At 38.8% G+C, this 72,089-nt stretch overlaps 5 protein-coding genes across 5 annotated transcripts; all 5 read right to left on the reverse strand.

Moving 5' to 3' along the window:
- Positions 1-13,927: 13,927 nt before the first annotated feature.
- On the reverse strand, positions 13,928-14,971 carry LOC127674567 (hemogen-like). The gene has a single exon (XM_052170286.1). The coding sequence runs from the start codon at positions 14,969-14,971 to the stop codon at positions 13,928-13,930; it is 1,044 nt and encodes a 347-aa protein (XP_052026246.1).
- A 3,617-nt stretch (positions 14,972-18,588) lies between these two features.
- LOC127674568 (hemogen-like) lies at positions 18,589-19,632 on the reverse strand. Its single transcript, XM_052170287.1, has one exon. The coding sequence runs from the start codon at positions 19,630-19,632 to the stop codon at positions 18,589-18,591; it is 1,044 nt and encodes a 347-aa protein (XP_052026247.1).
- A 3,663-nt stretch (positions 19,633-23,295) lies between these two features.
- Positions 23,296-24,339, reverse strand: LOC127674569 (hemogen-like). Its single transcript, XM_052170288.1, has one exon. It carries the CDS (start codon positions 24,337-24,339, stop codon positions 23,296-23,298), a length of 1,044 nt encoding a protein of 347 aa, XP_052026248.1.
- An 11,153-nt stretch (positions 24,340-35,492) lies between these two features.
- LOC127674570 (hemogen-like) lies at positions 35,493-36,536 on the reverse strand. The gene has a single exon (XM_052170290.1). It carries the CDS (start codon positions 36,534-36,536, stop codon positions 35,493-35,495), a length of 1,044 nt encoding a protein of 347 aa, XP_052026250.1.
- A 10,294-nt stretch (positions 36,537-46,830) lies between these two features.
- On the reverse strand, positions 46,831-47,874 carry LOC127674571 (hemogen-like). The gene has a single exon (XM_052170291.1). It carries the CDS (start codon positions 47,872-47,874, stop codon positions 46,831-46,833), a length of 1,044 nt encoding a protein of 347 aa, XP_052026251.1.
- Between the last annotated feature and the right edge of the window lie 24,215 nt (positions 47,875-72,089).

The following is a 72,089-nucleotide window of genomic DNA, read 5'->3' on the forward strand; positions in this document are numbered from 1 at the left end:
GGGTCGTGAAAATGTCAGATATAGAAAGTACTTATTTTAAATTAATAACATTCGATTTTCAAGATAATTTATTGAAAGAAAATCTTTTCATTCCTTTCTCTCTTTAAAAATTCTATCGAGCTTAATTAGTGAGATGCTAAGATATCTGCTTTCTAAAATGGCTTTTCTCTCCTTGTATGCAAACGAGATATTTTGTAACTGAAAAAAAATCCCTCTTCCTTATTTTTTATTCAAAGTTTTCTAGATTCATTATCTATGAACTGTATGTATTCTCAATAATAAGCTAAGTACATCATTATATTGCAACCAATACATATTGCTTAAAAAATTATTCTACTGCTCTGTCACAGTAATAGGTATCTCTATGAATGCAAATAACAAATTCTGAACACCTACACATTTCCATTATTAATTTATTGGTGAGAATGTTAAAGGAGTATATTTATCTTGTACAAGGTCACATAGCCAGTCAGCATGGGAGGCCAATATGCAAATTTATGTCAATTAGATACTAAAGCCCAACATTCATGTCCTTAGACTATGCCACATTATTTTTATATCTTCGTCTTGCTACTTTTAATGGATGCCACAGGCTAGGTCAAAGTTAGTATAAAAAAACAAAAGGAGAAATATGAATATGCACAACATTGGGAGTTCTTTGATATTTTTAATCCACAAATCTAGGACTATATTGTCTATCTTTGTATCAAGTAAAGTGCACTGTAAGGGAAATTTTTAATATTTTTCCTTAATAATTGTATGGGTACTGCATTCTTCTCAAGGAAAGTTATGTTGTATTTATTTATTTATTTATTTATTTATTACCAAGAAAACTAATCTCAAGTTCCTTTAGGTACAATGGGTAATGTTTCTTTTGCATACATATTTATTTATTTTAATATATATTTTTAGACTTTTAAAAAAACTATTTTATATGTACATGCCAGCATTTTTGTGATACATGAATGCCTCCTGAAGAGATTGACCATTTTCTGGGCCTAATTATTATGGGGTCAATTGGAAAAACAGTCTTACCTACTGAATCATTTAATACCCACATATACATTTACTCTTAAAACATGGCTATGAATTACAGGCAACTAATGTGACTACTAACAGATTGAAAATCATCATTTACCAGGGACATAATTGGTTATACAATTCAAAATGATCAGCATTGAAATCATATACACATGGACATCAAAAATGAAGAAAAATCCCAGGGCACTTAAGATTTTGAAAGACACACAAGACACAACACACACACACACTCACAAACTCACATACACATACACATACACATGCACACGCATGAGAGAAAAAGAGAGAGAGACAGAGAGAGAGAGAGAGACAGAGTGACAGAGACAGAGACAGAGACAAAGAGTTGAGCATAAGCAAACCTGACTCCAAATTCAGTGAAATGTTTAGGATTTTGGTTAGCAGATTTGTTAGTAAATCAAAGTACATCTCCATACTTACTAATTTATTTTAAGCACTGAGAAATTTTTAGTACATGAAAATTTTACAGTTTAGTCCTCCCACTTTCTACCAACCTACTCTGACGGAACATGTTCTGAATGAAACTAGAGGCAGTTTACATGGTATATAAGTATATAAAATATTGAAATTATATTAATAATCCCAATTTTCTAATGAATGAAAGCTACTCCTTCATGCTACAACAGCACAGTGGTTCTTTCATAAATGTTTTCCTATGGACAAAGTAGATTACATAAAAATTAGCTATTTTGCATAATAATTTTTAAGATTCAGTAACAAAACATTTAACTGTAATTTATATATTTCAAAACACTACAGAAAAAATACCAAAAAAATGGTCAGAAGACAAAGTTATAAAACATGCCATAATGGATACTTCAAACTAAAATCATTGTGTGAAGAAAACCCCATCTAGAGTAAATTTTCTTAGGTTAATTTGGTAAATACATTGTCCACCAGTCATACTTTTTTCTTCTCACATTTTGCTTTTCTACAAAACAATTTAGTCAACACAAGTTTAATTTATTCTTTTTTATATTTTTCAAGTTATTATGAGATTACTCCCTGAATACCTGAGTGAAACTTAGATAATAAATTTTGTTTAATAAATATATTATATTAGTAGCACATTCTCATATTTAAAAACTCTACTAATGAAAAGGCATGTACTAAAAGGCTTCCATATTTTCCTATATCAGTTTTCCTTATACAAATGCTATAAATATTATTATTTGGGCTTGTCTGTTCCAGAGATGTTGAACTCAATCAAATATCAAGATATTTCTTATATATCTTTATGACAACTCCCATCCTTTTCACAAATGGTAAATCACTAATCACACCCATCTTATTCTGAATGCCATTTTTTCTAATTAAGAATATATTTTGAAAATCTTTCTATTTACATATATAAAAGTAATCTTTATTATATTTTATGGTTGTGTAATCTTCCAGTGTCTGGCCTTTTAAAGATTTTTATGCCTACTCTCTTCTTAATAGTTGCAATGAATAACCTTTTATGTTAAGTGCCTTATGCATGTGTAATTATCTCTAGAGTGTAAATTCCTTATAGGAAAATTACATGGTATAAATTGGAGAGCAATTGTAACTTTCCAAAATTTGTCTCTACAGATGTCTCAATACTTACTTGGTAATTTATTAGACTGTGTTCCTCAACCCAAGGAAAAGCTATTCTTGCCAGTATTAAAATTCTTTCTAATATCCATCTGAATTTTTGGAATAGTCCTCACCAACTCTTATATTCATCAACATTAGTAAATTAATCAGATATTTTTGATAACACTATCCTCTTAATATCTCCATCTTGGTCCATACTACTGTGAAGTCTACCTTGAATAAATATAGTTGACATATAACTTGCTGTTTATTCCTTCTAGTTCTCTCGCTTTTTGACAGTATCTGCAATTAATTTTGTTATATGAAAGTTTATTCATTTAATCTCTTGTTAATAATTCTTAAATCATTCCTAGTAGCAACAAAAATATGTCAAATTCTTTAAACTAGAATGTCGTAAGATTATAATGGTGAAATATGAAAGTATTTATGAGGATCAAATTAGATTATATAGTTTTCTTGTGCCACATATTTTTACATCACCCGTACATTTTTTCTGATTCTTTATATGAATATCCCTTTACTCACCAGTGTACAGAATTTAAAAACTGAACTTATTATTGAAAACAAGATTCTCAAATTAACATTATTGAATTTGTTTAGTTTATATTATAATGAAATCATTGCTGCTTGCCTACTTTGAAAATTATTGGCATAAAAATTAACTGGAAACACTTTTTCATCTTAAGTGGGCTTTCATACAAAGGCCATGCATTTTGTGGATTCTTTTCAACTCCATAGCAGGTAATAATGTGCTAATACAAGGCAAATCCTTTCACATTTTTAAAAAGTTTTCCAATTATAACTTTCCCATATCTTTATACAGCACTCTCATGAAAGTTTTATTTCATCATATCCTTATCGTAACAGAGCAATTGCCATTGAAAAAGCAAAGTTTTAAAACTCCTAGAAAAAAAGCAATAAGCTTGACGTTGGAGAAGGTTCGCTGAATATTTTTTTAATTTATTGATATATTTATTTATATTTCAAATGATTTCCCCTTTTCTGGACCCCCACTCCCCGAAAGTCCCATCAGCCCCCTTCCCTCCCCCTGTCCTCCCACCCACCCCTTCCCACTTCCCTGTTCTGGTTTTGCCCTATACTGCTTCACTGAGTCTTTCCAGAACAAGGGGCCACTCCTCCTTTCTTCTTGTACCTCATTTGATGTGTGGATTATGTTTTGGGTATTCCAGTTTTCTAGGTTAATATCCACTTATTAGTGAGTGCATATCATGATTCACCTTTTGAGTCTGGGTTACCTCACTTAGTATGATCTCTAGCTCCATCCATTTGCCTAAGAATTTCATGAATTCATTGTTTCTAATGGCTGAACTCTGTACCCCATTTTTAATAGGGTTGTTTGGTTTTCTGGAGTCTAACTTCTTGAGTTCTTTATATATATTCGACATTAGCCCTCTATCTGATGTAGGATTGGTGAAGATCTTGCAAATTGGTACAACCATTCTGGAAATCAGTCTGGCGGTTCCTCCAAAAACTGGGCGCCTCACTTCCAGAAGATCCTGCTATACCACTCCTGGGCATATACCCAGAGGATTCCTCACCATGTAATAAGGATACATGTTGTACTATGTTCATAGCAGCCCTTTTTATAATTGCCAGATGCTGGAAAGAACCCAGGTATCTCTCAACAGAAGAGTGGATGCAAAAAATGTGATATATCTACACAATGGAGTACTATTCAGCCATTAGAAACAATGAAGTCATGAAATTCTTAGGCAAATGGATGGAGCTAGAGAACATCATACTAAGTGAGGTAACCCAGACTCAAAAGGTGAATCATGGTATGCACTCACTAATAAGTGGATATTAACCTTGAAAACTGGAATACCCAAAACATAATCCACACATCAAATGAGGTACAAGAAGAAAGGAGGAGTGGCCCCTTGTTCTGGAAAGACTCAGTGAAGCAGTATAGGGGAATACCAGAACAGGGAAGTGGGAAGGGGTGGGTGGGAGGACAGGGGGAGAGAAGGGGGCTTACGGGACTTTTGGGGAGTGGGGGGCTAGAAAAGGGGAAATAATTTGAAATGTAAATAAAAATATATCGAATAAAAATAAAGCAAAAAGAAGAAAAAGAAAAAAAAGAGAGAGAGAGAGAGTAGAGCTAGGCCCAGATTTCTTGGAGAGGGGTTTAAATTGAAAGCTAGTGTTAGATAATATCCTGCTAGTTTACTTGATTTCAAGTTCTCTAAAATGGAATCTGAACTTAAAATATTTGGTCTCTCATATGCACCTTTAATTAAAAGTACATGGTATATATTCAAAGCTAAATCCATGTTTTGAAAAGAATCCATAATCAGATACCAAGTTTGATAGGATAGGAACTATAGTATTTTTAGACTTAAAATAGAAAAATAAAAAAACTGTAAATATGCCATTTTATTAATGAAAATGGAAACAAAAATCAAATATATTGCTAATGTATGAAGACTTAATAAATAACCAGCAAAAAGAAAAAAATCATAATAGAAAACAGGATAAAAATATAGAATGGCTTGAAAAGATTCAGGCTAAGGAAAGATTATTTTGTTAAGAATATCTCAGCTGCTGGGGAGATGGCTCAGTGGTTAAGAGCACCTGACTGCTCTTCCAGAGGTCCTGAATTCAATTCCCAGCAACCACATGGTGGCTTACAACCATCTGTAATGCGATCTGATGCCCTCTTCTGGTGTGTCTGAAGAGAGCAATGGTGTACACAAATAAATAAACAAACAAACAAACAAATCTTAGGGAAGTGGGGGGCTAGAAAAGGGGAAATCATTTGAAATGTAAATAAAAAATTATATCGAATAAAAAAAAAGAATATCTCAGCAAACACTTCCAAATATGCAATGAAAGGAAATATTTCATCAGTTAAAATAATTATAGGAAAATCAGGCATATTATATTGGATGACAAAAAAAGAAAATAAAAAGGAAAATTCAATAATAAAGACATGTGAATTGCGAATTTTCCCAAACAAATGTCAACTATAAGAAAGATCACATTAATTAGTTATCCAAAACCAAGTAGTGAATTCTCCAAACATATACATATAAGTTACAGTATATGGAATGAGACAGTTATATTTATGTATCGAGATGCACACACACACACACATACACACACACACACACACACACACATAAACACCACCATTACCACCAACAACAACAATAAAAGCTAATGTAAAAAGAGGTCATGAATATGAAACAGAAGTTAGAGGGGTATATAGAAGGCTTTGATGAAGGAAAGTAAGATCAAATGGTATAATTATATTGCATTCTTAAAACATTAAAGTACAAATAAATTAAATTGTTTTCTTCCTTTCACCCCTCAAACATTTCTATCACATGGGAAGTGAGTGGAAAAATATAAATAAGAGGATGAGGAAGTTGGTTATGAGGTTGACTCTCATAGAAATGTCAGCAACAACACCCATAAAGTGCATATGCTAACAAGTAAAGGGAAAAATCTCATGGGGCATCAATCGTAGACAAAAAAATCCTGTACCATGAAATGCTGAATTTGAGAACTAGTCTTCTTGAGGAAAAAATAATAACATTTGGTAATCCAGTAACAAAAGATCACCCCTGGGGAGAAAATATATCAGAAACATCCTATAGATTGAGTGGACTATATTTATGTATTAAGGAATATGCACACACATGCAACAAGGATTAAATTAAATTTGAAAGAGATATGCACACAAGTAAGAACTTGGCAGTATTAAAGGGAAATGGAAATTATGTCATTATATTATAATCAAAATTCATTTTTTAAAATTTTCTACATTCTTTGTTTACATTCCAAATGGTTTCCCCTTTCCTGGTTCCCACCAACCCATAAGTCCAATAAGCCCTCTTTCCTCCACCCATTCCCGGATCAACCCCTCCTACTTCTCTGTCCTGGTAATCCCCTATATTGCTGCATCAAGCTTTTCCAGGAGCAGGGCCCTCTCCTTCCTTCTTCTTGGGAATCATTTGATATGTGAGTTGTGTCATGGGTACTCAGAGCTTCTGGGCTAATTAATATCCACCTATTAGTGAATGCATTCCATGTGAATTTTTTTGTGATTGGGTTATCTCACTTAGGATGATATTTTCCAGTTCCAACCATTTGCCTAAGAATTCCATGAATTCATTATTTTTAATTGCTGAGTAGTATTCCATTGTGTAAAAGTTCCACATTTTCTCTATCTACAAAACTCATTTTTAAAAGATATAGGTCTAGATTTTCTCTCCAGTGAATGTGCAAGGAAGGTACTACCAAGAGCGCAGAGAGAACAGGAGAGGCAGAGCAGCTGAGACAGGGTCATTCTGGGCTCCATCTGGAACCAGGTGCTGGGCTAAACTACAGTCCTCTGTGCCACGGGAGAGCTTGTCTCAGGGGTCCTGAGACAGGTTTGCAGGCCCACAAGAGGGACAAGCTCCAGCCAGAGAAAGCAGGATCAACTAACACCAGAGATAACCAGATGGTGAAAAGCAAATGGAAGAATGTTATCAACAGAAACCAAGGCAACATAGGATCATTCAAACCCAGTTCTCCCACAAAAGCAAGTCCTGGATATCCCAACACACTGGAAAAGCAATATTTGGATTCAAAATAACAGCTCATGATGCTGATAGAGGGCTTCAAGTAGGACGTAAATAACTCCCTTAAAGAAATACATGAAGGGCTGGAGAGAGGGTTCAGTGGGTAAGAGGACCAACTGCTCTTCTGAAGGTCATGAGTTCAAATACCAGCACCCACATGGTGGCTCACAACCATCCATAAAGAGATCTGATCCATCTTCATGTGTCTGAAGACAGCTGCAGTGTACTTACATATAATAAATAAATAAATAAATAAATAAATAAATAAATAAATAAATAAATAAATAAATAAAAGAAATACATGAAAACATAAACAAACAGGTGAAAAACCATCCAGGATAAAAAAGAGAAGTAGAAAGAATAAAGCAATCACAAGCATAAACAATTTTGGAGATAGAAAACCCAGGAAAGAAGTCAGGATTCAAAGATGAAAGCATCAACAACAGAATACAAGAAAGGAAGAGAGAAACTCAAGTAGAGAAGATACCATAGAAAACATAGACACAACAGTCAAAGAAAATGCAAAATGCAAAAAGCTCTTAACCCAAAATATGCAGAAAATACAGGATACCATGAGATGAACAAACCTAAGGATTATAGGTATAGAAGAAAGCAAAGATTTACAACTTTAAGGGCCAGTAAACATCTTCAACAAAATTATAGAGGAAGACTTTCCTAACCTAAAAACAGAGGTGCCCATGAATGTACAAGTTAACCAAATAGATTGGACCAGAAAAGTAATTACTTCCGTCACTTAATAATCAAAACACCAGGTGCACTAAACAAAGAAAAAATATTAAAAACCATAAGAGAGAAAGGTCAGATAACATATAAAGGTAGACCTATCAAAATTACACCAGACTTCTTGCCAGAAACTATGAAAGCCAGAAGATCCTGGGCAGATGTCATACAGACAATATGGGAACACAAAGACCAACTCAGGCTACAATACCCAGCAAAACTTTCAATGACCATAGATGGCGAACACAAGATAATCCTTGACAAAAATTTTTCACACAATATCTTTCCACAAATGGAGCCCTTCAAAAGAAAACGAATGGAAAACACCAACAAAAGGAGGGAAAATACACCCTAGAAAAAGAAAGAAAATAATCTTCTTTTAACAAAACAAAAAGAAGTGAGCCACACAAACATAACTCTACCTCTAATAACAAAAATAACAAGAAGCAACAATTACTTTTCCTTAATATATCTTAATGTCAGTAGACTAAATTCTCCAATAAAAAGACATAGATTAACAGACTGGGTACATATAAAGGACCCAAAATTTTGCTGCATACAAGAAACTCACCTCAGACACAAAGGCAGATACTACTTCAGAGTAAAAGGCTGTGAAATTTTTTTTCCAAGAAACAAGCTAGTGTAGTTATTCTAATACTGAATAAAACCAACTTTCAACCTAAAGTTATCAAAAAAGCTAATTAAGGACACTTCATATTCATCAAAGGAAATATCTACCAAGTTGAACATTTAATTCTGAACATCTATCCCCTAAATGCAAGGGCACCCACATTCATATAAGTAACCTTACTAAAGCTCAAAGCACACATTGCATCTCAATAATGGGGAACTTCAACACCCCACCCTCATCAATGGAAAGAGAAAAAAAACAGGGACACAGTGAAACTCACAGAAGCTATGAACTAAATGGATTTACCAGATTTCTATAGAACATTTTGTCTTAAAACAAAAGAATATACCTTCTTTTCAGCACCTCCCAGTACCTTGTCACAAAACAGACCTCAACAGATACAAGAATATTGAAATAATCCCATGAATGCAATCAGATCACCACAGACAAAGGCTGGTTTTCAATAACAACAAAACAACAGAAAGCCCATATACACATGGAAACTGAATAATATGCAACTCAATGATAATTTGGTCAGGAAAGAAATAAAAAAAGAACTTAAAGACATTTTAGAATTTAATGAAAATCAAGGCACAATGTACCCAAACTCATGGGACACAATGAAAGCAGTGCTAAGAGGAAAACTCATAGCTCTGAGTTCCTCCAAAAAGAAAGAGCTTAAACTAACAGCTTAATAGCACAACAGAAGTCTCTAGAACAAAAAGAAGCAAATAAAGCCAAAGGAATAGAGGGCAGGAAATACACAAATTCAGGACTGAGATCAACCAAGTAGAAATAAAAACAACTATAGAAAAATCAACCAAACCAGGAGATGGTTCTTTGAAAAAACAAACAAGATAGATAAACACTTAGCTGTACTAACAAGAGGGCATAGAAACAGTATACAAATCAGCAAAATCAGAAATGAAAAGGGAGACATAACGAGATACTGGGGAAATCCAAAAAAACATCAGATCTTATTACAAAAGCCTATAATGAACAAAATTGGAAAATCTAGATGAAACGCAAATTTTTCTAGACTGATACCGGGTAAGAAAGCTAAATCCGGATCAGATAAAAGATATAAACAGTTCCATAATCCTTAAAGAAACAGAAGCAGTAATTAATATACTTCCAACCAAAAAAAAAAAAAAAAAAAAAAAAAAAAAAAAAAAAAAAAAGCCCAGGACCACATGGTTTTTATGCATAGTACTACCTGTTGTTTTCTTTTTTTAAAATTTTTTATTCGATATATTCTTTACATTTCAACTGATTTCTCCATCCCAGGAACCTCCTCCTCGAAAGTCCCATAAGTCCTTTTCCCTCCCCATGTTCCGAAATCAACCCCTTTCCACTTCCCTATCCTGGTATTCCCCTACAATGTTGCACTGAACCTTTCTAGGACCAGAGGCCTCTCCTTCCTTCTTCTTGGGCATCATTCGATATGTGAATTGTTTCCTGGGTATTCCAAACTTCTGGGCTAATATCTGCTTATCAGTGAGTGCATGCCATGTGTGTTCTTTTGTGATTGGGTCACCTCACTCAAGATGACATTCTTCAGTTCCACCCATTTGCCTAAGAATTTCATGAATTCATTGTTTTTAATCCTGACTAGTACTCCATTGTGTAAATATACCACATTTTCTGTATCCATTCCTCTGTTGAGGGACATCTGGGTTCTTTCCAGATTCTGGCTATTATAAATAGGGCTGCTATGAATATAGTGGATAATGTATCCTTATTACATGCTGGGAATCCTCTGAGTATATGCCCAGAAGTGATATAGCTGTGTCCTCCAGTAGATTTATGCCCAGTTTTCTGAGGAACCAACAGAATGATTTCCAGGGGAGGGAGAGTTGTATCAGTTTGTAATCCCACCAGCAGTGAAAGAGTGTTGCATTTTCTCCACATCTTCTCCAACATCTGTTTTCTCTTGAGTTTTTGATCCTAGCATTCTGACTTGTGTGAGGTAAAGTCTCAGGATTTTTTTTTTTTTTTGATTTCCCTGATAACTAAGGATGTTGAACATTTCTTTAGGTGTTTCTCAGCCATACAATATTCCTAAGGTGAAAATTCTTTCTTCAGCTCTGTACCTCATTTTCCGTAGGGTTATTTAGTTTTCTGGAGTATATCTTCTTGAGTTTTTTGTGTATCTTGTATATTAGCCCTTTATCGAACGTAGGGTTGATAAAGATCTTTTCCCAATTTGTTGGTTGCTATTTTGTCCTGTTGACAGTGTCCTTTGCCTTACAGAAACTTTGTAATTTTATGAGGTCCCATTTGCTAAATCTTGATCTTGGAGTATAGGCTATTGGTGTTCTGTTCAGGAACATTTCCCCTGTGCCTTTGTCCTCAAGATATTCCCCAGTTTCCTTTCTATATGTTTCAGTGTATCAAGTTTTATGTGGAGGTCCTTGATCCACTTGGACTTGAGCTTAGTACAATGAGATAAAAATGGATCAATTTGTATTCTTCTGCTTGCTGAAGTCCAGATGAACCAGCACCATCTGTTGAAATGCTGTTTTCCCACAGGAGAGTTGTAGCTCATTTGTCAAAGGAAAATTGACCAGAGGTGTGTGGGTTCATTTCTGGATCTTCAATTCTATTCCATTGATCTAATTACCGGTCACTATACCGATACCATGCAGTTTTTAACACTATTGCTCTGTAGTACTGCTTGAGGTCAGGGATAGTCATAACCCCAGAACTGCTTTTACTGCTGAGAATTGTTTTAGATATCCTGGGTTTTTGGTTGTTCCAGATAAATTTGAGAATTGCTCTTTACAACTCTATAAAGAATAGAGTTGGGATTTTGATGGGGATTACATTCAATCGGTATATTGCTTTTGGCAAGATGGCCATTTTCACTATAATAATTCTGCCAACCTAAGAGCATGGAAGATTTTTCCATTTCTGAGGTCTCCTTGGATTTCATTCTTCAAAGACTTGAAGAACCTATAATACTTTGGTTAGATTCACACCAAGACACTTTATGTTGTATCAGCATTTTCCCTCCAAGATAAAAATTACAAGGCTCAACAAATAGATATAGATGCAGATATACAGGACATGGAAAAGTCCATCAGAACCTTGTAGGATCCCTATCCTCTCTGGCAGAAGTAGTCTTACAGAACAGAAGAGGCTAGACTCTTCCTTGCTGTTCCTCCAGCAGGGAGGATTCTGTATAGCCTTAGGTGAGGAATGTTGTTGCTATGTTGACTACTCAGGGGTGATCAAAAAAATCCCTGGCCTTATGCAGAAAGAAACTACAAAACAAAAAAATTAGAAAAAACAGTCTCAGGGTTGATATAAGTCCCTGTGAGAGTAATATCCTTGGCTAACCAGAATTGTTGCTGCCCTGACAATTTCTTTTACATTCTGATGTTTGTTGCTATCAAGAGTGAGTTTGGCAGATTGGCTGTAAACTCAAGAATGTCACATATAGGTGACATTGGTTGCCAGGGCAATGACATACCTTCCCAGAATCCCCTTGAAAAACTTACCTGCATACAGGTTACATCATAGCCTTAATAAAAGACAGACCCTTCCTCACTTTCAACCCTTCTTTCTTTTGTCTTTCTCTATTTCCTCTCTTTGTCTCCAATAAACCTCTGCCACATTGAACTGCTTTGGCTGGGTGTGGTCTGCCTAGATATCAATGTTGGTCTTGACTTATAGTTCTTCAATAATCAATGCTTTAGCTATGATCCCCAAACAACAATACCAGGCCATGGAAACATCTCAAGGATTTGAGATGACCGATTTCTCAAGGGGGTAATGGGAAGACTGAGCCAAGCTGAATCCATGACCGACTTTAAATTGACAGTACAGGAGAATAGGACAAGATCTCTATTTCCAAGAACTGGGAAATTTCTAGGTAAGTCAGTTACTGGGAAAATCCCAGACTTCAGCCAGCCAATCAGAAACTACCCCACCATCAGAAACTTCCCTGCTACCTGGCCCAAGGCAAGAGCACAGGGTCAGCAACAGTTTCCAGGCAACCCCAACAACAGCTTCCACACCAGCCCCACTCGCTAGCAATGGTGATGGAATGTTAGTAGATACAGAACCAACCTACCACTCTGTAGAATGCCCCACATGTGCTTTACATTGCGCTTGTGAGCACACCTGAATATCTTGATCTTTGTAAATGATAGGTCCCAGCACGGTAGACTTCTACAGAATAAAATACACTTTGCCTTTGAAAGAAAAGAAGAAGATGAAGAAGAAGTAGGTGGAGCAGGAGGAGGAAGAGGAGGAGAAGAAGGAGGAGAAGCAAAAGAAGAAGAAGAAGGAGGAGGAGGAGGAGGAGAAGGAGGAGAAGGAGAAGAAGAAGAAGAAGAAGAAGAAGAAGAAGAAGAAGAAGAAGAAGAAGAAGAAGAAGAAGAAGAAGAAGAAGAAGAAGAAGAAGAAGAATTAACCAAGTAAATGTAAGTTCTTAGAGGGACAAGCAATTATAATGCCTCTGTGGCATGCCCTACATGTGCTTTACATTGGGCCTGTGAGCACACTTGAATGTCTTGATCTTTGTAAATGATAGGTCCCAACATGGTAGACTTCTGCAGCATAAAATGCACTTTGGTTTGAAAGAGAAGAAGAAGATGAAGAAGAAGGAGGTGGAGGAGGAGGAGGAACTGGAAAAGGAGGAGAAGAAGGAGAAGAAGCAAAAGAAGAAGGAGAAGGAGAAGAAGAGGACGAGGAGGAGGAGGAGGAGGAGGAGGAGGAGGAGGAGGAGGAGGAGGAGGAGGAGGAGGAGGAGAGGAGAAGGAGAAGGAGAAGAAGAAGAAGAAGAAGAAGAAGAAGAAGAAGAAGAAGAAGAAGAAGAAGAAGAAGAAGAAGAAGAAGAAGAAGAAGAAGAAGAAGAAGAAGAGGAAGAAGAAATTAAACAAGTAAATGTAAGTTCTTAGAGGGACAAGCAATTGTAATGCCTTTTATGTTCTCTTGTTTCCACCTTCTCAAAATAAACCTTGAACATTTCTCACATATATACATATATATAATTACAGCATAACATATACACATGCATGGACATCCAAAAAAATTGTTGTCTGCATTATGAACTTAAAATATAGTTCTCTCTGACATGTTCCATAAATGCCAAAAAATCAAGTTACAATACAATGCAAATTGTAGAGATTGCTATAACAGCTTGAGAAAATAATAGACATGAAAATATGAAGATATCTGTTGGAATATTTTATGATTGAATATGGTAAAAGCAACGCACAATACTAGACATTATTTTCGGGACAAAATCGTTGAGAAAGTATTGGAATTCCTGATACTTTTGGTGCTATTTAGACTTTCTCGCTCATTTCCTGAAAGTCTAAGTGTTAACACTCTGGTGTGTACCAGTGTCCTGGTCTTCAGATGTATCAGTTTCTTGAAATTCTTCTAGGAAGCAGTCATAAGGTTCATCACTATTCTGATGTCTTTTATTAGAAAGGTCTTCAATCTCAGGCATTTCCTGGTAATCTTCAGGTGCATATTGCTCATCGCCACATATTTCTTGACATGGTTCAAGTGAATTTACTTCAGGCTTAGTTGTTACTTCAATTACTTCGTAAGAATCTGTGGGTACAGTTATTTCTTTGCAAATCTCACTTAAAGGGTAATCAGGTTCATCTCTTCCATACGTTTGAGCTGTAGGTATGACTTCCCAACAGTTGAAGAAGTCTTCAGGAATAGATTCTTTTAGAAGTTGCTCAAAAGTGGATTTCTCTGATTCGGGTGATTTTTGGCATATGTTGAGAAGAAAGTCTTCAGGTCCAGTGAAATATTGGTTTGTTTCAGAAAAACAGTTCATTACTGATGTATCATGGTATCTAGCAGAATTTTCCCCACTTGTATTTTGGCTTATGTTGAGAAGAAAGTCTTCACGTCCAGTCAAATATTGGTCTGTTTCAGAAAAACAGTTCATGACTGCTGTATCATGGTATCTAGCAGAATTTTCCCCACATATAAAGCTTTCCCGGTGTATTTCAAAACAATATTCTTCCAGAAGATCTTTTGGAGATGAGGTTAAATGTGGAAGGGCTTCTGTTTCAGAGTGCTGAGATTCTTTCCGGGCAGGTGTCACCTGTGATGCCTTTTCTACTTGTAATAGAGGTTCTGCATTTGTTTCTGAACATTGTTGTTTATTTAAACCCTTTTTATTTGCATTCCTTGATCTCCGTCTCTTATGAATCTTTTGTTCTTCAAGATGCCATTGTAACATTTGCTTCATTTCTCTTTCATGTTTTCTTTTTTTGAGTTGTTCTCTATTTCGTAAATGCCAAGATCCAATGACAAGTGGCTCATAGGTCTTTTCTTGATCAGTGTCAGTTGTCTGGTAATGTATCCCATCAAATGGGTGCTTCTTAAGGTCCATCTTACCACATTAGCTTCCTGGTTTCCTTCAGTAAATCAGGAAGAGAGCTTTCAGAGAGTCAGTGATCTTCCTGCTGTCTCCCTGTCCCAGTAGGGAGTCTTTCTATCACAAAGCCTTTGGTGATGATGCTAAGAATGCTGATGACATGATGACATGCTTACCATTCTATGAGCTCATAATGGTAACTAACCCTAACATAATGGTAAATGCCCTATCTCACGTACTAATAACTTTAATAGTTTTATTAAGCAAGAAGCAAAAATATTTTTTAAAATGATGGTGAAAAATATTGTCTTTCTCCCTATCTAAGGATCTTACCCCATTATAATAGGTTGTTAGGGCTCAAGGCAATAGCACCAATCATGTGGCTTGAAAGTCTCACAAATACACCTGAACCAAAATTATCACAGAGGTATAAAACGATGATAACATCAGTTTCATATCAGTAGTATCATATCCTTAATAAATGATTTTGGGGGTTTAGAGTTGATATTACCTTATCATACCTCATTTTCTTTTCACAACCCTTCTTATAGTCTTCCAGGTTGATCTAGGATCCCAAATTAGAACTATGATAGGTTTGGCTTTAATTATGAAAAGCAAGGTAGGTTCCTATGATTTCTAAATAACTCTGACAACTATTGTCTTTTTCTTTTTAATTGTCTATTTCTTTAACAGTTACTGGTCATGTGAATGTTACACAACTTTATGGTAAAATTTACTTTTTAGAAAATTTGTAAGACCTCCAGCTGGACTAGAACCATTTGTAGAAAATTCTGGTGGTTTTGTGTGTGTGTGTGTGTGTGTGTGTTGTTTTTGTTGATTTTATTTCTGGTTTTTTTTGTTTTTTTGTTTTTTGTTTTGTTTTATTTTCTTCTTACCACTGGATGGCTGTAGATCCTTTGTCAAAGACCAATTGACCAGAGGTATGTAGGCTTATATCTGGATTTTCAGTTCTATTCCATTGCTCAAACTGCTTGACACTATACCAATACCATGCAGTTTTTAACGCTATTGATATGTAGTAGTGCTTGAGGTAGGCAATACTGATATCCCCAGAATTTTTCCACTGTTGTGAATAGTTTTAACTATTCTGTATGGTTTTTTTTTTAATTCCAGATGAATTTGCAAATTGCTCTTTCTAACTCTGTGAAGAATTGAGATGCAAGTTCAATAGGGATTACATTGAATCTTTATATTGGTTTTGGCAAGATGGACATTTTCACTATATTAATCCTGTCAATCCAAGCGCATGGAAGATTGTTCCATCTTCTGAGGTCTTCTTAGATTTCTTTTTTCAAAGACTTGAAGTTCCTGTCATACCAATCTTTAACTTGCTTCGTTAGAGTAAAACTAAGATACTTTATATTGCATCAGCCTATTTCCTCCAAGATAAAAATTGCAAGACTCTACAAATGGCTATAAATGCAGATATACAGGACATGAAAAAATCCATCAGAGCCTTGCAGGATACCTATCCTCTCTGGCAGAAGTACTCTTACAGAACAGAAGAGGCCTAGACTCTTCTTGCTGCTCCTCCAGCAGGGAGAATTCTGTATAGCCTTAGGTGAGGAATGTTGTGGCTATGCTGACTACTCAGGGGTGATCAAAAAATCCCTGGCCTTATGCAGAAAGAAACTACAAAACAAAAAATCAGAAAAAACAGTCTCAGGGTTGATATGAGTCCCTCTGAGAGTGATCTCCTTGGCTAACCAGACTTGTTGCTGCCCTGACAATTTCTTTTATATTCTGATGTTTGTTGCTATCAAGAGCGAGTTTGGCAGATTGGCTGTAAACTCAGGAATGTCACATGTAGGTGACATTGGTTGCCAGGGCAATGACATACCTTCCCAGAATCCCCTTGACAAACTTACCTGCACACAGGTTACATCATAGCCTTAATAAAAGACAGACCCTTCCTCACTTTCAACCCTTCTTTTTTTTGTCTCTCTCTATTTCCTCTCTTTGTCTCCAATAAACCTCTGCCACATTGATCTGCTTTGGCCTGGTGTGGTCTGCCTAGATATCAATGTTGGTCTTGACTTATAGTTCCTCAATAATCAATGCTTTAGCTATGATCCCCACACAACAATACCAGGCCATGGAAACATCTCAAGGATTTGAGATGACCGATTTCTCAAGGGGGTAATGGGAAGACTGAGCCAAGCTGAATCCATGACCGACTTTAAAATGACAGTACAGGAGAATAGGCCAAGATCTCTATTTCCAAGAACTGGGAAATTTCCAGGTTTGTCAGTTACTGGGAAAATCCCAGACCTCAGGCAGCCAATCAGAATCTATACCACCATCAGAAACTGCCCTGCTACCTGGCCTAAGGCAAGGACACTGGGTCAGCAACGGTTTCCAGGATACCCCAACAACAGTTTCCACCCCTCCCCCACCAGCTAGAAATGGTTCTGGAATGTAAGTAGATACAGAACCAACCTACCACTCTGTGGAATGCCCTACATGTGCTTTACATTGGGCCTGTGAGCACACTTGAATGTCTTGATCTTTGTAAATGATAGGTCCCAACATGGTAGACTTCTGCAGAATAAAATGCACTTTGGTTTGAAAGAGAAGAAGAAGATGAAGAAGAAGGAGGTGGAGGAGGAGGAGGAACAGGAAGAGGAGGAGAAGAAGGAGAAGAAGCAAAAGAAGAAGGAGAAGGAGAAGAAGGAGAAGAAGGAGAAGAAGAGGACCAGGAGGAGGAGGAGGAGAAGGAGGAGGAGGAGGAGAAGGAGGAGAAGGAGGAGGAGGAGGAGGAGAAGAAGAAGAAGAAGAAGGAGGAGGAGGAGGAGGAGGAGGAGGAGGAGGAGGAGGAGGAGGAGGAGGAGGAGGAGGAGGAAGAGAAGGAGAAGGAAGGAGAAGGAGAAGGAGAAGGAGAAGGAGAAGGAGAAGGAGAAGTAGAAGGAGAAGGAGAAGGAGAAGGAGAAGGAGAAGGAAGGAGAAGGAGAAGGAGAAGGAGAAGGAGAAGGAGAAGGAGAAGGAGAAGGAGAAGGAGAAGGAGAAGGAGAAGGAGAAGGAGAAGGAGAAGGAGAAGGAGAAGGAGAAGGAGAAGGAGAAGGAGAAGGAGAAGGAGAAGGAGAAGGAGAAGAAGAAGAAGAAGAAGAAGAAGAAGAAGAAGAAGAAGAAGAAGAAGAAGAAGAAGAAGAAGAAGAGGAAGAAGAAATTAAACAAGTAAATGTAAGTTCTTAGAGGGACAAGCAATTGTAATGCCTTTTATGTTCTCTTGTTTCCACCTTCTCAAAATAAACCTTGAACATTTCTCACATATATACATATATATAATTACAGCATAACATATACACATGCATGGACATCCAAAAAAATTGTTGTCTGCATTATGAACTTAAAATATAGTTCTCTCTGACATGTTCCATAAATGCCAAAAAATCAAGTTACAATACAATGCAAATTGTAGAGATTGCTATAACAGCTTGAGAAAATAATAGACATGAAAATATGAAGATATCTGTTGGAATATTTTATGATTGAATATGGTAAAAGCAACGCACAATACTAGACATTATTTTCGGGACAAAATCGTTGAGAAAGTATTGGAATTCCTGATACTTTTGGTGCTATTTAGACTTTCTCGCTCATTTCCTGAAAGTCTAAGTGTTAACACTCTGGTGTGTACCAGTGTCCTGGTCTTCAGATGTATCAGTTTCTTGAAATTCTTCTAGGAAGCAGTCATAAGGTTCATCACTATTCTGATGTCTTTTATTAGAAAGGTCTTCAATCTCAGGCATTTCCTGGTAATCTTCAGGTGCATATTGCTCATCGCCACATATTTCTTGACATGGTTCAAGTGAATTTACTTCAGGCTTAGTTGTTACTTCAATTACTTCGTAAGAATCTGTGGGTACAGTTATTTCTTTGCAAATCTCACTTAAAGGGTAATCAGGTTCATCTCTTCCATACGTTTGAGCTGTAGGTATGACTTCCCAACAGTTGAAGAAGTCTTCAGGAATAGATTCTTTTAGAAGTTGCTCAAAAGTGGATTTCTCTGATTCGGGTGATTTTTGGCATATGTTGAGAAGAAAGTCTTCAGGTCCAGTGAAATATTGGTTTGTTTCAGAAAAACAGTTCATTACTGATGTATCATGGTATCTAGCAGAATTTTCCCCACTTGTATTTTGGCTTATGTTGAGAAGAAAGTCTTCACGTCCAGTCAAATATTGGTCTGTTTCAGAAAAACAGTTCATGACTGCTGTATCATGGTATCTAGCAGAATTTTCCCCACATATAAAGCTTTCCCGGTGTATTTCAAAACAATATTCTTCCAGAAGGTCTTTTGGAGATGAGGTTAAATGTGGAAGGGCTTCTGTTTCAGAGTGCTGAGATTCTTTCCGGGCAGGTGTCACCTGTGATGCCTTTTCTACTTGTAATAGAGGTTCTGCATTTGTTTCTGAACATTGTTGTTTATTTAAACCCTTTTTATTTGCATTCCTTGATCTCCGTCTCTTATGAATCTTTTGTTCTTCAAGATGCCATTGTAACATTTGCTTCATTTCTCTTTCATGTTTTCTTTTTTTGAGTTGTTCTCTATTTCGTAAATGCCAAGATCCAATGACAAGTGGCTCATAGGTCTTTTCTTGATCAGTGTCAGTTGTCTGGTAATGTATCCCATCAAATGGGTGCTTCTTAAGGTCCATCTTACCACATTAGCTTCCTGGTTTCCTTCAGTAAATCAGGAAGAGAGCTTTCAGAGAGTCAGTGATCTTCCTGCTGTCTCCCTGTCCCAGTAGGGAGTCTTTCTATCACAAAGCCTTTGGTGATGATGCTAAGAATGCTGATGACATGATGACATGCTTACCATTCTATGAGCTCATAATGGTAACTAACCCTAACATAATGGTAAATGCCCTATCTCACGTACTAATAACTTTAATAGTTTTATTAAGCAAGAAGCAAAAATATTTTTTAAAATGATGGTGAAAAATATTGTCTTTCTCCCTATCTAAGGATCTTACCCCATTATAATAGGTTGTTAGGGCTCAAGGCAATAGCACCAATCATGTGGCTTGAAAGTCTCACAAATACACCTGAACCAAAATTATCACAGAGGTATAAAACGATGATAACATCAGTTTCATATCAGTAGTATCATATCCTTAATAAATGATTTTGGGGGTTTAGAGTTGATATTACCTTATCATACCTCATTTTCTTTTCACAACCCTTCTTATAGTCTTCCAGGTTGATCTAGGATCCCAAATTAGAACTATGATAGGTTTGGCTTTAATTATGAAAAGCAAGGTAGGTTCCTATGATTTCTAAATAACTCTGACAACTATTGTCTTTTTCTTTTTAATTGTCTATTTCTTTAACAGTTACTGGTCATGTGAATGTTACACAACTTTATGGTAAAATTTACTTTTTAGAAAATTTGTAAGACCTCCAGCTGGACTAGAACCATTTGTAGAAAATTCTGGTGGTTTTGTGTGTGTGTGTGTGTGTGTTGTTTTTGTTGATTTTATTTCTGGTTTTTTTTGTTTTTTGTTTTTTGTTTTGTTTTATTTTCTTCTTACCACTGGATGGCTGTAGATCCTTTGTCAAAGACCAATTGACCAGAGGTATGTAGGCTTATATCTGGATTTTCAGTTCTATTCCATTGCTCAAACTGCTTGACACTATACCAATACCATGCAGTTTTTAACACTATTGATATGTAGTAGTGCTTGAGGTAGGCAATACTGATATCCCCAGAATTTTTCCACTGTTGTGAATAGTTTTAACTATTCTGTATTGTTTTTTTTTTTAATTCCAGATGAATTTGCAAATTGCTCTTTCTAACTCTGTGAAGAATTGAGATGCAAGTTCAATAGGGATTACATTGAATCTTTATATTGGTTTTGGCAAGATGGACATTTTCACTATATTAATCCTGTCAATCCAAGCGCATGGAAGATTGTTCCATCTTCTGAGGTCTTCTTAGATTTCTTTTTTCAAAGACTTGAAGTTCCTGTCATACCAATCTTTAACTTGCTTCGTTAGAGTAAAACTAAGATACTTTATATTGCATCAGCCTATTTCCTCCAAGATAAAAATTGCAAGACTCTACAAATGGCTATAAATGCAGATATACAGGACATGGAAAAATCCATCAGAGCCTTGCAGGATACCTATCCTCTCTGGCAGAAGTACTCTTACAGAACAGAAGAGGCCTAGACTCTTCTTGCTGCTCCTCCAGCAGGGAGAATTCTGTATAGCCTTAGGTGAGGAATGTTGTGGCTATGCTGACTACTCAGGGGTGATCAACAAATCCCTGGCCTTATGCAGAAAGAAACTACAAAACAAAAAATCAGAAAAAACAGTCTCAGGGTTGATATGAGTCCCTCTGAGAGTGATCTCCTTGGCTAACCAGACTTGTTGCTGCCCTGACAATTTCTTTTATATTCTGATGTTTGTTGCTATCAAGAGCGAGTTTGGCAGATTGGCTGTAAACTCAGGAATGTCACATGTAGGTGACATTGGTTGCCAGGGCAATGACATACCTTCCCAGAATCCCCTTGACAAACTTACCTGCACACAGGTTACATCATAGCCTTAATAAAAGACAGACCCTTCCTCACTTTCAACCCTTCTTTTTTTTGTCTCTCTCTATTTCCTCTCTTTGTCTCCAATAAACCTCTGCCACATTGATCTGCTTTGGCCTGGTGTGGTCTGCCTAGATATCAATGTTGGTCTTGACTTATAGTTCCTCAATAATCAATGCTTTAGCTATGATCCCCACACAACAATACCAGGCCATGGAAACATCTCAAGGATTTGAGATGACCGATTTCTCAAGGGGGTCATGGGAAGACTGAGCCAAGCTGAATCCATGACCGACTTTAAAATGACAGTACAGGAGAATAGGCCAAGATCTCTATTTCCAAGAACTGGGAAATTTCCAGGTTTGTCAGTTACTGGGAAAATCCCAGACCTCAGGCAGCCAATCAGAATCTATACCACCATCAGAAACTGCCCTGCTACCTGGCCTAAGGCAAGGACACTGGGTCAGCAACGGTTTCCAGGATACCCCAACAACAGTTTCCACCCCTCCCCCACCAGCTAGAAATGGTTCTGGAATGTAAGTAGATACAGAACCAACCTACCACTCTGTGGAATGCCCTACATGTGCTTTACATTGGGCTTGTGAGCACACTTGAATGTCTTGATCTTTGTAAATGATAGGTCCCAACATGGTAGACTTCTGCAGAATAAAATGCACTTTGGTTTGAAAGAGAAGAAGAAGATGAAGAAGAAGGAGGTGGAGGAGGAGGAGGAACAGGAAGAGGAGGAGAAGAAGGAGAAGAAGCAAAAGAAGAAGGAGAAGGAGAAGAAGGAGAAGAAGGAGAAGAAGAGGACCAGGAGGAGGAGGAGGAGAAGGAGGAGGAGGAGGAGAAGGAGGAGAAGGAGGAGGAGGAGGAGGAGAAGAAGAAGAAGAAGAAGGAGGAGGAGGAGGAGGAGGAGGAGGAGGAGGAGGAGGAGGAGGAGAAGGAGAAGGAAGGAGAAGGAGAAGGAGAAGGAGAAGGAGAAGGAGAAGGAGAAGGAGAAGGAGAAGGAGAAGGAGAAGGAGAAGGAGAAGGAGAAGGAGAAGGAGAAGGAGAAGGAGAAAGAGAAGGAGAAGGAGAAGGAGAAGGAGAAGGAGAAGGAGAAGGAGAAGGAGAAGGAAGGAGAAGGAGAAGGAGAAGGAGAAGGAGAAGGAGAAGGAGAAGGAGAAGGAGAAGGAGAAGGAGAAGGAGAAGGAGAAGGAGAAGGAGAAGGAGAAGGAGAAGGAGAAGGAGAAGGAGAAGAAGAAGAAGAAGAAGAAGAAGAAGAAGAAGAAGAAGAAGAAGAAGAAGAAGAAGAAGAAGAAGAAGAAGAAGAAGAAGAAGAAGAAGAAGAAATTTAACAAGTAAATGTAAGTTCTTAGAGGGACAAGCAATTACATGCCTTTTATGTTCTCTTGTTTCCACCTTCTCAAAATAAACCTTGAACATTTCTCACATATATACATATATACAATTACAGCATAACATATACACATGCATGGACATCCAAAAAAATTGTTGTCTGCATTATGAACTTAAAATATAGTTCTCTCTGACATGTTCCATAAATGCCAAAAAATCAAGTTACAATACAATGCAAATTGTAGAGATTGCTATAACAGCTTGAGAAAATAATAGACATGAAAATATGAAGATATCTGTTGGAATATTTTATGATTGAATATGGTAAAAGCAACGCACAATACTAGACATTATTTTCGGGACAAAATCGTTGAGAAAGTATTGGAATTCCTGATACTTTTGGTGCTATTTAGACTTTCTCGCTCATTTCCTGAAAGTCTAAGTGTTAACACTCTGGTGTGTACCAGTGTCCTGGTCTTCAGATGTATCAGTTTCTTGAAATTCTTCTAGGAAGCAGTCATAAGGTTCATCACTATTCTGATGTCTTTTATTAGAAAGGTCTTCAATCTCAGGCATTTCCTGGTAATCTTCAGGTGCATATTGCTCATCGCCACATATTTCTTGACATGGTTCAAGTGAATTTACTTCAGGCTTAGTTGTTACTTCAATTACTTCATAAGAATCTGTGGGTACAGTGATTTCTTTGCAAATCTCACTTAAAGGGTAATCAGGTTCATCTCTTCCATACGTTTGAGCTGTAGGTATGACTTCCCAACAGTTGAAGAAGTCTTCAGGAATAGATTCTTTTAGAAGTTGCTCAAAAGTGGATTTCTCTGATTCGGGTGATTTTTGGCATATGTTGAGAAGAAAGTCTTCAGGTCCATTGAAATATTGGTTTGTTTCAGAAAAACAGTTCATTACTGATGTATCATGGTATCTAGCAGAATTTTCCCCACTTGTATTTTGGCTTATGTTGAGAAGAAAGTCTTCACGTCCAGTCAAATATTGGTCTGTTTCAGAAAAACAGTTCATGACTGCTGTATCATGGTATCTAGCAGAATTTTCCCCACATATAAAGCTTTCCCGGTGTATTTCAAAACAATATTCTTCCAGAAGGTCTTTTGGAGATGAGGTTAAATGTGGAAGGGCTTCTGTTTCAGAGTGCTGAGACTCTTTCCGGGCAGGTGTCACCTGTGATGCCTTTTCTACTTGTAATAGAGGTTCTGCATTTGTTTCTGAACATTGTTGTTTATTTAAACCCTTTTTATTTGCATTCCTTGATCTCCGTCTCTTATGAATCTTTTGTTCTTCAAGATGCCATTGTAACATTTGCTTCATTTCTCTTTCATGTTTTCTTTTTTTGAGTAGTTCTCTATTTCGTAAATGCCAAGATCCAATGACAAGTGGCTCATAGGTCTTTTCTTGATCAGTGTCAGTTGTCTGGTAATGTATCCCATCAAATGGGTGCTTCTTAAGGTCCATCTTACCACATAAGCTTCCTGTCTTCCTTCAGTAAATCAGGAAGAGAGCTTTCAGAGAGTCAGTGATCTTCCTGCTGACTCCCTGTCCCAGTAGGGAGTCTTTCTATCACAAAGCCTTTGGTGATGATGCTAAGAATGCTGCTGACATGATGACATGCTTACCATTCTATGAGCTCATAATGGTAACTAACCCTAACATAATGGTAAATGCCCTATCTCACGTACTAATAACTTTAATAGTTTTATTAAGCAAGAAGCAAAAATATTTTTTAAAATGATGGTGAAAAATATTGTCTTTCTCCCTATCTAAGGATCTTACCCCATTATAATAGGTTGTTAGGGCTCAAGGCAATAGCACCAATCATGTGGCTTGAAAGTCTCACAAATACACCTGAACCAAAATTATCACAGAGGTATAAAACGATGATAACATCAGTTTCATATCAGTAGTATCATATCCTTAATAAATGATTTTGGGGGTTTAGAGTTGATATTACCTTATCATACCTCATTTTCTTTTCACAACCCTTCTTATAGTCTTCCAGGTTGATCTAGGATCCCAAATTAGAACTATGATAGGTTTGGCTTTAATTATGAAAAGCAAGGTAGGTTCCTATGATTTCTAAATAACTCTGACAACTATTGTCTTTTTCTTTTTAATTGTCTATTTCTTTAACAGTTATTGGTCATGTGAATGTTACACAACTTTATGGTAAAATTTACTTTTTAGAAAATTTGTAAGACCTCCAGCTGGACTAGAACCATTTGTAGAAAATTCTGGTGGTTTTGTGTGTGTGTGTGTGTTGTTTTTGTTGATTTTATTTCTGTTTTTTTTTTTGTTTTTTTGTTTTTTGTTTTGTTTTATTTTCTTCTTACCACTGCATGGCTGTAGATCCTTTGTCAAAGACCAATTGACCAGAGGTATGTAGGCTTATATCTGGATTTTCAGTTCTATTCCATTGCTCAAACTGCTTGACACTATACCAATACCATGCAGTTTTTAACACTATTGATATGTAGTAGTGCTTGAGGTAGGCAATACTGATATCCCCAGAATTTTTCCACTGTTGTGAATAGTTTTAACTATTCTGTATTGTTTTTTTTTTTAATTCCAGATGAATTTGCAAATTGCTCTTTCTAACTCTGTGAAGAATTGAGATGCAAGTTCAATAGGGATTACATTGAATCTTTATATTGGTTTTGGCAAGATGGACATTTTCACTATATTAATCCTGTCAATCCAAGCGCATGGAAGATTGTTCCATCTTCTGAGGTCTTCTTAGATTTCTTTTTTCAAAGACTTGAAGTTCCTGTCATACCAATCTTTAACTTGCTTCGTTAGAGTAAAACTAAGATACTTTATATTGCATCAGCCTATTTCCTCCAAGATAAAAATTACAAGACTCGGCGGCGGTGGCGGCAGCAGCGACGGCAGCGGCAGCAGTGTCTGCTCCAGCTGAAGGGCCATCAGCAGTGGAACCAAGGCGTCACAGGGACCAGTTAGGCCCTGTGCCCACGACCACTGACCTTCGCTGACCAGCTGGGCGGCAAGACACTGCAGTTGTGCTGCGCCTGTCCTGCACGGAGGCCACTTCAGAACTCGGCCTCCCACCAGTCAGGAGAGGAGCATCCATCTTGGTTCCGTACTCCAGGGATCGGACAGACTGAGGTACACAAACATAATCCGAGGCCAACACTGCTGTGGTCTGAGCCCGACGGGCGTTGGCCTGCACCCAGGCCCTGGGCGGGTCGGGGGGCCATCGGGGTGCCAACCCAGCCAGGAGGTTTTTTGCCCAGGCCTGCGAGTGCGCCGCCGCCATTTTGCCTGCAGGATGACAGAGAGCTCAGGCGGCAGACCTGTAACAGGCATAGCCTAAGGCTAACAAAGCGGGGGTCCAGGCCACAAAAGGCACAGGACTGACCCCAAGAACTGGGCGGCTTGGTGGGCCATCTGTGAGTCAACCTGCCCAGGTGATTGTTAGCAAAGCAGACTCTCCCGGCGCTTTCAGGGAGCACGGTGCGCACGACCGCCATCCTAGTCACCTGGCAGACCCAATTAACAGTCATAGCCCTAGGGGAACTTTGCTCGGACCTTGGCCTCCCAGGCTTTTGCCTGGACTCAGGGACTGGGCGGCCAGGCTAACCTTGTGTGCGACAGCCCGGTTGGCGCATCGGCTGCCAGCGGAGTGAGCGGAACACAGGGGAGGTCACAGTAGCATACACCGTCGGCACTCCCTGGGGATGCACACAGGCTCCATCTGGTCCACAGACACAATCTGGGCAAGGCCTCAGGCAGAAGCCCTTAGCTCTACTCTCTCAGCTTCCGGATCCAGATCAGTCTGGGCGGCAGCATTACATCTCCAAGTCCTGCAAGTGGCTAGCTGGGCTTCCGGGCGGCCAGCTGGGAGAAGTCAGTGTGCTCCAGTGAATCCAGCGGGCCCCAGCGGGAGCCTTCGGGTGCCTGCCTTGGGATCTGAACAGCCTGGGCAGCAGCACACTGTCTACAAGCAGTGCAGGAGGTAAGCTGTGCACCAGAGGCCATCTGGGAAGGGGCAGCTTGCACTGGTGAGTCCAGCACTGACAAGATAAACTAACACCAGTGAGAACTAGATGGCAAAAGGCAAACGCAGGAACGTCACTAACAGAAATCAAGGCAATATGGCAACATCTGAACCCAATTCTCCTCTACCAACATGTCCTGGATACCCCATCACACCAGTAAAACAAGATTTGGATTTAAAATCACTGGTCATGATGCTGGTACAGGAACACATGAAGGACATACATAAAGAAATTCAGGAGAAAATGGATCAAAAGTTAGAAGCCCTTGCAAGGGAAACACAAAAATCATTGAAAGAAATCCAGGAGAATACAAAAGCCAACAAGGAGGAAATGCAAAAAAACACTTAAAGAAATACAGGAGAACTTTGGTCAACAGGCTGAGGTCATGAAAGACGAAACACAAAAATCTCTTAAAGAAATACAGGAGAACTTTGGTCAACAGGCTGAGGTCATGAAAGACGAAACACAAAAATCTCTTAAAGAATTACAGGAAAACACAAACATGCAAGTGAAGGAGCTAAGCAAAACCATCCAGGATCTAAAATCAGAAGTAGAAACAACTAAGAAAACTCAAAGGGAGACAACTTTGGAGATAGAAAGCCTTGGGAAGAAATCAGGGGACAGAGATGCAAATATCAACAACAGAATACAAGAGATAGAAGAAAGAATCTCAGATGCTGAAGATTCCATAGAAACCATGGACTCAACAGTTAAAGAAAATGCAAAATGCAAAAAAGCTTGTAACCCAAAATATCCAGGAAATCCAGGACACAATGAGAAGACCAAACCTAAGGATTATAGGCATAGATGAGAGTGAAGATTTACAACTTAAAGGGCCAGCAAACATCTTCAATAAAATTATGGAAGAAAACTTCCCTAACCTAAAGAGAGAGATGCCCATGAATATACAAGAAGCCTACAGAACTCCAAACAGACTGGACCAGAACAGAAATACTTCCCGTCACATAATAATCAAAACACCAAATGTTCTAAACAAAGAAAGAATACTAAAGGCAGTAAGAGAAAAAGGCCAAGTAACATATAAAGGAAGACCTATCAGAATCACAGCAGACTTTTCACCTGAGACTATGAAGGCTAGAAGGTCCTGGGCAGATCTCCTGCAGGACTCTAAGAGAACACAAATGCCAACTAAAACTACTATATCCAGCAAAACTCTCAATCACCATAGATGGAGAAACTAAGATATTTCATGACAAAACCAAGTTTACCCAATATCTATCCACAAACCCGGCCCTAAAAAGGATAATAGGAGGACAACACCAATACAAGGAGGGAAACTTCACCCTGGAAAAAGCAAGATAGTAACCTTTCATCAAACCCAAAAGAAGTTAAGCATTCAAATTTAAAAAGTAACGTCAAAAATGATAGGAAGTAACAATCACTATTCCTTAATATCTCTTAACATCAATGGACTTAATGCCCCAATAAAAAGACACAGACTAACTGAATGGATACGTAAACAGGACCCTACATTTTGCTGCTTACAGGAAACACACCTCAGGGTCAAAGACAAACACTACCTTAGAGTAAAAGGCTGGAAGACAATTTTACAAGCAAATGGTCTCAGGAAACAAGCTGGAGTAGCCATTTTAATATCAGATAAAATTGACTTTCAACCCAAAGTCATCAAAAGAGACCCTGAGGGACACTTCTTGCTGGTCAAAGGAAAAATACAAAAAGAAGATCTGTCAATCCTGAACATCTATGCCCCAAATGCAAGGGCACCCTCTTTCGTAAAAGAAACTTTATTAAAACTAAAAGCACACATTGCACCTAACACAATAATTGTGGGTGACTTCAACACTGCACTTTCCTCAATGGACTGATCAGGAAAACAGAAACTAAACAGGGACACAATGAAACTAATTGAAGCTTTGGACCAATTAGATTTAACAGAGATATATAGAACATTCTATCCTAAAACAAAAGAATATACTTTTTTCTCAGCACCTCATGGTACCTTCTCCAAAATCGACCATATAATTGGTCACAAGACAGACCTCAACAAATATAAGAAGATAGAACTAATCCCATGCCTCCTATCTGATCACTATGGAGTAAAAGTGGTCTTCAATATCAACAGAAACAACAGAAAGCCCACATACACGTGGGAACTGAACAATACTCTACTCAATGATACCTTGGTCAAGGAAGAAATAAAGAAAGAAATTAAAGACTTTTTAGAACACAATGAAAATGAAAACACAACATACCCAAATCTATGGGACACAATGAAAGCAGTGCTAAGAGGAAAACTCATAGCCCTGAGTGCCTCCAAAAAGAAAATGGAGAGAGCATACATTACCAGCTTAATGACACAACTGAAAGCCCTGGAACAAAAAGAAGCTATTTCGCCCAGGAGGAGTAGAAGGCAGGAAATCATCAAACTCAGGGCCGAAATCAATCAAGTAGAAACAAAGAGAACCATACAAAAAATCAACAACACCAGGAGCTGGTTCTTTGAGAAAATCAACAAGATAGATAAACCCTTAGCCAGAATGACCAAAAGGGCACAGAGAAAGTCTCCAAATTAACAAACTTAGAAATGAAAAGGGAGATATAACAACGGAAACTGAGGAAATCCAAAAAATCATCAGATCCTACTACAAGAGCCTATACTCAACACAACTGGAGAATCTGGAGGAAATGGACAATTTCCTTGACAGATACCAAATACCAAAATTAAATCAGGACCAACTAGACCATCTAAACAGTCCCATAATGCCTAAAGAAATAGAAGGAGTCATAGAAAGTCTTCCAACCAAAAAAAGCACAGGACCAGATGGCTTCAGTGCAGAATTCTACCAGACCTTCAAAGAAGAGTTAACACCAATACTCTTCAAACTATTCCACAAAATAGAAACAGAAGGAACACTACCTAATTCCTTCTACGAAGCCACAATTACGCTGATACCAAAGCCACAAAAAGATCCAACAAAGAAAGAGAACTTCAGACCAATTTCCCTTATGAACATCGATGCAAAAATACTCAATAAAATTCTTGCCAACCGAATCCAAGAACACATCAAAACGATCATCCACCATGATCAAGTAGGCTTTATCCCGGGAATGCAGGGTTGGTTCAATATACGGAAATCCATCAATACAATCCACTACATAAACAAACTCAAAGAACAAAACCACATGGTCATTTCATTGGATGCTGAAAAAGCATTTGACAAAATTCAGCATCCCTTCATGCTTAAAGTCTTGGAGAGAACAGGAATTCAAGGCCCATACCTAAACATAGTAAAAGCAATATACAGCAAACCGGTAGCCAGCATCAAACTAAACGGAGAGAAACTTGAAGCAATCCCACTGAAATCAGGGACCAGACAAGGCTGCCCCCTTTCTCCTTATCTTTTCAATATTGTACTTGAGGTACTAGCTCGGGCAATTCGACAACATAAGGAGGTCAAAGGGATACAAATTGGAAAGGAGGAAGTCAAACTATCATTATTTGCAGACGACATGATCGTCTACCTAAGTGACCCAAAGAACTCCACTAGAGAGCTCCTACAGCTGATAAACAACTTCAGCAAAGTGGCAGGTTACAAAATCAACTCAAGCAAATCAGTGGCCTTCCTATACTCAAAGGATAAACAGGCTGAGAAAGAAATTAGGGAAATGACCCCCTTCACAATAGCCACAAACAGTATAAAGTATCTTGGGGTGACTCTTACCAAACATGCGAAAGATCTGTATGGCAAGAACTTCAAGACTCTGAAGAAGGAAATGGAAGAAGACCTCAAAAAATGGGAAAACCTCCCATGCTCATGGATCGGTAGAATCAATATAGTTAAAATGGCCATTTTGCCTAAAGCACTATACAGATTCAATGCAATACCCATCAAAATCCCAACTCAATTCTTCACAGAGTTAGAAAGAGCAATTATCAAATTCATCTGGAACAACAAAAAACCCAGGATAGCTAAAACTATTCTCAGCAACAAAAGAAAATCTGGGGGAATCAGTATCCCTGACCTCAAGCAATACTACAGAGCAATAGTATTAAAAACTGCATGGTATTGGTACAGTGACAGGCAGGAGGATCAATGGAACAGGATTGAAGATCCAGAAATGAACCCACACACCTATGGCCACTTGATCCTCGACAAAGAGGCTGAAAACATCCAATGGAAAAAAAGATAGCCTTTTCAACAAATGGTGCTGGTTCAACTGGAGGTCAGCATGCAGAAGAATGCGAATTGATCCATCCTTGTCTCCTTGTACTAAGCTCAAATCCAAATGGATCAAGGACCTCCACATAAAGCCAGACACTCTGAAGCTAATAGAAAAGAAACTGGGGAAGACCCTTGAGGACATCGGTACAGGGAGAAAGTTTCTGAACAGAACACCAATAGCGTATGCTCTAAGAGCAAGAATTGACAAATGGGACCTCATAAGGTTACAGAGTTTCTGTAAGGCAAAGGACACCATCAAGAGGACAGATCGGCAACCAACAAATTGGGAAAAGATCTTCACCAATCCTACATCAGATAGAGGGCTAATATCCAATATATATAAAGAACTCAAGAAGTTAGACTCCAGAAAACCGAACAACCCTATTAAAAAATGGGGTACAGAGTTAAACAAAGAATTCTCACCTGAAGAACTTCGGATGGCGGAGAAGCATCTTAAAAAATGCTCCACTTCATTAGTCATTAGGGAAATGCAAATCAAAACAACCCTAAGATTTCATCTTACACCAGTCAGAATGGCTAAGATTAAAAATTCAGGAGACAGCAGGTGTTGGAGAGGGTGCGGAGAAAGAGGAACACTCCTCCACTGCTGGTGGGGTTGCAAATTGGTACAACCACTCTGGAAAGCAGTCTGGCGGTTCCTCCGAAAACTGGGCACCTCACTTCCAGAAGATCCTGCTATACCACTCCTGGGCATATACCCAGAGGATTCCCCACCATGTAATAAGGATACATGCTCTACTATGTTCATAGCAGCCCTATTTATAATTGCCAGATGCTGGAAAGAACCCAGGTATCCCTCAACAGAAGAGTGGATACAAAAAATGTGGTATATCTACACAATGGAGTACTATTCAGCCATTAGAAACAATGAATTCATGAAATTCTTAGGCAAATGGATGGAGCTAGAGAACATCATACTAAGTGAGGTAACCCAGACTCAAAAGGTGAATCATGGTATGCACTCACTAATAAGTGGTTATTAACCTAGAAAACTGGAATACCCAAAACATAATCCACACATCAAATGAGATACAAGAAGAAAGCAGGAGTGGTCCCTGGTTCTGGAAAGACTCAGTGAAACAGTATTTGGCAAAACCAGAACGGGGAACTGGGAAGGGGTGGGAGGGAGGACAGGGGAAGAGAAGGGGGCTTACGGGACTTTCGGGGAGTGGGGGGGGGCTAGAAAAGGGGAAATCATTTGAAATGTAAATAAATTATATCAAATAAAAAAAAAAAAAACAAAAAAAAAAAAAAAAAAAAATTCAGGAGACAGCAGGTGTTGGAGAGGGTGTGGAGAAAGAGGAACACTCCTCCACTGCTGGTGGGGTTGCAAATTGGTACAACCACTCTGGAAATCAGTCTGGCGGTTCCTCCAAAAACTGGGCACCTTACTTCCAGAAGATCCTGCTATACCACTCCTGGGCATATACCCAGAAGACTCCCCACCATGTAATAAGGATACATGTTCTACTATGTTCATAGCAGCCCTATTTGTAATTGCCAGATGCTGGAAAGAACCCAGGTATCCCTCAACAGAAGAGTGGATGCAAAAAATGTGGTATATCTACACAATGGAGTACTATTCAGCCATTAGAAACAATGAATTCATGAAATTCTTAGGCAAATGGATGGAGCTAGACAATATCATACTAAGTGAGGTAACCCAGACTCAAAAGGTGAATCATGGTATGCACTCACTAATAAGTGGATATTAACCTAGAAAACTGGAATACCCAAAACATAATCCACACATCAAATGAGGTACAAGAAGAAAGGAGGAGTGGCCCCTGGTTCTGGAAAGACTCAGTGAAACAGTATTCAGCAAAACCAGAACGGGGAAGTGGGAAGGGGTGGGTGGGAGGACAGGGGAAGAGAAGGGGGCTTGCGGGACTTTCGGGCAGTGGGGGGGCTAGAAAAGGGGAAATCATTTGAAATGTAAATAAATTATATCGAATAATAAAAAAAAATTACAAGACTCTACAAATGGCTATAAATGCAGATATACAGGACATGGAAAAATCCATCAGAGCCTTGCAGGATACCTATCCTCTCTGGCAGAAGTACTCTTACAGAACAGAAGAGGCCTAAACTCTTCTTGCTGCTCCTCCAGCAGGGAGAATTCTGTATAGCCTTAGGTGAGGAATGTTGTGGCTATGCTGACTACTCAGGGGTGATCCAAAAATCCCTGGCCTTATGCAGAAAGAAACTACAAAACAAAAAATCAGAAAAAACAGTCTCAGGGTTGATATGAGTCCCTCTGAGAGTGATCTCCTTGGCTAACCAGACTTGTTGCTGCCCTGACAATTTCTTTTATATTCTGATGTTTGTTGCTATCAAGAGCGAGTTTGGCAGATTGGCTGTAAACTCAGGAATGTCACATGTAGGTGACATTGGTTGCCAGGGCAATGACATACCTTCCCAGAATCCCCTTGACAAACTTACCTGCACACAGGTTACATCATAGCCTTAATAAAAGACAGACCCTTCCTCACTTTCAACCCTTCTTTTTTTTGTCTCTCTCTATTTCCTCTCTTTGTCTCCAATAAACCTCTGCCACATTGATCTGCTTTGGCCTGGTGTGGTCTGCCTAGATATCAATGTTGGTCTTGACTTATAGTTCCTCAATAATCAATGCTTTAGCTATGATCCCCACACAACAATACCAGGCCATGGAAACATCTCAAGGATTTGAGATGACCGATTTCTCAAGGGGGTAATGGGAAGACTGAGCCAAGCTGAATCCATGACCGACTTTAAAATGACAGTACAGGAGAATAGGCCAAGATCTCTATTTCCAAGAACTGGGAAATTTCCAGGTTTGTCAGTTACTGGGAAAATCCCAGACCTCAGGCAGCCAATCAGAATCTATACCACCATCAGAAACTGCCCTGCTACCTGGCCTAAGGCAAGGACACTGGGTCAGCAACGGTTTCCAGGATACCCCAACAACAGTTTCCACCCCTCCCCCACCAGCTAGAAATGGTTCTGGAATGTAAGTAGATACAGAACCAACCTACCACTCTGTGGAATGCCCTACATGTGCTTTACATTGGGCCTGTGAGCACACTTGAATGTCTTGATCTTTGTAAATGATAGGTCCCAACATGGTAGACTTCTGCAGAATAAAATGCACTTTGGTTTGAAAGAGAAGAAGAAGATGAAGAAGAAGGAGGTGGAGGAGGAGGAGGAACAGGAAGAGGAGGAGAAGAAGGAGAAGAAGCAAAAGAAGAGGAGAAGGAGAAGAAGGAGAAGAAGGAGAAGAAGAGGACCAGGAGGAGGAGGAGAAGGAGGAGGAGGAGAAGGAGGAGGAGAAAGAGGAGGAGGAGGAGGAGAAGAAGAAGAAGAAGAAGAAGAAGAAGAAGAAGAAGAAGAAGAAGAAGAAGAAGAAGAAGAAGAAGAAGAAGAAGAAGAAGGAAGGAGGAGGAGGAGGAGGAGGAGGAGGAGGAGGAGGAGGAGGAGGAGGAGGAGGAGGAGGAGGAGGAGGAGGAGGAGGAGGAGGAGGAGGAGGAGGAGGAGAAGGAGAAGGAGAAGGAGAAGGAGAAGGAGAAGGAGAAGGAGAAGGAGAAGGAGAAGGAGAAGGAGAAGGAGAAGGAGGAGGAGGAGGAGGAGGAGGAGGAGGAGGAGGAGGAGGAGGAGGAGGAGGAGGAGGAGGAGGAGGAGGAGGAGGAGGAGGAGGAGGAGGAGGAGAAGGAGAAGGAGAAGGAGAAGGAGAAGGAGAAGGAGAAGGAGAAGGAGAAGGAGAAGGAGAAGGAGAAGGAGAAGGAGAAGGAGAAGGAGAAGGAGAAGGAGAAGGAGAAGGAGAAGGAGAAGGAGAAGGAGAAGGAGAAGGAGAAGGAGAAGAAGAAGAAGAAGAAGAAGAAGAAGAAGAAGAAGAAGAAGAAGAAGAAGAAGAAGAAGAAGAAGAAGAAGAGGAAGAAGAAATTTAACAAGTAAATGTAAGTTCTTAGAGGGACAAGCAATTACAATACCTTTTATGTTCTCTTGTTTCCACCTTCTCAAAATAAACCTTGAACATTTCTCACATATATACATATATATAATTACAGCATAACATATACACATGCATGGACATCCAAAAAAATTGTTGTCTGCATTATGAACTTAAAATATAGTTCTCTCTGACATGTTCCATAAATGCCAAAAAATCAAGTTACAATACAATGCAAATTGTAGAGATTGCTATAACAGCTTGAGAAAATAATAGACATGAAAATATGAAGATATCTGTTGGAATATTTTATGATTGAATATGGTAAAAGCAACGCACAATACTAGACATTATTTTTGAGACAAAATCGTTGAGAAAGTATTGGAATTCCTGATACTTTTGGTGCTATTTAGACTTTCTCGCTCATTTCCTGAAAGTCTAAGTGTTAACACTCTGGTGTGTACCAGTGTCCTGGTCTTCAGATGTATCAGTTTCTTGAAATTCTTCTAGGAAGCAGTCATAAGGTTCATCACTATTCTGATGTCTTTTATTAGAAAGGTCTTCAATCTCAGGCATTTCCTGGTAATCTTCAGGTGCATATTGCTCATCGCCACATATTTCTTGACATGGTTCAAGTGAATTTACTTCAGGCTTAGTTGTTACTTCAATTACTTCGTAAGAATCTGTGGGTACAGTGATTTCTTTGCAAATCTCACTTAAAGGGTAATCAGGTTCATCTCTTCCATACGTTTGAGCTGTAGGTATGACTTCCCAACAGTTGAAGAAGTCTTCAGGAATAGATTCTTTTAGAAGTTGCTCAAAAGTGGATTTCTCTGATTCGGGTGATTTTTGGCATATGTTGAGAAGAAAGTCTTCAGGTCCAGTGAAATATTGGTTTGTTTCAGAAAAACAGTTCATTACTGAGGTATCATGGTATCTAGCAGAATTTTCCCCACTTGTATTTTGGCTTATGTTGAGAAGAAAGTCTTCACGTCCAGTCAAATATTGGTCTGTTTCAGAAAAACAGTTCATGACTGCTGTATCATGGTATCTAGCAGAATTTTCCCCACATATAAAGCTTTCCCGGTGTATTTCAAAACAATATTCTTCCAGAAGGTCTTTTGGAGATGAGGTTAAATGTGGAAGGGCTTCTGTTTCAGAGTGCTGAGACTCTTTCCGGGCAGGTGTCACCTGTGATGCCTTTTCTACTTGTAATAGAGGTTCTGCATTTGTTTCTGAACATTGTTGTTTATTTAAACCCTTTTTATTTGCATTCCTTGATCTCCGTCTCTTATGAATCTTTTGTTCTTCAAGATGCCATTGTAACATTTGCTTCATTTCTCTTTCATGTTTTCTTTTTTTGAGTAGTTCTCTATTTCGTAAATGCCAAGATCCAATGACAAGTGGCTCATAGGTCTTTTCTTGATCAGTGTCAGTTGTCTGGTAATGTATCCCATCAAATGGGTGCTTCTTAAGGTCCATCTTACCACATAAGCTTCCTGTCTTCCTTCAGTAAATCAGGAAGAGAGCTTTCAGAGAGTCAGTGATCTTCCTGCTGACTCCCTGTCCCAGTAGGGAGTCTTTCTATCACAAAGCCTTTGGTGATGATGCTAAGAATGCTGCTGACATGATGACATGCTTACCATTCTATGAGCTCATAATGGTAACTAACCCTAACATAATGGTAAATGCCCTATCTCACGTACTAATAACTTTAATAGTTTTATTAAGCAAGAAGCAAAAATATTTTTTAAAATGATGGTGAAAAATATTGTCTTTTCCCTATCTAAGGATCTTACCCCATTATAATAGGTTGTTAGGGCTCAAGGCAATAGCACCAATCATGTGGCTTGAAAGTCTCACAAATATACCTGAATCAAAATTATCACAGAGGTATAAAACGATGATAACATCAGTTTCATATCAGTAGTATCATATCCTTAATAAATGATTTTGGGGGTTTAGAGTTGATATTACCTTATCATACCTCATTTTCTTTTCACAACCCTTCTTATAGTCTTCCAGGTTGATCTAGGATCCCAAATTAGAACTATGATAGGTTTGGCTTTAATTATGAAAAGCAAGGTAGGTTCCTATGATTTCTAAATAACTCTGACAACTATTGTCTTTTTCTTTTTAATTGTCTATTTCTTTAACAGTTATTGGTCATGTGAATGTTACACAACTTTATGGTAAAATTTACTTTTTAGAAAATTTGTAAGACCTCCAGCTGGACTAGAACCATTTGTAGAAAATTCTGGTGGTTTTGTGTGTGTGTGTGTGTGTGTGTGTTGTTTTTGTTGATTTTATTTCTGTTTTTTTTTTTTGTTTTTTTGTTTTTTGTTTTGTTTTATTTTCTTCTTACCACTGCATGGCTGTAGATCCTTTGTCAAAGACCAATTGACCAGAGGTATGTAGGCTTATATCTGGATTTTCAGTTCTATTCCATTGCTCAAACTGCTTGACACTATACCAATACCATGCAGTTTTTAACACTATTGATATGTAGTAGTGCTTGAGGTAGGCAATACTGATATCCCCAGAAGTTTTCCACTGTTGTGAATAGTTTTAACTATTCTGTATTGTTTTTTTTTAATTCCAGATGAATTTGCAAATTGCTCTTTCTAACTCTGTGAAGAATTGAGATGCAAGTTCAATAGGGATTACATTGAATCTTTATATTGGTTTTGGCAAGATGGACATTTTCACTATATTAATCCTGTCAATCCAAGCGCATGGAAGATTGTTCCATCTTCTGAGGTCTTCTTAGATTTCTTTTTTCAAAGACTTGAAGTTCCTGTCATACCAATCTTTAACTTGCTTCGTTAGAGTAAAACTAAGATACTTTATATTGCATCAGCCTATTTCCTCCAAGATAAAAATTACAAGACTCGGCGGCGGTGGCGGCAGCAGCGACGGCAGCGGCAGCAGTGGCTGCTCCAGCTGAAGGGCCATCAGCAGTGGAACCAAGGCGTCACAGGGACCAGTTAGGCCCTGTGCCCACGACCACTGACCTTCGCTGACCAGCTGGGCGGCAAGACGCTGCAGTTGTGCTGCGCCTGTCCTGCACGGAGGCCACTTCAGAACTCGGCCTCCCACCAGTCAGGAGAGGAGCATCCATCTTGGTTCCGTACTCCAGGGATCGGACAGACTGAGGTACACAAACATAATCCGAGGCCAACACTGCTGTGGTCTGAGCCCGACGGGCGTTGGCCTGCACCCAGGCCCTGGGCGGGTCGGGGGGCCATCGGGGTGCCAACCCAGCCAGGAGGTTTTTTGCCCAGGCCTGCGAGTGCGCCGCCGCCATTTTGCCTGCAGGATGACAGAGAGCTCAGGCGGCAGACCTGTAACAGGCATAGCCTAAGGCTAACAAAGCGGGGGTCCAGGCCACAAAAGGCACAGGACTGACCCCAAGAACTGGGCGGCTTGGTGGGCCATCTGTGAGTCAACCTGCCCAGGTGATTGTTAGCAAAGCAGACTCTCCCGGCGCTTTCAGGGAGCACGGTGCGCACGACCGCCATCCTAGTCACCTGGCAGACCCAATTAACAGTCATAGCCCTAGGGGAACTTTGCTCGGACCTTGGCCTCCCAGGCTTTTGCCTGGACTCAGGGACTGGGCGGCCAGGCTAACCTTGTGTGCGACAGCCCGGTTGGCGCATCGGCTGCCCAGCGGAGTGAGCGGAACACAGGGGAGGTCACAGTAGCATACACCGTCGGCACTCCCTGGGGATGCACACAGGCTCCATCTGGTCCACAGACACAATCTGGGGCAAGGCCTCAGGCAGAAGCCCTTAGCTCTACTCTCTCAGCTTCCGGATCCAGATCAGTCTGGGCGGCAGCATTACATCTCCAAGTCCTGCAAGTGGCTAGCTGGGCTTCCGGGCGGCCAGCTGGGAGAAGTCAGTGTGCTCCAGTGAATCCAGCGGGCCCCAGCGGGAGCCTTCGGGTGCCTGCCTTGGGATCTGAACAGCCTGGGCAGCAGCACACTGTCTACAAGCAGTGCAGGAGGTAAGCTGTGCACCAGAGGCCATCTGGGAAGGGGCAGCTTGCACTGGTGAGTCCAGCACTGACAAGATAAACTAACACCAGTGAGAACTAGATGGCAAAAGGCAAACGCAGGAACGTCACTAACAGAAATCAAGGCAATATGGCAACATCTGAACCCAATTCTCCTCTACCAACATGTCCTGGATACCCCATCACACCAGTAAAACAAGATTTGGATTTAAAATCACTGGTCATGATGCTGGTACAGGAACACATGAAGGACATACATAAAGAAATTCAGGAGAAAATGGATCAAAAGTTAGAAGCCCTTGCAAGGGAAACACAAAAATCATTGAAAGAAATCCAGGAGAATACAAAAGCCAACAAGGAGGAAATGCAAAAAACACTTAAAGAAATACAGGAGAACTTTGGTCAACAGGCTGAGGTCATGAAAGACGAAACACAAAAATCTCTTAAAGAAATACAGGAGAACTTTGGTCAACAGGCTGAGGTCATGAAAGACGAAACACAAAAATCTCTTAAAGAATTACAGGAAAACACAAACATGCAAGTGAAGGAGCTAAGCAAAACCATCCAGGATCTAAAATCAGAAGTAGAAACAACTAAGAAAACTCAAAGGGAGACAACTTTGGAGATAGAAAGCCTTGGGAAGAAATCAGGGGACAGAGATGCAAATATCAACAACAGAATACAAGAGATAGAAGAAAGAATCTCAGATGCTGAAGATTCCATAGAAACCATGGACTCAACAGTTAAAGAAAATGCAAAATGCAAAAAGCTTGTAACCCAAAATATCCAGGAAATCCAGGACACAATGAGAAGACCAAACCTAAGGATTATAGGCATAGATGAGAGTGAAGATTTACAACTTAAAGGGCCAGCAAACATCTTCAATAAAATTATGGAAGAAAACTTCCCTAACCTAAAGAGAGAGATGCCCATGAATATACAAGAAGCCTACAGAACTCCAAACAGACTGGACCAGAACAGAAATACTTCCCGTCACATAATAATCAAAACACCAAATGTTCTAAACAAAGAAAGAATACTAAAGGCAGTAAGAGAAAAAGGCCAAGTAACATATAAAGGAAGACCTATCAGAATCACAGCAGACTTTTCACCTGAGACTATGAAGGCTAGAAGGTCCTGGGCAGATCTCCTGCAGACTCTAAGAGAACACAAATGCCAACTAAAACTACTATATCCAGCAAAACTCTCAATCACCATAGATGGAGAAACTAAGATATTTCATGACAAAACCAAGTTTACCCAATATCTATCCACAAACCCGGCCCTAAAAAGGATAATAGGAGGACAACACCAATACAAGGAGGGAAACTTCACCCTGGAAAAAGCAAGATAGTAACCTTTCATCAAACCCAAAAGAAGTTAAGCATTCAAATTTAAAAAGTAACGTCAAAAATGATAGGAAGTAACAATCACTATTCCTTAATATCTCTTAACATCAATGGACTTAATGCCCCAATAAAAAGACACAGACTAACTGAATGGATACGTAAACAGGACCCTACATTTTGCTGCTTACAGGAAACACACCTCAGGGTCAAAGACAAACACTACCTTAGAGTAAAAGGCTGGAAGACAATTTTACAAGCAAATGGTCTCAGGAAACAAGCTGGAGTAGCCATTTTAATATCAGATAAAATTGACTTTCAACCCAAAGTCATCAAAAGAGACCCTGAGGGACACTTCTTGCTGGTCAAAGGAAAAATACAAAAAGAAGATCTGTCAATCCTGAACATCTATGCCCCAAATGCAAGGGCACCCTCTTTCGTAAAAGAAACTTTATTAAAACTAAAAGCACACATTGCACCTAACACAATAATTGTGGGTGACTTCAACACTGCACTTTCCTCAATGGACTGATCAGGAAAACAGAAACTAAACAGGGACACAATGAAACTAATTGAAGCTTTGGACCAATTAGATTTAACAGAGATATATAGAACATTCTATCCTAAAACAAAAGAATATACTTTTTTCTCAGCACCTCATGGTACCTTCTCCAAAATCGACCATATAATTGGTCACAAGACAGACCTCAACAAATATAAGAAGATAGAACTAATCCCATGCCTCCTATCTGATCACTATGGAGTAAAAGTGGTCTTCAATATCAACAGAAACAACAGAAAGCCCACATACACGTGGGAACTGAACAATACTCTACTCAATGATACCTTGGTCAAGGAAGAAATAAAGAAAGAAATTAAAGACTTTTTAGAACACAATGAAAATGAAAACACAACATACCCAAATCTATGGGACACAATGAAAGCAGTGCTAAGAGGAAAACTCATAGCCCTGAGTGCCTCCAAAAAGAAAATGGAGAGAGCATACATTACCAGCTTAATGACACAACTGAAAGCCCTGGAACAAAAAGAAGCTATTTCGCCCAGGAGGAGTAGAAGGCAGGAAATCATCAAACTCAGGGCCGAAATCAATCAAGTAGAAACAAAGAGAACCATACAAAAAATCAACAAAACCAGGAGCTGGTTCTTTGAGAAAATCAACAAGATAGATAAACCCTTAGCCAGAATGACCAAAAGGGCACAGAGAAAGTCTCCAAATTAACAAACTTAGAAATGAAAAGGGAGATATAACAACGGAAACTGAGGAAATCCAAAAAATCATCAGATCCTACTACAAGAGCCTATACTCAACACAACTGGAGAATCTGGAGGAAATGGACAATTTCCTTGACAGATACCAAATACCAAAATTAAATCAGGACCAACTAGACCATCTAAACAGTCCCATAATGCCTAAAGAAATAGAAGGAGTCATAGAAAGTCTTCCAACCAAAAAAAGCACAGGACCAGATGGCTTCAGTGCAGAATTCTACCAGACCTTCAAAGAAGAGTTAACACCAATACTCTTCAAACTATTCCACAAAATAGAAACAGAAGGAACACTACCTAATTCCTTCTACGAAGCCACAATTACGCTGATACCAAAGCCACAAAAAGATCCAACAAAGAAAGAGAACTTCAGACCAATTTCCCTTATGAACATCGATGCAAAAATACTCAATAAAATTCTTGCCAACCGAATCCAAGAACACATCAAAACGATCATCCACCATGATCAAGTAGGCTTTATCCCGGGAATGCAGGGTTGGTTCAATATACGGAAATCCATCAATACAATCCACTACATAAACAAACTCAAAGAACAAAACCACATGGTCATTTCATTGGATGCTGAAAAAGCATTTGACAAAATTCAGCATCCCTTCATGCTTAAAGTCTTGGAGAGAACAGGAATTCAAGGCCCATACCTAAACATAGTAAAAGCAATATACAGCAAACCGGTAGCCAGCATCAAACTAAATGGAGAGAAACTTGAAGCAATCCCACTGAAATCAGGGACCAGACAAGGCTGCCCCCTTTCTCCTTATCTTTTCAATATTGTACTTGAGGTACTAGCTCGGGCAATTCGACAACATAAGGAGGTCAAAGGGATACAAATTGGAAAGGAAGAAGTCAAACTATCATTATTTGCAGACGACATGATCGTCTACCTAAGTGACCCAAAGAACTCCACTAGAGAGCTCCTACAGCTGATAAACAACTTCAGCAAAGTGGCAGGTTATAAAATCAACTCCAGCAAATCAGTGGCCTTCCTATACTCAAAGGATAAGCAGGCTGAGAAAGAAATTAGGGAAATGACCCCCTTCACAATAGCCACAAACAGTATAAAGTATCTTGGGGTGACTCTTACCAAACATGTGAAAGATCTGTATGACAAGAACTTCAAGACTCTGAAGAAGGAAATGGAAGAAGACCTCAAAAAATGGGAAAACCTCCCATGCTCATGGATCGGTAGAATCAATATAGTTAAAATGGCCATTTTGCATAAAGCACTATACAGATTCAATGCAATACCCATCAAAATCCCAACTCAATTCTTCACAGAGTTAGAAAGAGCAATTATCAAATTCATCTGGAACAACAAAAAACCCAGGATAGCTAAAACTATTCTCAGCAACAAAAGGAAATCTGGGGGAATCAGTATCCCTGACCTCAAGCAATACTACAGAGCAATAGTGTTAAAAACTGCATGGTATTGGTACAGTGACAGGCAGGAGGATCAATGGAACAGGATTGAAGATCCAGAAATGAACCCACACACCAATGGCCACTTGATCCTCGACAAAGAGGCTGAAAACATCCAATGGAAAAAAGATAGCCTTTTCAAAAAATGGTGCTGGTTCAACTGGAGGTCAGCATGCAGAAGAATGCGAATTGATCCATCCTTGTCTCCTTGTACTAAGCTCAAATCCAAATGGATCAAGGACCTCCACATAAAGCCAGACACTCTGAAGCTAATAGAAAAGAAACTGGGGAAGACCCTTGAGGACATCGGTACAGGGAGAAAGTTTCTGAACAGAACACCAATAGCGTATGCTCTAAGAGCAAGAACTGACAAATGGGACCTCATAAAATTACAAAGTTTCTGTAAGGCAAAGGACACCATCAAGAGGACAAATCGGCAACCAACAAATTGGGAAAAGATCTTCACCAATCCTACATCAGATAGAGGGCTAATATCCAATATATATAAAGAACTCAAGAAGTTAGACTCCAGAAAACCAAACAACCCTATTAAAAAATGGGGTACAGAGTTAAACAAAGAATTCTCACCTGAAGAACTTCGGATGGCGGAGAAGCATCTTAAAAAAATGCTCAACTTCATTAGTCATTAGGGAAATGCAAATCAAAACAACCCTAAGATTTCATCTTACACCAGTCAGAATGGCTAAGATTAAAAATTCAGGAGACAGCAGGTGTTGGACAGGGTGTGGAGAAAGAGGAACACTCCTCCACTGCTGGTGGGGTTGCAAATTGGTACAACCACTCTGGAAATCAGTCTGGCGGTTCCTCCAAAAACTGGGCACCTTACTTCCAGAAGATCCTGCTATACCACTCCTGGGCATATACCCAGAAGACTCCCCACCATGTAATAAGGATACATGTTCTACTATGTTCATAGCAGCCCTATTTGTAATTGCCAGATGCTGGAAAGAACCCAGGTATCCCTCAACAGAAGAGTGGATGCAAAAAATGTGGTATATCTACACAATGGAGTACTATTCAGCCATTAGAAACAATGAATTCATGAAATTCTTAGGCAAATGGATGGAGCTAGACAATATCATACTAAGTGAGGTAACCCAGACTCAAAAGGTGAATCATGGTATGCACTCACTAATAAGTGGATATTAACCTAGAAAACTGGAATACCCAAAACATAATCCACACATCAAATGAGGTACAAGAAGAAAGGAGGAGTGGCCCCTGGTTCTGGAAAGACTCAGTGAAACAGTATTCAGCAAAACCAGAACGGGGAAGTGGGAAGGGGTGGGTGGGAGGACAGGGGAAGAGAAGGGGGCTTGCGGGACTTTCGGGCAGTGGGGGGGCTAGAAAAGGGGAAATCATTTGAAATGTAAATAAATTATATCGAATAATAAAAAAAAAATTACAAGACTCTACAAATGGCTATAAATGCAGATATACAGGACATGGAAAAATCCATCAGAGCCTTGCAGGATACCTATCCTCTCTGGCAGAAGTACTCTTACAGAACAGAAGAGGCCTAGACTCTTCTTGCTGCTCCTCCAGCAGGGAGAATTCTGTATAGCCTTAGGTGAGGAATGTTGTGGCTATGCTGACTACTCAGGGGTGATCCAAAAATCCCTGGCCTTATGCAGAAAGAAACTACAAAACAAAAAATCAGAAAAAACAGTCTCAGGGTTGATATGAGTCCCTCTGAGAGTGATCTCCTTGGCTAACCAGACTTGTTGCTGCCCTGACAATTTCTTTTATATTCTGATGTTTGTTGCTATCAAGAGCGAGTTTGGCAGATTGGCTGTAAACTCAGGAATGTCACATGTAGGTGACATTGGTTGCCAGGGCAATGACATACCTTCCCAGAATCCCCTTGACAAACTTACCTGCACACAGGTTACATCATAGCCTTAATAAAAGACAGACCCTTCCTCACTTTCAACCCTTCTTTTTTTTTGTCTCTCTCTATTTCCTCTCTTTGTCTCCAATAAACCTCTGCCACATTGATCTGCTTTGGCCTGGTGTGGTCTGCCTAGATATCAATGTTGGTCTTGACTTATAGTTCCTCAATAATCAATGCTTTAGCTATGATCCCCACACAACAATACCAGGCCATGGAAACATCTCAAGGATTTGAGATGACCGATTTCTCAAGGGGGTAATGGGAAGACTGAGCCAAGCTGAATCCATGACCGACTTTAAAATGACAGTACAGGAGAATAGGCCAAGATCTCTATTTCCAAGAACTGGGAAATTTCCAGGTTTGTCAGTTACTGGGAAAATCCCAGACCTCAGGCAGCCAATCAGAATCTATACCACCATCAGAAACTGCCCTGCTACCTGGCCTAAGGCAAGGACACTGGGTCAGCAACGGTTTCCAGGATACCCCAACAACAGTTTCCACCCCTCCCCCACCAGCTAGAAATGGTTCTGGAATGTAAGTAGATACAGAACCAACCTACCACTCTGTGGAATGCCCTACATGTGCTTTACATTGGGCCTGTGAGCACACTTGAATGTCTTGATCTTTGTAAATGATAGGTCCCAACATGGTAGACTTCTGCAGAATAAAATGCACTTTGGTTTGAAAGAGAAGAAGAAGATGAAGAAGAAGGAGGTGGAGGAGGAGGAGGAACAGGAAGAGGAGGAGAAGAAGGAGAAGAAGCAAAAGAAGAAGGAGAAGGAGAAGAAGGAGAAGAAGGAGAAGAAGAGGACCAGGAGGAGGAGGAGGAGAAGGAGGAGGAGGAGGAGGAGAAGGAGGAGGAGGAGGAGGAGAAGGAGAAGGAGAAGAGAAGAAGAAGAAGAAGAAGAAGAAGAAGAAGAAGAAGAAGAAGAAGAAGAAGAAGAAGAAGAAGAAGAAGGAGGAGGAGGAGGAGGAGGAGGAGGAGGAGGAGGAGGAGGAGGAGGAGGAGGAGGAGGAGGAGGAGGAGGAGGAGGAGGAGGAGGAGGAGGAGGAGGAGGAGAAGGAGAAGGAGAAGGAGAAGGAGAAGGAGAAGGAGAAGGAGAAGGAGAAGGAGAAGGAGAAGGAGAAGGAGAAGGAGAAGGAGGAGGAGGAGGAGGAGGAGGAGGAGGAGAAGGAGAAGGAGAAGGAGAAGGAGAAGGAGAAGGAGAAGGAGAAGGAGAAGGAGAAGAAGAAGAAGAAGAAGAAGAAGAAGAAGAAGAAGAAGAAGAAGAAGAAGAAGAAGAAGAAGAAGAAGAAGAAGAAGAAAAGAAGAAGAAGAGGAAGAAGAAATTTAACAAGTAAATGTAAGTTCTTAGATGGACAAGCAATTACAATGCCTTTTATGTTCTCTTGTTTCCACCTTCTCAAAATAAACCTTGAACATTTCTCACATATATACATATATATAATTACAGCATAACATATACACATGCATGGACATCCAAAAAAATTGTTGTCTGCATTATGAACTTAAAATATAGTTCTCTCTGACATGTTCCATAAATGCCAAAAAATCAAGTTACAATACAATGCAAATTGTAGAGATTGCTATAACAGCTTGAGAAAATAATAGACATGAAAATATGAAGATATCTGTTGGAATATTTTATGATTGAATATGGTAAAAGCAACGCACAATACTAGACATTATTTTCGAGACAAAATCGTTGAGAAAGTATTGGAATTCCTGATACTTTTGGTGCTATTTAGACTTTCTCGCTCATTTCCTGAAAGTCTAAGTGTTAACACTCTGGTGTGTACCAGTGTCCTGGTCTTCAGATGTATCAGTTTCTTGAAATTCTTCTAGGAAGCAGTCATAAGGTTCATCACTATTCTGATGTCTTTTATTAGAAAGGTCTTCAATCTCAGGCATTTCCTGGTAATCTTCAGGTGCATATTGCTCATCGCCACATATTTCTTGACATGGTTCAAGTGAATTTACTTCAGGCTTAGTTGTTACTTCAATTACTTCGTAAGAATCTGTGGGTACAGTGATTTCTTTGCAAATCTCACTTAAAGGGTAATCAGGTTCATCTCTTCCATACGTTTGAGCTGTAGGTATGACTTCCCAACAGTTGAAGAAGTCTTCAGGAATAGATTCTTTTAGAAGTTGCTCAAAAGTGGATTTCTCTGATTCGGGTGATTTTTGGCATATGTTGAGAAGAAAGTCTTCAGGTCCAGTGAAATATTGGTTTGTTTCAGAAAAACAGTTCATTACTGATGTATCATGGTATCTAGCAGAATTTTCCCCACTTGTATTTTGGCTTATGTTGAGAAGAAAGTCTTCACGTCCAGTCAAATATTGGTCTGTTTCAGAAAAACAGTTCATGACTGCTGTATCATGGTATCTAGCAGAATTTTCCCCACATATAAAGCTTTCCCGGTGTATTTCAAAACAATATTCTTCCAGAAGGTCTTTTGGAGATGAGGTTAAATGTGGAAGGGCTTCTGTTTCAGAGTGCTGAGATTCTTTCCAGGCAGGTGTCACCTGTGATGCCTTTTCTACTTGTAATAGAGGTTCTGCATTTGTTTCTGAACATTGTTGTTTATTTAAACCCTTTTTATTTGCATTCCTTGATCTCCGTCTCTTATGAATCTTTTGTTCTTCAAGATGCCATTGTAACATTTGCTTCATTTCTCTTTCATGTTTTCTTTTTTTGAGTTGTTCTCTATTACGTAAATGCCAAGATCCAATGACAAGTGGCTCATAGGTCTTTTCTTGATCAGTGTCAGTTGTCTGGTAATGTATCCCATCAAATGGGTGCTTCTTAAGGTCCATCTTACCACATTAGCTTCCTGGTTTCCTTCAGTAAATCAGGAAGAGAGCTTTCAGAGAGTCAGTGATCTTCCTGCTGTCTCCCTGTCCCAGTAGGGAGTCTTTCTATCACAAAGTCTTTGGTGATGATGCTAAGAATGCTGCTGACATGATGACATGCTTACCATTCTGTGAGCTCATAATGGTAACTAACCCTAACATAATGGTAAATGCCCTATCTCACGTACTAATAACTTTAATAGTTTTATTAAGCAAGAAGCAAAAATATTTTTTAAAATGATGGTGGAAAATATTCTCTCTATATCTATCTAAGAATCTTACCCCTATTATAATAGGTTGTTAGGGCTCAAGGCAATGGCACCAGTCATGTGGCTTGAAAGTCTCCCAAATTCACCTGAATCAAAATTATCACAGAGGTATAAAATATTGATAACATCAGTTTCATATCAGTAGTATCATATCCTTAACAAATGATTTTGGGGGTTTAGTGTTGTTATTATCTTATCATACCTCATTTTCTTTTCACAACCCTTCTTATAGTCTTCCAGGTTGATCTAGGATCCCAACTTAGAACTATTTTAGGTTTGGCTTTAATTATGAAAAGCAAGGTAGGTTCCTATGATTTCTAAATAACTCTGACAACTATTGTCTTTTTCTTTTTAATTGTCTATTTCTTTAACAGTTATTGCTCATGTAAATACTTATATCACTATTGCTCTGTAGTACTGCTTGGGGTAGGCTATACTGATATCCCCAGAATTGTTTCACTGTTGTGAATAGTTTTAGTTATCCTGTATGTTTTTTTTTGTTGTTATTCTAGATGAATTTGTCACTCCAAGTGCATGGAAGATTTTTCCATCTTCTGAGGTCTTCTTGGATTTCTTTCTTCAAAGACGTGACTTTCCTGTCATACCAATCTTTAACTTGGTTGGTTAGAGTAAAACCAAGATACTTTATATTGTATCTGCCTATTTCCTCCAAGATAAAAATTATGAGACTCTACAAATTGCTATCAATGCAGATATACAGGACATGGAAAATTCCATCAGAGCCTTGCAGGATCCCTATCCTCTCTAGCAGAAGTAGTCTTACAGAACTGAAGAGGCCTAGACTTTCTGTTCCTCCAGCAGGGAGGATTCTGTATAGCCTTAGGTGAGGAATGTTGTAGCTATGTTGACTACTCAGGGGTGATCAAAAAATCCCTGGTCTTACTCAGAAAGAGAATACAAAACAGAAAGTTAGAATGAACCGTCTCAGGGTTGATATGAATCCCTCTTCAATTGATTTCCTTGGCTAACCATCCTTGTCTCTGCCATGGCAAATTCTTTTCTTTTTTATGTTGCAACATTTTTTTTTAATTTTTTATATTCTTTGTTTACATTCCAAATGATTTCCCCTTTCCCAGTTCCTCCCTCAACATATGTTCCATAAATCCTCTTCACTCCACCCTTTCTCCAATCTCGCCCTCCCTTTTCTTTGTTCTAGTACTCTGCTACAATGCTGGATCAAGCCTTTCCAGGATCATGGACCTCTCATTCTTTCTTCACGGGAATCATTTGTTATGCTAATTGTGTCTTCAGTATTCAGAACTTTTGGGCTAATTAATCTCCACTTATCAGTGATTGCATTCCATGTGTATTCTTTTGTGATTGTGTTACCTCACTTAGAATGATATTTTCCTGTTTCAACCATTTGCCTAAAAATTTCATGATTTCATTGCTTTTAATTTCCGTGTAGTATTTCATTGTGTAAATATACCCTATTTTCTGTATCCATTTCTCCATTGAGGGATATCTGGGTTCTTTCCAGCTTCTGGCTATTATAAATAAGGCTGCTAAGAACATAGTGTAGCAAGTGTCCTTAATTCATGCTGGAGAATCCTCTGGGTATATGCCCAGGAGTGGTATAGCTGGCCCTCTGGAAGTGTCATGCCCAGTTTTCTAAGAAGCCTCCAGACTGATTTCCAGAGTTGTTGTACCAGCTTGCAATCCCACCAGCAGTGGAGGCATGTTCCTCTTTCTCGCATCCTCACCAATACTTGCTGTCTCCTGACCTTTTAATCTTAGCCATTTTGATTGGTGTGAGGTGAAATCTCAGGGATGTTTTGATTCGCATTTCCCTAATGACTAATGATGTTGAACATTTCTTAAGGTGCTACTCAGCCATCTGAATTTCTTCGGGGGGAAAATTCCTTGTGTAGCTCTATACCCCATTTTTTAATAGGGTTATTTGATTCCCTGGGGACTAACTTCTTGAGTTCTTCATATATGTTGGATATTAGCCTTCTGTTGGATGAAGGGTTGGTGAAGATCTTTTCCCAGTTTGTTGGTTGCCTTTTGACAGTGTCCTTTGACTTACAGAAGCCTTGTAATTTTATGAGGTCCCATTTATCAATTCTTGATCTTAGAGCATAAAGTATTGGTGTTCTGTTCAGGAACATTTCCCCTGTACCCTTGTCCTCAAGGGTCTTCCCTAGTTTCTTTTCTTAGTTTCAGTGTGTCTTGTTTGATGTGGAGGACCTGGATCCACTTGGAGTTGAACTTAGTACAAGGAGATAAGAATAGATCAATTCGAATTCTTCTGCCTGCTCACCTCCAATTGAAACAGCACCATTTTTTGAAAAGGCTATCTTTTTTCCAGTAGATGTTTTACACTCCTTTGTAGAAGGTCAAGTGACCATAAGTGTGTGGGTTCATTCTGGGTCTTCAATCCTATTCCGCTGGTCTACTTGCATGTCACTGTGCCAATACAAAGCAGTTTTTAACACTATTGCTCTATAAAATTGCTTAAGGTCTATGATACTGATTCACTCAGAAGTTCTGTTACTGATGAGAATATTTTTTGCTCTCCTGGGTTTTTTGTTATACCAGGTGAATTTGAGAATTGCTTTTTCTAACTCTATGAAGAACTGAGTTGGCATTTTGATGAGGACTGCATGGAATCTGTAGAATGCTTTTGGCAAGATGGTCATTTGAACTATATTAATCCTGCCAATCCACGAGCATGGAAGGTTTTTCCATTATATGAGGTCTCCTTCGATTTCCTTCTTCAGAGACATGAATGTCTTCTCATAGAGATCTTTTATTTGTGTGGTTAGAGTCACACCAAGATAATTTATAGTGTTTGTGGGTATTGTGAAGGGTGTCATTTCCATAACTTCTTTCTCAACCTGCTTATCCTTTGAGTATAGGAAGGCTACTGATTTGCTTGAAATAATTTTATAACCAGCCATTTGCTGAAGTTGTTTATCAGCTGTAGGAGTTCTCTGGTGGAATTTTTTGGGTCACTTAAGTAGACTATCATATCATCTGCAAATAGTGATAATTTGACTTCTTACTTTCAAATTTATATCCCTTGACCTCCGTGTGTTGTCTAATTGCTCTAGATATAGCTTCAAGTACTATATTAAAAAGATATGGAGAGAGAGGGCAGCCTTGTCTAGCCCCTGATTTTAGTGGGATTGGTTCACGTTTCTCTCTCCATTTAGTTTGATATTGGCTACCGGTTTGCTGTATATTTCTTTAATGATGCTTAGGCATGGGCCTTGAATTCCTGTTCTTTCCAAGACTTTTACCATGAAAAGATGATGAATTTTGTCAAATGCTTTTTCAGCATCTAATGAAATGATCATTTTTTTTTCTTTGAGTTTGTATATGTAGTGGATTGCATTGATGGATTTCCATATATTGAACCATCCCTGCATCCCTGCCATGAAGCGCACTTGATCATGGTGGATGATCGTTTTGATGTGTTCTTGGATTTGGTTGTCAAGAATTTTATTTAGTATTTTTACATCAATGTTCATAAGGGAATCAGCAATAGTGTCTGGGTTTTTTGTCTGCAGGTGGGATGGATCCCTAAGTGGGGCACTCTCTGAATGGCCTTTCTTTCAGTCTATGTTTGACACTTTGTCTCTGTATCTCCTCCTGTGGGTATTTTGTTTCCCCTTCTAAGAAGGACTGAAGCATCCACACTTTGGTCTTCCTTCTTCTTGAGCTTCATGTGGACTGAGAATTTTAATTTGGGTATTCCAAGCATTGGTGCTAATATCCACTTATCACTGAGTACATACCATTTGTGCTATTTTGTTACTGGGTTACCTCACTTAGGATGATATTTTCTAGTTCCATCCATTTGCCTAAGAATTTCATGAAGTCATCATTGTTAATAGATGTGTCATACTCCATTGTGTAAACGCACAACATTTTCTGTATCCATTCCTCTGTTGAAGGACATCTGCTTTTTTTGTTCAGCTTCTGGCTATTATAAATAAGGCTGTTATGAACATAGTGTTGCATGTATCCTTATTATCTGTTAGAGTATCTTCTGGGTATATGCCCAGGAGTGGTATAGTTGAGTCCTCAGGTAGTACAATGTCCACTTTTCTGAGTAACTGCCAGACTGATTTCCAGAATAGTTGTACCAACTTGCATTCCCAACATCAATGTAGGAGTGCTCCTCTTTTTCCACATCCTCTCCAGCATCTGCTGTCACCCGATTTTTGATCATAGGCAAGCTGTCTAGTGTGAGGTAGGATCTTAAGGTTGTTTTGATTTTCATTTCCCTGATGAGTAAGGATGTTAAACATTTTGAATTCTCAAATGAGGAATAAGGAATGGCTGAGAAGCACCTAATGTAGAACTCTTATTACAATATTTATTTATTCTAAATGCAAAACTTTCATGGTGTAATCATATCTTAATAATACCACTTTTCAACACTGTTTCCTTATGCATTTAATTTCTTTTTTTTTCTTTTTATTTTTTTAAGCCCCCTTTTCTCCCCCTGTCCTCCCACCCACCCCTTCCCAATTCCCCATTCTGGTTTTGCCGAATACTGCTTCACTGAGTCTTTCTAGAACAAGGGTCCACTCCTCCTTTCTTCTTGTATGTCATTTGATGTATGGACTATGTTTGGGGTATTCCAGTTTTCTAGGTTAATATCCACTTATTAGTGAGTGCATACCATGAGTCACCTTTTGAGTCTGGGTTACCTCACTTAGTATGATGTTTTCTAGCTCCATCCATTTACCTAAGAATTTCATGAATTCATTGTTTCTAATGGCTGAATAGTACTCCATTGTGTAGATATATCACATTTTTTGCATCCACTCTTCTGTTGAGGGATACCTGGGTTCTTTCCAGCATCTGACAATTATAAATAGGGCTGCTATGAACATAGTAGAGCATGTATCCTTATTACATGGTGGGGAATCCTCTGGGTATATGCCCAGGAGTGGTATAGCAGGATCTTCTGGAAGTGAGGTGCCCAGTTTTCGGAGGAACCGCCAGACTGATTTCCAGAGTGGTTGTACCAATTTGCAACCCCACCAGCAGTGGAGGCGTGTTTCTCTTTCTCCACATCCTCTCCAACACCTGCTGCCTCCTGAATTTTTAATCATAGCCATTCTGACTGGTATAAGGTGAAATCTCAGGGTTGTTTTGATTTGCATTTCCCTAATGACTAATGAAGTTAAGCATTTTTTAAGATGCTTCTCTGTCATCCGAAGTTCTTCAGGTGAGAATTCCCTGTTTAACTCTGTACCCCATTTTTTAATAGGGTTGTTTGGTTTTCTGGAGTCTAACTTCTTAAGTTCTTTATATATATTGGATATTAGCCCTCTATCTGATGTAGGATTGGTGAAGATCTTTTCCCAATTTGTTGGTTGCCGATTTGTCCTTTTGATGGTGTCCTTTGCCGTGCAGAAACTTTGTAATTTTATGAGGTCCCATTTGTCAATTCTTGATCTTAGAGCATACGCTATTGGTGTTCTGTTCAGAAATTTTCTCCTGTAACAATGTCCTCAAGGGTCTTCCCCAGTTTCTTTTCTATTAGCTTCAGAGTGTCTGCCTTTATGTGGAGGTCCTTGATCCATTTGGATTTGAGCTTAGTACAAGGCAATAAAGATGGATCAATTCGCATTCTTCTGCATGCTGACCTCCAGATGAACCAGCACCATTTGTTGAAAAGGCTATCTTTTTTCCATTGGATGTTTTCAGCCCCTTTGTCGAGGATCAAGTGGCCATAGGTGTGTGGGTTCATTTCTGGATCTTCAATCATGTTCCATTGATCTGCCTGCCTGTTACTGTACCAATACCATGCAGTTTTTAACACTATTGCTCTGTAGTATTGCTTGAGGTCAGGGATACTGATTCCCCCAGAATTTCTTTTGTTGCTGAGAATAGTTTTAGCTATCCTGGGTTTCTTGTTATTCCAGATGAATATGTTAATTGCTTTTTCTAACTCTGTGAAGAATTGAGTTGGGATTTTGATGGGTATTGCATTGAATCTGTAGATTACTTTTGGCAACATGGCCATTTGAACTATATTGATTCTGGTGATCTATGAGCATGGGAGGTTTTCCCATTTTTTGAGGTCTTCTTCCATTTCAGTCTTCAGAGTCTTGAAGTTCTTGTCGTTAAGATCTTTCACATGTTTGGTAAGAGTCAGCCCAAGATACTTTATACTTTTTGTGGCTATTGTGAAGGGGGTCATTTCCCTAATTTCTTTCTCAGCCTGCTTATCCTTTGAGTATAGGAAGGCCACTGATTTGCTTGAGTTGATTTTATAACCTGCCACTTTGCTGAAGTTGTTTATCAGCTGTAGGAGTTCTCTAGTGGAGTTTATTGGGTCACTTAGGTAGACTATCATGTCATCTGCAAATAATGATAGTTTGACTTCTTCCTTTCCAATTTGTATCCCTTTGACCTCCTTATGTTGTTGAATTGCCCGAGCTAGTATGCCAAGTACAATATTGAAAAGATAAGGAGAGAGGGGGCAGCCCTATCTAGTCCCTGATTTTTGTGGGATTGCTTCAAGTTTCTCTCCATTTAGTTTGATGCTGGCTTCCGGTTTGCTGTATATTGGTTTTACTATGTTTAGGTATGGGCCTTGAATTCCCGTTCTTTCCAAGACTTTCAGCATGAAAGGATGCTGAATTTTGTCAAATGTTTTTCAGCATCCAATGAAATGACCATGTGGTTTTTTTCTTTGAGTTTGTTTATGTAGTGGATTGCATTGATGGATTTCCGTATATTGAACCAACCCTGCCTTCCCGGGATAAAGCCTACTTGATCATGGTGGATGATCGTTTTGATGTGTTCTTGGATTCGGTTGGCAACTAATTTATTGAGTATTTTTGCATCGATGTTCATAAGGGAAATTGGTCTGAAGTTCTCTTTCTTTGTTGGATCTTTGTGTGGCTTTGGTATCAGCGTAATTGTGGCTTCGTAGAAGGAATTGGGTAGTGTTCCTTCTGTTTCTATTTTGTGGAATAGTTTGAAGAGTATTGGTGTTAACTCTTATTTGAAGGTCTGATAGAATTCTGCATTGAAACCATCTGGCCCCGTGCTTTTTTTGGTTGGAAAACTTTCTATGACTCCTTCTATTTCTTTAGGCGTTATGGGACTGTTTAGATGATCTATTTGGTCCTGATTTAATTTTGGTATTTGGTATCTGTCAAGGAAATTGTCCATTTCCTCCAGATTCTCCAGTTGTGTTGAGTACAGGCTCTTGTAGTAGGATCTGATGATTTTTTGGATTTCCTCAGTTTCCGTTGTTATATCTCCCTTTTCATTTCTAAGTTTGTTAATTTGGATACTTTCTTTGTGCCCTTTGGTCATTCTGGCTAAGGGTTTATCTATCTTGTTGATTTTCTCAAAGAACCAGCTCCTGGATTCGTTAATTCTTTGTACGGTTCGCTTTGTTTCCAATTGATTGATTTCAGCCCAGAGTTTGATGATTTCCTGCCTTCTACTCCTCCTGGGTGAATTGGCTTCTTTTTGTTCCAGGACTTTCAGGTGTGTCATTAAGCTGCTAGTGTATGCTCTCTCCATTTTCTTTTTGGAGGCACCCAGGGCTATGAGTTTACCTCTTAACACTGCTTTCATTGTGTCCCAAAGATTTGGGTATGTTGTGCCTTGATTTTCATTAAATTCTAAAAAGTCTCTGATTTCTTTCTTTATTTCTTCTTTGGTCAAGGTGTCATTGAGTAGAGTATTATTCAGCCTCCATGTGTATGTGGGCTTTCTGTTGTTTTTGTTGCTATTGAAAATCACTCTTACACCATAGTGATCTGATAGGAGGCATGGGATTAGTTCGATCATCTTATATTTGTTGAGGTCTGTCTTGTGTCCAATTGTATGGTCGATTTTGGAGAAGGTACCATGAGGTGCTGAGAAAAAGGTATATTCTTTTGCTTTAGGGTGAAATGTTCTATAAATATCAGTCAAATCCAATTGGTCCAAAGCTTCAATTAGTTTTACTGTGTCTCTGTTTAGTTTCTGTTTTCCCGATCGGTCCATTGAGGAAAGTGGAGTGTTGAAGTCCCCCACAATTATTGTGTTAGGTGCAATGTGTGCTTTGAGCTTTAGTAAAGTTTCTTTTACGAATGAGGGTGCCTTTGCATTTGGCGCATAGATGTTCAGAATTGAAAGTTCTTCTTGGTGGATTTTTCCTTTGACCAGCAAGAAGTGTCCTGTGTCTCTTTTGATGACTTTAGGTTGAAAGTCAATTTTATCTGATATTAGAATGGCTACTCCTGCTCGTTTCCTGTGACCATTGGCTTGTAAGATTGTCTTCCAGCCTTTTACTCTAAGGTAGCTTTTATCTTTGACACTGAGGTGTGTCTCTTGTATACAGCAAATTGTAGGGTCCTGTTTCCTTATCCAGTCTGTTAGTCTATGTCTTTTTATTGGGGAATTGAGACCATTGATGTTAAGAGATATTAGGGAATAGTGATTATTACTTCCTGTCATTTTTGATGTTCTTTTTATATTTGAGTGGTTATCTTCTTTTGGGTTTGATGAAGGAAGGTAACTATCTTGCTTTTTCCAGGGTGTAGTTTCCCTCCTTGTATTGGAGTTTTCCTCCTATTATTCTTTGTAGAGCTGGGTTTGTGGAAAGATATTGTGTAAATTTGGTTTTGTCATGGAATATCTTGGTTTCTCCATCTATGGTGAATGAGAGTTTTGCTGGGTATAGTAGTCTTGGCTGACATTTGTGTTCTCTTAGAGTCTGCATGAGATCTGCCCAGGATCTTCTAGCTTTCATGATCTCTGGTGAGAAGTCTGGTGTGATTCTGATAGGTCTTCCTTTATATGTTACTTGGCCTTTCTCTCTTACTGCCTTTAATATTCTTTCTTTGTTTAGTGCATTTGGGGTTTTGATTAGTATGTGACGGGAGGTATTTCTGCTCAGGTCCAGTCTGTTTGGAGTTCTGTAGGCTTCTTGTATATTCATAGGCATCTCTCTCTTTAAGTTAGGAAAGTTTTCTTCCATAATTTTGTTGAAGATATTTGCTGGCCCTTTCTGTTGTAAATCTTCACTCTCATCTATACCTATAATCCTTAGGTTTGGTCTTCTCATTGTATCCTGGATTTCCTGGATGTTCTGGGATACAAGCTTTTTGCATTTTATATTTTCTTTTATAGTTGAGTCAATGGTTTCTATGGTATTTTCGGCATCTGAGATTCTTTCTTCTATCTCTTGTATTCTGTTGTTTATATTTGCATCTATGGCCCCTGATTTCTTCTCAAGGTTTTCTATCTCCAAAGTTGTCTCCCTTTGTGATTTCTTAGTTGTTTCTACTTCTGTTTTTAGGTCCAGGATGGTTTCGCTCAGTTCCATCATTTTTTTGTCTGTGTTTTCCTGTAATTCTTTAAGAGATTTTTGTGTTTCCTCTTTCATGACTTCTGCCTGTTGACTCAAGTTCTCCTGCATTTCTTTAAGTTTTTTTTTTGCCTTTCTTCTTTATTGGCTTCTATCTCTTGGGCCTTATTCTCCTGCATTTCTTTAAGTGTTTTTTGTGTTTCCATTATACGGGTTTCTAGCTTATTCATGTTCCTCTGCATTTCTTTAAGAGATTCATTCATGTCCTTTTTGTGTTCTTCTAGCAGCATCATGAACAGTGATTTTAAATCCAAATCTTGTTTCTCTGGTGTGTTGGCATAACCAGGACTTGCTGATGTTGGAGAGTTTGGTTCAGATGCTGCCATATTGCCTAGGTTTCTGTTAGTAGCGTTCCTGCGTTTGCCCTTTGCCATCTTGTTCTCTGGAGCTAATTGGTCTTGTCTCTGGCTGGTGTTTGGGCCTCCTGAGAGGCTCTAGGGCTATTTCTGCACCACTGGAGGGCAGGGTTTCCCCTGTTGCAGATTGCTAATGTGCTTTCCTCCTCTTGGGTGCCCTTGCAGCCCTAGTGTTCTTTGCCCCAGATTGTGTCTGTGAGCCAGAAGGTGCCCGTTTGCTCCTTCAGGGAGTGCTGAGGCTGTATGCTGTAGGGACCTTTTCTGCATGCTGATCTCTCTGCTGGGCAACGGAACTCCCAACCGGGTTGGTGCACACAAGGCTAGCCTAGCTGCTCAGGCCTTGAGTCTAGGCAAAAGCCTGGCAGGCCAATGTCTGAGCAAAGTTCCCCTCAGCTGTGAGTGTTAATTGGGTCTGTCAGGTGGCTAGGATGGTGGTGTGTGCGCGCTCCCTGAGAGTGCTGGGAGAGTCTGCTGGGCTAACAACCTCCTGGCTGTGTTCAGCACACAGATGGCCCACCGAGCAGCCCAGGGCCTGGGGGCAGTTCAGGGCCTGACCGTCTGACACCCCTGCTATGTCCGCCTCGGGCTATTCCTGTTAGCTGGTTTGGTTTTGCCTGCTAGGTCTCTCTGGCTTCTCGTAGGCAAAATGGCGGTGGTGCGCAAACCGGCCTGGATAAACAACTTCCTGGCCGGATCGGCACACAGGTGGCCCATGGAGTAGCCCAGGGCCTGGGGGCAGTCCAGGGCCTGACCGTCTGAGACCCCTGCTATGTCCGCCTCAGGCTATTCCTGTTAGCTGGTTTGGTTTTGTCTGCTGGGTCCCTCTGGCTTCCAGTAAGCAAAATGGTGGCGGTGCACACCGGCCCTGGCAAACAATCTCCTGGCTGGGTCGGCACACAGATGGCCCACCGAGCAACCCAGGACCTGGGGGCAGTCCAGGGCCTGACCGTCTGAGACCCCAGCTATGTCCGCCTCGGGCTATGCCTGTTAGCCGGTTTGGTTTTGCCTGCTAGGTCTCTCTGGCTTCCCTTAGGCAAAAAAAAAAAAAATCTGCATTTAATTTCTAATCCATGAAGCTGAAGGTACATATATTACAAGCATAGAAGGAGCCATTACAAAATGATTGTACAGTAATGCAGTACTTTCTATTTACTGTTGTGAAAAAATAATTATTTTCATAAATCATGGTACATATGTCTTAATGAAATTAGATTATTATTGCTATTTAAAGTATATTAATAAATTTGAATATAGGCTATACATTTAATTATTGTTATTAATATAAATAAATATGATTTATATAAGCTTAAATATCAGTATACAATTCAGTAGGCTTTTAGAGCATCAAGTAATCCTGTCCTCCAAACTTTTTATTACCAGTCATCTATAATATAGACTTATAAAATTGGAATTATGTCATTGGTATTTGACCTATATACAGAGCTGAGTATCACTAAATTGTACTTGTTTAATACCAGTGGTGAATTATCTATAGTTTCTACTGATTCATCAAGATATATGATAGTTGTTGAGAAGAGTGTGAATATGAGTTGTTAAAATGAATGGTACCCCAGAGATGTTTGCTTGGCAACGTCAGTTCCATTCTCTACATAATATTGTGGAAATGTAAACATTTAAAGTGCACATCAACTGATTAATATATAATTAAAACATGGTAAATATTTAAAATGGAATATGAAAATGAGGTCATGAAATTTACAGGTAATTATGTAACTATATATTTCATATTAAATGAAATAATCCAGACTTAGAAAGAAAATTGCCACAGGTTTCCTCATAACTGTGGTTCCTAGTCCTAGCTTTATAGAAATCAGCATATAATCTGGACTAATTGGAGGAAACAGAAATATAAAAATGGACTTTATAGGAAAGTTCTAGCAAAATAAATAGTAGAATACATATAATATGAAGAGGGAAATGGGAAAAATAAGGAAGAACTATTTATTCAAGAATAGTGTAGGGAGAAAAATACACAAGAGGAGTGAGGAAGAACTAAAACTTTTTAGGATGCTTGAAGAAGATCACAAACCAACATTATATATTTAGCTGAAATTACATATAATACATCTATTTGTCTATATTTTGGAGGTGTTGATTTGTGACTATAATGGAAGTCATATGAATTAAAATTTCCAGTATTGGCAATATTCTCAACAAGAGCTATATACTAACAAAAGTCTGACAATCAGGAATGATAAATGTCCTTTTAAATTGTTGGTCAGGAGAGTCCAGGATTCCTCCAAAAATATAGGTAACTTTCCTTCCCTTGGTTATCTCCCGGAAATTGATGGTAACTTGATATCGCTAAGGATATCTCACATATTGGACATACGACATAGACATAGAATTTGAACTGAAACTGACTTGAATGCCTCTTTCTTGAGGACTAACTTTTATAGTACCAGAAGCTTATATAAAAGTGACCAAGGGATGAAAATATTCAATATATCTACAAAGCTGTGATTTCTATAAAGCGCAGTGGAGACCAGCATAATTTGACAACTCTAAAAAAGAAGTATACTTGTATCTTGGTGATAACCTACTTACTGTCTAATTGTACTCATTTCCATGAAAAAGAAAGGAATTATTCTTATCCTCACCAAAAAAGAAAAAAACCAACTAATGTGATCATGAATTTTAAAATAGGAGCTACAACCACCATTTTTTTCTAATTCGTAAAATTTCTAACTGCACCCTAAATAGCAGCCCTCAGTGTTTACCTTTACTCTCACCTAGAAGTTTTTTGTTTTAGTTTTTTTTTTTTTTTTTTTAAGCAGACAGTGGTTATTATAAAGGGCTTCATCCAGTCAAAGGGCACAGAACAGCTGACTGTGCTTTGCCTACTCACAATTGATGCACTCCAACAAAAATCTTATACCCAAGGCTCAAGAAATAATTCACATATCAGAAAATGTATCAATAAGGTTTTAAGGACCAAGGGGACTAAGAAATCTGCTGTGATATATTAACTTCTAGCTATAATAGGGAACATTTACCAATGACACCTCATCAGAAATGTTTAGGCCAGACGCTAGTAACCAACCCAAACAATAGTTGACATTCTGATATAAATGAGAGAGTTAGCACAGAACCTAATCATTACATTAAGATATGAAAGTGATTAACTACTTCTGTGAGAAAGAAAATTAATCTTTCTTAAGGATAAAGGATATTATTGATTATTTGATAGAGAGGGGAAAGCTCTGGAAGCCTATATATGAATGGACACTGAGTAAACTCAGCATCTCATAATTGTGTATTCATTTATTTGTATGTAATTCATCATAAGAAAATGATTATTTAAGAAAAGGGATATGTTAATTTGGGGGAGGGTGTGAGAAGATGGAAGCAGTAGGAAAGAGGAGAGGACAGGGAAATAATATCATTACAACTTTAAAAGAGTAGTAAACTAGGATTGTCAGTGGGTTTGGGAGCTCTGGTAAGGTTGGTGACCATGAACATGAGGAGGTAAGATATGTAATTATTATAGAGTTTTAATAAGCAGAAATACCCTATATTAATTTTAGAGTAAAAGATCATGAAGATAATTATGCTTTCTTGATAATTTATATTTCTTTTAGAAATTCATGAGATAAAAAATAAATGTATTTTTATTTAAATATTCATAACTTTAGTCCATAGAATCTGTTTAGTGTATATTTTTAAATAGTTTTCCCAATCCACTCTCTTACTTGTAAACCCATGTGTGGAAAACAAATGAAGAAAATGTTATTCTATTATTTTATTTGCACTAGAACATATTTGAACCCATAATGAATGATGGTTACATCATTTAAACAACTGACATGCTTTTGCACTTTGTCAAAATCATATCTGCTTTATCCACACACTTTGGAAATTATTTATGTTTTTCAGTGGAAATGTTTATTTTTAATTTCTGGCTCTCAATCTCCACTATCTCTGTTGGTAAAATTTATTCATGCTAAAATTTGGAATATGCTCTTGGCACAAGAAGAGTTTTTAAAAATGGAAATAATTACTTATTTTGAAAACTGAATTTTTAATGAAAGAGTGGGAAATAGGAGAGCACTGAGCAATGTGTGCACTATTTTCTTAGTTTGGATATTACTGCTATGAACTTATACCATTACCAAGGCAACTCTTTTAAAGATAACATTTAATTGAGGCTGGCTTACAAGTTCTGAGTTTAAGTCATTTATCATTCATCAATGCAGAAACTTAGCAGCATACAGGCAGATGTGAGCTGGAGGAACTGAGACTTCTACATCTTCATCCAAAGGCAGACAGAAGACTGGCTGCTGGGGACCTAGGATGAGGGATATTAAAGCCTATGGCCACAGTGACACACCTATTTCAACAAGTCCACACCTACTAATAGTGCCAATCCCTGGGCCAAGAACATATAAGACATTACAACCCTAATATTTGCATTTACTTGTATTAATTTTGATTACAATAGCCAACAAATGAAAAAATATTAATAAAAATAGACTAAATTGATCCAAGATAATTTTATAGTGCCTCTGTCTTCATCAATTTTGTGATACAAAATTTATAGACTTTAACAGATATATTTTAAATAGTTTAATGATTTTATTTCACTGTAGTAGAGCTTTTGTAGTTCTGCTTAAAAATGTTTGCCTTAACTGTTACACAAATTATTTTAATTAGCAATTTGACATTTATTTATTTATACTGCAGTATTTTTCCCCACCTTCTTTTTTTAAATATTTTTATTTTCTATATTCTTTGTTTACATTCCAAATGATTTCCCCTTTCCCAGATCCCCCCTCCCCATATGTCCCATAAACCTTCTTCTCTCCATCCCTTCTCCAATCAACTCCCTCCTTTTTTTCTCTGTCCTTATACTCCCCTCCAATGCTAGATCAATCCTTTCCAGGATCAGGACCCTCTCCATACTTTTTCATGGGAGTCATTTGTTATGTGATTTGTGCCTTGGGTATTCAGAGCTTCTGGGCTAATTAATATCCACTTATCAGAGATTGCATTCAGGCAATTCTGGGGGAATCAGTATCCCTGACTTCACGCAATACTACAGAGCAATAGTGTTAAAAACTGCATGGTATTGGCACAGTGACATACAAATGGACCAATGGAATAGAATTGAAGATCCAGAAATGAATCCACACACCTATGGTCACTTGATCTTCGACAAAGGAGTTGAAAACATCCAGTGTAAAAAAGACAGTGTTTTCAACAAATGGTGCTGGTTCAATTGGAGGTCAGCATGCAGAAGAATGTGAATTGATCCATTCTTATCTCCATGTACTAAACTTCACTCCAAGTGGATCAAGGACCTCCACATAAAACCAGACACACTGAAACTAATAGAAAAGAAACTGGGGAAAAACCTTTAGGACATGGGCACAGGGGAAAAGTTCCTGAACAGAACAACAATAGCTCATGCTCTAAGATCAAGAATTGGCAAATGGGACCTCATAAAATTACAGTGTTTCTGTAAGGCAAAGGACACTGTTAAAAGGACAAAATGGCAACCAACAAATTGGGAAAGGATATTCACCAACCCTACATCTGATAGAGGGCTAATATCCAATATATACAAAGAACTCAAGAAGTTAGACCCCAGGGAACCAAATAACCCTATTAAAAATTGGGGTACAAATCTAAACAAAGAATTTTCACCTGACAAAATTCGGATGGCTGAGAGGCACCTTAAGAAGTGCTCAACATCATCAGTCATTAGGGAAATGCAAATCAAAACAACCCTGAAATTTCACCTTACACCAGTCAGAATGGCTGAGGTCAAAAACTCAGGAGACAGCACGTGTTGGCGAGGATGTGGAGAAAGAGGAACACTCTTCCACTGCTGGTGGGGCTGTAAGATGGTACAACCGCTGCACTCAGGAATTGAGCACCTAGGAGGCTTTTGTCTGCCAGCCCGCCAGGCTCGGGAAGCTGTGGAAGGAGAGACTGTAACACCCTGAGTCTTAGATTTCTGGTGGTGCAAACCACCAGGGGTCTGCCTGCACTCAGGAACTGAGCACATAGGTGGTTCATCTGCAAGCCAGTCTATCATAGGACCTGCGTCCTATGTGAGAATCAACAAAGGGAGTGACTCCCACCACAACTTCTTCCTTCCATAATAGAGCAGACAGAGAACACCTGGTTGACCTTGACAACCTAAGTATAGCATTGCTTGAGGCAAGATTGAGAAGGGCTCCAAAGGCACAAAAGAGGAAGCCAGAATATCAATAATCTGTGTCAGAAGAAACCCAGTCATCCAGTGTTGCAGAAATAACCTTAAAGATCCACAGTAGGTTGAAGCTCCAGCAAGTGACAATAAGACCATCTAACTCCTGGGAGAACCAGATGGTTAAAGGCAAACGTAGGAACATTACTAACAGAAACCAAGTCATTATGGCAGCATCTGAACCCAATTCTCCAACATTAGCAAGTCCTGGACAACCCAACACACCAGAAAAACAAGATTTGGATTTAAAATCACTGGTCATGATGCTAGTACAGGAACACATGAAGGACATACTTAAAGAAATTCAGGAGAAAATGGATCAAAAATTAGAAGCCCTTACAAGGGAAACACAAAAATCATTGAAAGAAATTCAGGAGAATACAAAAGCCAATAAGGAGGAAATACAAAAATCACTTAAAGAAATACAGGAGAACCTTGATCAACAGGCAGAAGTCATGAAAGAGGAAACAGAAAAATCGCTTAAAGAATTAGAGGAAAACACAAACAAGCAAATGACAGAACTGAGCAAAAATTTTCAGGATCTAAAAACAGAAGTAAAAACAACTAAGAAAGCACAAAGGGAGACAACTTTGGAGATAGAAAACCTTGGGAAGAAATCAGGGACCATAGATGCAAATATCAACAACAGAATACAAGAGATAGAAGAAAGAATCTCAGATGCCGAAGATAACATAGAAACCATGGACTCAACAGTTAAAGAAAATTCAAAATGCAAAAAGCTTGTAGCCCAAAATATCCAGGAAATCCAGGACACAATGAGAAAGCCAAATCTAAGCATCATAGGTATTGATGAGAGTGAAGATTTACAACTTAAAGGGCCAGCAAATATCTTCAACAAAATTATGGAAGAAAACTTCCCTAACCTAAAGAGAGAGATGCCCATGAATATACAAGAAGCCTACAGAACTCCAAACAGATTGGACCAGAACGGAAATACCTCCTGTCACATAATAATCAAAAACCCCAAATGTACTAAACAAAGAAAGAATACTTAGGGCAGTAAGAGAAAAAGGGCAAGTAACATATAAAGGAAGACCTATCAAATTACACCAGATTTCTCACCAGAGACCATGAAAGCTAGAAGATCCTGGGCGGAGCTCATGCAGACTCTAAGAGAACACAAATGCCACCCGAGACTACTATACCCAGCGAAACTCTCAATTACTATAGATGGAGAAACCAAGATATTCCACAACAAAACCAAATTTACACAATATCTTTCTACCAACCCAGCCCTACAAAGGTTAATAGGGGGAAAGCACCAGTACAATGAGGGAAACTATACCCTGGCAAGAGCAGGATATTAAGCTTCTTTCATCAAACCCAAAGAGGATAACCACACACATATAAAATTAAAATCAAAAATGTTAGGAAGCAATAACCACTACTCATTGATATCTCTTAACATCAATGGAATCAATTCCCCAATAAAAAGACATAGACTACCAGACTGGTTACATAAACAGGACCCTACATTTTGCTGCTTACAGGAAACACACCTCAATGTCAAAGACAAAAACTACCTTAGAGTAAAAGGCTGGAAGACAATTCTACAAGCAAATTGTCCCAGGAAACAAGCCGGAGTTGCCATTCTAATTTCAGATAAAATTGACTTTCAACCTAAAGTCATCAAAAGAGACATGGAAGGTTACTACTTGCTGGTCAAAGGAAAAATCCAACAAGAAGAACTCTCAATCCTGAACATCTATGCCCCAAATACAAGGGCTCCCTCATTCATAAAAGAAACTTTACTAAAGCTCAAAGTACACATTGCACCTAACACAATAATTGTGGGTGACTTCAACACTCCACTTTCACCAATAGACCGATCAGGAAAACAGAAACTAAACAGGGAGACAATGAAACTAATTGAAGCTTTGAACCAATTGGAGTTAACAGATATATATAGAACTTTTTATCCCAAAGCAAAAGAATATACCTTTTTCTCAGCACCTCATGGTACCTTCTCCAAAATAGATCATCTAGTTGGTAACAAGATAGACCTCAACAAATATAAGAAGATTGAAATAATCCCATGCCTCCTATCAGATCACTATGGAGTAAAAGTGGTGTTTAGTAACAGTATAAACAACAGAAAGCCCACGTACACATGGAAACTGAATAATACTCTACTCAATGATACCTTGGTCAAGGAAGAAATAAAGAAAGAAATCAAAGATTTCTTAGAATTTAATGAAAATGAAGTCACAACATACACAAATCTATGGGACACATTGAAAGCAGTGCTAAGAGTAAAACTCATAGCTTTGAGTGCCTTCAAAAAGAAATTCGAGAGAGCTTACATTAGAAGATTAAAGGAACAACTGAAAACCCTGGAACAAGAAGAAGCTAATTCACCCAGGAGGAGGAGAAGACAGGAAATCATCAAACTCAGGGCTGAAATCAATCAAGTAGAAACCAAGAGAACCATACAAAGAATCAACAAGACCAAAAGCTGGTTCTTTGAAAAAACCAACAAGATAGATAAACCCTTAGCCAGACTAACCAAAGGGCACAGAGAAAGTATCCAAATTAACAAAATTAGGAATGGAAACGGAGATGTCACAACAGAAACCGAGGAAATTCAAAAAATCATCAGATCCTACTACAAAAACCTGTACTCAACACAACTGGAGAATCTGGAGGAAATGGACATTTTCTTAGACAGATACCAATTACCAAAATTAAACCAGGATCAAATAGACCATCTAAACAGACCCATAACCCATAAAGAAATAGAAGGGGTCATAGATAGGCTTCCAACCAAAAAAAGCACAGGACCAGATGGTTTCAGTGCAGAATTCTATCAGACCTTCAAAGAAGACTTAACACCAATACTCTTCAAACTCTTCCACCAAATAGAAACAGAAGGAACACTACCCAACTCCTTCTTTGAAGCCACTATTATGCTGATACCAAAACTACACAAAGACCCAACTAAGAAAGAGAATTTCAGGCCAATTTCCCTTATGAATATCGATGCAAAAATACTAAATAAAATTCTTGTACACCGAATCCAAGAACACATCAAAACGATCATCCACCATGACCAAGTAGGCTTCATCCCAGGGATGCAGGGATGGTTCAATATACGGAAATCCATAAATTCTATCCACTACATAAACAAACTCAAAGAAAAAAAACACATGATCATTTCATTAGATGCTGAAAAAGCATTTGACAAAATTCAGCATCCTTTCATGCTAAAAGTCTTGGAATGGACAGGAATTCAAGGCCCATATCTAAACATAGTAAAAGCAATATACAGCAAACCGGTAGGCAACATCAAATTAATGGAGAGAAACATGAAGCAATCCCACTAAAATCAGGGACTAGACAAGGCTGCCCCCTCTCTCCATATCTTTTCAATATAGTTCTTGAAGTCCTAGCTAGAGCAATTAGACAACAGAAGGAAGTCAAAGGGATACAAATTGGAAAGGAAGAAGTCAAATTATCACTATTTGCAGATGATATGATCATATACTTAAGTGACCCTAAAAACTCTACTAGAGAACTCCTACAGGTGATAAACAACTTCAGCAAAGGGGCTGGCTACAAAATTAACGCAAGCAAATCAGTAGCCTTTATATATTCAAGGGATAAGCAGACTGAGAAACAAATTAGGGAAATGACCCACTTCACAATAGATACAAACAACATAAAGTGTCTTGGGGTGACTCTAACCAAACAAGTGAAAGACCTATATGACAAGAACTTCATATCCCTGAAGAAGGAAATCGAAGAAGATCTCAGGAAATGGAAAAACCTTCCATGCTCATGGATTGGCAGGACTAATATAGTTAAAATGGCCATCTTGTCAAAGGCAACCTACAGATTCAATGCTATTCCCATAAAAATCCCAACCCAGTTCTTCATAGAGCTAGAAAGAGCAATTCTCAAATTCATCTGGAATAACAAAAAACCCAGGATAGCTAAAACTATTCTCAACAGTAAAAGAACTTCAGGGGGATTCAATATCCCACACTTTAAACTCTACTACAGAGCAATAGTGATAAAAACTGTATGGTATTGGTACAATATCAGGCAAGTGGATCAATGGAATAGGATTGAAGACCCAGAAATGAACCAACACACCTATGGTCACTTGGTCTTCGACAAAGGAGCTGAAAGCATCCAGTGGAAAAAAGATAGTCTTTTCAACAAATGGTGCTGGTTCAATTGGAGGTCAGCATGCAGAAGAATACGCATCGATCCATTCTTATCTCCTTGTATCAAGCTCAACTCCAATTGGATCAAGGACCTCCACATAAAACCTGACACACTGAAACTAATCGAAAAGAAACTGGGGAAGACCCTGGAGGACATGGGCACAGGGGAAAAGTTTCTGAATAGAACACCAATAGCTTATGCTCTAAGATCAAGAATTGACAAATGGGACCTCATAAAACTACAAAGTTTCTGTAAGGCAAAGGACACCGTCAAAAGGACAAAACGTCAACCAACAGACTGGGAAAGAATCTTCTCCAACCCTAAATCCGACAGAGGGCTAATATCTAATATATACAAAGAACTCAGAAAGTAGAACCCAGAGATCCAAATAACCCCATTAAAAAGTGGGGTACGGAGCTAAACAAAGAATTTTCACATGAAGAACTTCGGAGAGCTGAGAAACACCTTAAGAAATGTTCAACATCATTAATTATTAGGGAAATGCAAATCAAAACAACCCTGAGATTTCACCTCACACCAGTCAGAATGGCTAAGCTCAAAACTTCAGGAGACAGCAGGTGTTGGCGAGGATGTGGAGAAAGAGGAACACTCCTCCACTGCTGGTGGGATTGCAAGATGGTGCAACCACTTTGGAAATCAGTCTGGCGGTTCCTAAGAAAACTGGGCATGTCACTTCCTGAGGACCCTGTTATACCATTACTGGGCATATATCCAGAGGATTCTTAAGCATGCAATAAGGACACATGCTCCACTATGTTCATAGCAGCCCTATTTGTAGTAGCCAGAAGCTGGAAAGAACCTAGATGTCCTTCAACGGAGGAATGGATACAAAAAATGTGGTATATTTATACAATGGAGTACTATTCAGCCATTAGAAACAATGAATTCATGAAATTCTTAGACAAATGGATGGAGCTGGAGAACATCATACTAAGTGAGGTAACCCAGTCTCAAAAGATCAATCATGGTATGCACTCACTGATAAGTGGATATTAGCCTAGAAACTTTGAATACCCAGGACATAATCCACAAATTAAATGATGTCCAAAAAGAATGGAGGAGTGGGCCCTGGTTCTGGAAAGACTCAGTGCAAGAGTATAGGTTAATTCCAGAACAGGGAAGTGGGAAGGGGTAGATGGAAGAATAGGGGGTCGGAAGAGGGTTTATGGGACTTGCGGGGAGTGGGGACCCAGAAAAGGGGAAATCATTTGCAATGTATATAAAAATAAATTAAATAAATAAATAAATAAATAAATAAATAAATAAATAAATAAAAGATGGTACAACCACTTTGGAAATCAGTCTGGTGATTCCTCAGAAAACTGGACATGACACTTCCAGAGGACCCCACTATACCTCTCCTGGGCATATACCCAAAGGATTCCCTGGCATGCAATAAAGACACATGCTCCATTATGTCCATAGCAGCCTTATTTATAATAGCCAGAAGCTGGAAAGAACCCAGATGCCGCTCAAAGGAGGGATAGATACAGAAAATGTGGTATATTTACACAATGGAATACTACTCAGCAATTAGAAACAATGAAGTCACAAAATTTTTAGGCAAATGGTTTGATCTGGAAAATATCATCCTAAGTGAGGTAACCCAGTCACAAAAGAATACACATGGAATGCAATCTCTGATAAGTGGATATTAATTAGCCCAGAAGCCCTGAATACCCAAGGCACAAATCACATAACAAATGACTCCCATGAAGAAGTATGGAGAAGGTCCTGATCCTGGAAAGGATTGATCTAGCATTGGAGGGGAGTATAAGGACAGAGAAAAAAAGGAGGGAGTTGATTGGAGAATGGGTGGAGAGAAGAAGGTTTATGGGACATATGGAGGGGGGGGTCCGGGAAAGGGGAAATCATTTGGAATGTAAACAAAGAATATAGAAAATAAAAATATTAAAAAAAAGAAAACCAATAGCTTATGCTCTAAGATCAATAATAGAAAAAATGGGACCTCATAAAATTACAAAAAAAAAAGAGAAAGAAATATCTATTTTGCTCATGGATTAGTAGGCTTAACATAAACAAAATGGCAGTCTTACTAAAAGCAAAGTACAAATTCAGTGCAATTCCCATTAAAATTCCCACACAATTCTTTTTTGTTTGTTTCTTTGTTTTGTTTTTTGTATGTTCTGTATGTTTGTTGTTGTTTTAATTATCTTTAGTATTTTTTCTTACAATATGGCCTTTATCCACATAACGGTCTGCCCACCTACAGTTCCTTATCCCAGTCCTCCTCCCCTGTCTCTAAGAGGATGTCCCCATGCTCCCACCCTTTCAGAATTCCCCACTCCCTGGAGGCCTATACTCTATATCTAACTCTATAGATGGTTAGATATATCTTCTCTCAGTGAAACCAAACCAGGCAGTCCTCTGCTATGTATGTGTCTGGGGCCTTATACCAGCTAGTGTATGCTGTCTGGTTGGTGCATCAGTCTCTGAGTGATTTTGGAGGTTCAGGTTAATTGAGACTACTGTCTTTCTATGGAATCACCCTCCTTCTCAGCTTCTTCTAGCTTTTCCTAATTCAACCACATAGACTGTGAAAGAACAAATCTCAACTTCATATTGAAAAAAAAGTAAAAAATAAACAGGATAACTAAAACAATCCTGTACAATAAAAGAACTTCTGAAGATATCACCATCCCTGATTTTAATAGATACTACAGAGCATTAGCAATTTAAAAATTCATGGTTTTGGTATGGAAACAGGTTGATCAATGGAATTGGACTGAAGACAGCCAAGTACACTTGACTTTTGACAAGGAAGCCAAAATCATAATTTGGAAAAAAAAAAAGAAGAAATATTAAACAAATGGTGCTTGTCTAACTAGATACCTACATGTAGAAGGATGCCTACATGTAGAAGAATGTCAATAGATCTCTTTCTCACCCACCACAAAACTCAATTCCAAATAGGTCAAAGACCTCAACATAAAATCACATACACTAAATGTAATAGAATACAAAGTGTGAAATAGCATTGGACTCATTGGCATATGTGAAACCTTCCTGAAAAGAACACAAATGGCTCCATAATTAATAAATGGGACTTCATGAAACTGAAAAGCTCCAGAAGGAAAATAGAACAGTCAATAGAAGAAAATAGCAGCCTTCAAATTCAAAAACATCTTCCCAGCCCTACATCTAACAGAGGACGATTAGCAAAATATATAAATACTTAAGAAGTTAGACACAGATTAAACAATCACACACATGCAAAAGCCACCCAAAACAAATAAAATAACAAATAATTCAATTTAAAAAAAAGGGCACTGAACTAAGCAGAATCCTCAACAAAGAAAACTTGAATGGCTAAGATGTTCAGCATCATTAATCTTTAGAGATATGCAAATCAAAATGACCCTGAGATTCCACTTCAGAATGGCTAATATTAATGACTCAAGTGATATCACATGGTGGTGATGATGTGGTATAAGGGGAACACAAATAGATAGCTGATTAAAGCGTAAACTCTACCAAGCACTCTGGAAATCATTTTGGTGTGTTTCCAGAAAACAGAATAGTTATCTCTCAGCACTCAGATGTACAACTCTTTGGCATATACCCCCAAAATATTCCACCATATCACAAGAACATGTACTTCACTATGTTCACAGCATCTTTATTCATAATAGCCAGAAACTGGAATCAACTCAGAGTGAGGTAACCCAGACCCTAAATGGCATGCATAGTCTATGCTTCTAAGTGGATATTAGTCATAAAGTATA

The sequence above is a fragment of the Apodemus sylvaticus genome, chromosome X, assembly GCF_947179515.1.
Source record: "Apodemus sylvaticus chromosome X, mApoSyl1.1, whole genome shotgun sequence".
Taxonomy (NCBI): domain Eukaryota; kingdom Metazoa; phylum Chordata; class Mammalia; order Rodentia; family Muridae; genus Apodemus; species Apodemus sylvaticus.

Coding starts and splice junctions, on each gene's coding strand:
- LOC127674569 (XM_052170288.1), bottom strand. CDS start 24,339: ATGGACCTTAAGAAGCACCCATTTGATGGGATACATTACCAGACAACT.
- LOC127674571 (XM_052170291.1), bottom strand. CDS start 47,874: ATGGACCTTAAGAAGCACCCATTTGATGGGATACATTACCAGACAACT.
- LOC127674567 (XM_052170286.1), bottom strand. CDS start 14,971: ATGGACCTTAAGAAGCACCCATTTGATGGGATACATTACCAGACAACT.
- LOC127674568 (XM_052170287.1), bottom strand. CDS start 19,632: ATGGACCTTAAGAAGCACCCATTTGATGGGATACATTACCAGACAACT.
- LOC127674570 (XM_052170290.1), bottom strand. CDS start 36,536: ATGGACCTTAAGAAGCACCCATTTGATGGGATACATTACCAGACAACT.